The 70,496-nt window shown below is 40.0% G+C and overlaps 6 protein-coding genes and 1 long non-coding RNA gene across 7 annotated transcripts in view; 4 read left to right on the top strand and 3 right to left on the bottom strand.

Annotated features, from left to right (window-relative positions):
* dr1 (down-regulator of transcription 1) overlaps nt 1-1,221 on the top strand; it is a 6,465-nt gene extending 5,244 nt beyond the window's left edge. The window contains exon 3 of the mRNA XM_069703961.1: nt 1-1,221. This exon is cut by the window's left edge and continues 25 nt beyond it. Coding sequence (XP_069560062.1) covers nt 1-122 — 122 coding nt within the window. The 3' untranslated portion in view covers nt 123-1,221.
* LOC138624063 (protein wntless homolog) lies at nt 938-4,939 on the top strand. Its single transcript, XM_069703939.1, has 13 exons — nt 938-963; nt 1,470-1,576; nt 1,754-2,017; nt 2,118-2,242; nt 2,327-2,482; nt 2,573-2,709; nt 3,475-3,643; nt 3,732-3,829; nt 3,915-3,982; nt 4,076-4,215; nt 4,355-4,438; nt 4,562-4,727; nt 4,839-4,939. The coding sequence occupies exons 2-13, from the start codon at nt 1,471-1,473 to the stop codon at nt 4,937-4,939; spliced, it is 1,614 nt and encodes a 537-aa protein (XP_069560040.1). The 5' UTR covers nt 938-963; nt 1,470.
* Nucleotides 4,940-28,755: 23,816 nt separating this feature from the next.
* gadd45ab (growth arrest and DNA-damage-inducible, alpha, b) lies at nt 28,756-30,722 on the bottom strand. Its single transcript, XM_069703962.1, has 4 exons — nt 30,618-30,722; nt 29,994-30,095; nt 29,662-29,869; nt 28,756-29,461 (listed from the first exon to the last, which is right to left on the bottom strand). The coding sequence occupies exons 1-4, from the start codon at nt 30,665-30,667 to the stop codon at nt 29,348-29,350; spliced, it is 474 nt and encodes a 157-aa protein (XP_069560063.1). The 5' UTR covers nt 30,668-30,722; the 3' UTR covers nt 28,756-29,347.
* Nucleotides 30,723-32,416: 1,694 nt separating this feature from the next.
* On the top strand, nt 32,417-43,186 carry sec16b (SEC16 homolog B, endoplasmic reticulum export factor). The gene is made up of 20 exons (XM_069703949.1): nt 32,417-33,241; nt 33,489-33,580; nt 33,676-33,778; nt 34,763-34,968; nt 35,058-35,209; nt 35,895-35,956; nt 36,163-36,301; nt 36,411-36,641; nt 37,026-37,123; nt 38,577-38,658; nt 38,794-38,911; nt 38,992-39,103; nt 39,319-39,424; nt 39,561-39,698; nt 39,779-39,883; nt 42,147-42,231; nt 42,337-42,484; nt 42,606-42,769; nt 42,875-42,903; nt 43,084-43,186. The coding sequence occupies exons 1-20, from the start codon at nt 32,979-32,981 to the stop codon at nt 43,177-43,179; spliced, it is 2,529 nt and encodes an 842-aa protein (XP_069560050.1). The 5' UTR covers nt 32,417-32,978; the 3' UTR covers nt 43,180-43,186.
* A 938-nt stretch (nt 43,187-44,124) lies between these two features.
* Nucleotides 44,125-46,284, top strand: LOC138624078 (uncharacterized). Its single transcript, XR_011311129.1, has 3 exons — nt 44,125-44,154; nt 44,497-44,546; nt 44,641-46,284. It is a non-coding gene; the product is annotated as an uncharacterized lncRNA (long non-coding RNA).
* Nucleotides 46,285-46,379: 95 nt separating this feature from the next.
* Nucleotides 46,380-49,747, bottom strand: znf648 (zinc finger protein 648). Its single transcript, XM_069704151.1, has 2 exons — nt 49,625-49,747; nt 46,380-49,387 (listed from the first exon to the last, which is right to left on the bottom strand). Exons 1-2 carry the CDS (start codon nt 49,745-49,747, stop codon nt 47,930-47,932), a joined length of 1,581 nt encoding a protein of 526 aa, XP_069560252.1. The 3' UTR covers nt 46,380-47,929.
* A 9,230-nt stretch (nt 49,748-58,977) lies between these two features.
* On the bottom strand, nt 58,978-61,824 carry glulb (glutamate-ammonia ligase (glutamine synthase) b). Its single transcript, XM_069703947.1, has 7 exons — nt 61,484-61,824; nt 60,901-61,083; nt 60,631-60,792; nt 60,400-60,546; nt 60,168-60,295; nt 59,860-60,059; nt 58,978-59,789 (listed from the first exon to the last, which is right to left on the bottom strand). Exons 2-7 carry the CDS (start codon nt 61,064-61,066, stop codon nt 59,471-59,473), a joined length of 1,122 nt encoding a protein of 373 aa, XP_069560048.1. The 5' UTR covers nt 61,067-61,083; nt 61,484-61,824; the 3' UTR covers nt 58,978-59,470.
* Between the last annotated feature and the right edge of the window lie 8,672 nt (nt 61,825-70,496).

Below are 70,496 nucleotides of genomic sequence, written 5' to 3'. Positions count from 1 at the left end.
CCCAGCAGGAATGGTTGCAGATGCAGCAGGCTGCTCAGCAGGCACAGATGGCAGCAGCATCTGCCAGTGCTGCCCAACAGGCTGGTTCCTCTCAAGATGAAGATGAAGAGGATGACATGTGATCCCAGGACACTGTTCAACTTGTCCAAATCCCTTTTCCTGGGACAGCGTTGCCACGCAAATCTTCCAGTGCTGTCATCGGCAGAGACATGAGACGTGTTTGACTGCCAGTGTACATCAAGTGAAACATGGAAGATGCACATTTGGAACAGACAGTGAAGAGAAAGAATGAAGGGGGATTTCAGGAAAGCCACATGTTCAGATACCAGTACCTGAAAATGATTTTGAATAAAAAAAGGCTGTTAATGACGTTTTTTATTAATCTCATCTGCCCCCCTTTCTTTTTAGTTGCTTCTTATGTCTTGATATTATGTTGCAATTTGTAGTTTTCTGGATGCGTTGTGGACACACTGAAGGCAGATGCTGTCTGGCATATGTTGGTGTATTTTGCAGCAAGTGTTTGCTCCTTCAGTACCAGTTTATGTCACCCATACTGCTCGATCGCATTCAGTGGTTTAGGAGAACTGCTCGTGAACGATTCCAGGGCATCCGATTCCTCCTTTCTTGGTGTTTGACAGTGATTTTTTTTTTACAGAAAGGGTTTTCTCCACCCCCTCTTTGGTATATTTGTTCAACCGTGTTTGATCGTTCAAGGGGTTGTGAATATAGTTTTTTTTTTTTTTTTTCTGTTAAGTAGAAAAATAAATGGACATTGTTTAATTTTAGCTCATTCAGATACTTTATGTTGCATTTTTTGTTCTACCTTGAACCACCCACAGTATTGGTGATTAGCTACACCTTTGAGAAACTGAATATTTTTGTCTCATAGAACCAAAGATAGAAGACAGATTAACAGCCCAGAGTTTGTGGTTTTTTTTTTTTTTTTTTTTTTTTTAAAGGTGTAGGTGCTACTGTGATTCTAATCACTGACTCAAGATCAGTGGAAACAATGTTAAGGATTATTAACCTATAACTTTGTAAAATGCTTTGATATCCGGGCTGAATTTGTTATTTCCCCTCTACTGAGGTGCAGTATCAAACATTTGCATTGTGACTGGTCAATTCTCAGTGTAAAGACAAGTAACCTAGTTGTAATACACATTCACCTGCCTATGCTACAAAGTTGTATTCTTTAAGCAATAAAGGAATCATGTTTTATAAGACCGTTGTTCTGTTCTCTTTAACCAACTAAATGTGTAATGGTTACACACACATACACATTCACATACACTCGTACACATTCTCACACACACACACACACACACACACACCCTTGTGTGCTTGTGCTGTTTGACAGTGATGTCTGATGTATCCCAAAGGACAGTCAGATGTGAGCAGGTAGACCAGCTAGACTGGAAGACTTACTGTAGCTTGTCAGGACCACATATTTGCCCCAAATTATCTCTGGACATGGCAGGAGCAATCATTGAGACCATGAGCACTAAAAAGTTGCTTTTATTTGGTTTCTTCGTTCTTCTTTTCCAAGTTTTTTCCATCATGGTTGGAGCATTAATTGGTAAGTGGGCATATTTTATTAATACTTGTTAGTTCAATTGCAGTAATGTAGGCAAGTCTAAGATGTTTTTTTGTTGTGTTGAAAGCGCATTAAACCAACTGCAACAAAACAAGCTTTTTCTACACTTAAAAAATAAAAATAGCCTAAACAACATGTCTTTGATCTGCTTTGCCATAGCTCCCAGTCCCACCAGTGCCATCCGCTACTTGGCCACCAAATGCATTAATCGCCACAGGACACGTATCTGGCTCATGCCGTGGGGTTCAAATCGGTGCCAGCAGGTCCATAGTTTTGACGAACCTTTAGCAAAAACTCTGGATCCCAATGACATTGTCTTTGCTGTGCACGTACCTCTTCCCAACAGGGAGATGAGCCCCTGGTTTCAGTACATGCTGGCTGTTCTGCAGTTTGACATTGCATTCAAAGTGATAAATCAGATGGGTAAGATGATGGCTAGTCTATGTCAGAAAGGTAAATAATGTATTTCTCGGGTGCTGTTGTTTCCACTCTAATAAACTGATTCATGTCCCTGTCTGTGTAGAAGATGATGTTATCATCACTATTGATGCTCGCCTGGCATACAGGGATGATATGATGTCTGACTGGACCACCAAATTTCACTCAGTGGAACAAAGACTGCTCCGCTGCATATTTGCAATCCCTAAGGTTAAACCTGCGTGACAGCATTTAATACATGCAAATAAATCATATTTACATCTGTCTGCTTAGTAATCTCCATGTTTTTTGCAGACATATGAAAACGAAGGTCGCTTTTATCACTGTGATTCCATACCATTCGTGGAAATGGGAAGTGTGGCCCATAAATACTTTTTAATTAACCTACGCTTGCCAGTGAATGACACGGTGAATGTTGGCATTGGAGAAATAAAGGACATCCATTTGGTGGTGAGTTATGTTTTAATTTCCATTATATGTTTTATTTGAATGACATTCCAGAAGCAAATGTCACACTCAAACATTCGGCCTCATCATAAGGGCATCCACCAGAATGGAGGCTTCACTAAAGTGTGGATCAGCATGAAGACTGTGTTCAGTCCCTGGATATTTGTGGCAACAGCTTGGTACTGGCACCGGATCAGCCTCATGGCGAGACCTCCAGTTCTTTTGGAAAAGTATGTCCCAGTAAGGAAAAACGGCTCAATGTATTTACAAAACCAACTGCTTTGTCTTCGAGACATGAGTAACATGTAGAAACATAAAGAATAGTGATCAATTTCAGCATAAAGGTACAAACATCTTGAACCCCAAAGGTTTTTAAACATGTGATTAACATTGGAATGTATAATATCTATACATAATCATTTATAAGACTAGTTGGTTGATATCTATCTATCCTGCTGTTGGTAAGCCTGCTGTGTGGCCAGGGTAAAACAAGTTGAATCTGCACTCCTAACAGTTAAGAACCTTTATTTTATCATAACATTATTATTATTTTTTATTTTTTATTTTTTTTAGTTAATATGGAACATTTTGTGACTCCAAAGAGTTCTTGCCTGTGGCTTTAGATACTTCATTGTTGACTGAACACACCATGTTTTTTTTTTTTTAAAAGGCAGCATAGTTATACAACACAGCTCCATCATTTTTAAGCTGTAGTGCATTTCAGGCGTTTTTAGTCTCTCAATGAGAACTTAAAACTGCAGGCAAGCCTTCTGGCATACTTTTAAAAGGTATATAATGCTTCAGTGGCATGTGGCTGAGCAGTGGAATTAAAACCGCTCGATCTTAAGTGCATAACTGCCTAGAACTAGGTCAATATTCTGCCTGCAGCCTAGGAGCATAGGGTTATTTGTCTTTTAGAGCAGATATAAATCAGGTGTCTTCTTTCTGTTGAGTAGTAGTTTGGCTGTTTATGAAATGCGTTTTTCCGTGTTTAGGGTGATTTTTGCTCTGGGCATTGCGATGACCTTCCTGAACCTGCCGGTGGAGTGGCTGTCTTTGGGCTTTGAGTGGCCCTGGATGCTGCTGTTTGAAGATGCCCAACAGGGAGCATTCTACTCTGCACTCTTCTGTTTCTGGATCATCTTTTGTGGTGAACACCTCATGGTTAGCATTTCATTCTTGCTCTTAACGGTACTTTTCTTTACACTTTTCTTCTAGTTAATGCTCTTTCTTTCAACAACAAACCCCTTAGGACCAAAGTCAGAGGAATCATCTCTCAGCGTACTGGTGGCAGGTTGGGCTTGTGTTGTTTGGCTCGTCTATCCTACTTATATTTGACCTGAGTGAAAGGTAAACACTTATTTTTTTTTTATGTCTGGTGTATTATTGTTGTATCTTTATTTAAAGAAGTAATCCGCTTTCTCTCTTACTGTAGGGGGGTTCATTTAAGCAATCCTTTCTACACTGTATGGGCATCAGAATTTGGCTCAAAGGTTGCAGTATCCTTCAAATGTTTATACTGTACTATAAACATTCACATAGACAAGGATCTGTCAGTGCCATTCATGTTTTATCCTTAACTATCATCACATATTACCTTTATTATTGTGGCTGGGATTTCCGTTTGTCTGTACTTCGTCTCCCTGTGTCACATGGTGTGTTGTGTGTTCAGGAACATTGGTGGAAAAATACAACAGCTTCCTTCAATGCCAGAGGCTCGGAGACTGCGCTATAAGGTTTGATTTGTTTAACATAATATAATTTAACATTTGACTCACGAAAGATATGTATAAAACTATTGGCCAGTTAACAACCTTTATGAAACATATGAAATAATAGTCTGGCTACTATTTCTTCTCTTTCTTGTTTTGGCAGGGTATAATCTTCAGGTTTAAGTTTTTGATGCTGGTAACTCTAGCATGTGCAGCTATGACTGTCATCTTTGTCCTCTTAAATCAAGTAAGCATCATTAAGCCTTAATGAACAAACCTTAACCACTGGGTTTATCATAATTATTTTATTATTCACTGTTTTGACAATTTTGTGTTTAAAAATCATTCCGATTGTTTTTATTTTTACTAGGTCAGTGAAGGTCACTGGCACTTGGCAGGCTACATTCTTCAAGTCCACAGTGCCTTTATCACCGGAATCTATGGCATGTGGAACCTTTACGTCTTCACCATCATCTTCCTCTATGCTCCTTCACACAAGTACAACAGCAACAAGTCAGGAGACTTTCAGCATACAGGTGTGAAACAGTTCTACTGGTTAGTTCCAATCTCTCTGAATAAATGAAAAGAGACATAATATGCCAAACATGTTCCATCACAAGAGCTGTTTGTTTAACATTATGTTATAGATATGACAAAGAAGCCAGAAAATCAAGAGACACAGTTGACATATGGACAGCAGGGCCCAACAGAGGCCTACAGGATCACTGGGAAGGTGGCTGAAAAGTAACTGCCAGGCTTTGTGTAGTTGATCAGACCTGTATGTGTGTATTGTTTTCACTATAAGCTGTAAATTTAGCTAATGCTGTAACTTTTAAAGTTGTAAAAAATAAAATAAAAACCACAGGAAGATATAATATGAGGAACTAAAACTTTATTACACAAAAGCAGATTATCTGGCAGTTCACCACTCAGAGACTCCAAAGCCGTTAATTGAAACTTTGCTCAGGAATATGAGAAAATGTATTGATAATTAAAAAGTGACATTAGTTAGATGACACACCAACAGGAACCGACAGCATTTTCTTTTTACCTTCGGCACCCCCTGAATATCACAATGTCAATAAAGCCTCCCAGAGTATTGTAATGCAAGTTTGTTGCTTTAAGCATGTGCTGAAACACAGCAGTTGGCATGACATCAATACAATAGTCTATGTATTTGCTTGGTATTTTATATAAGTGGATAGTTTTTTTCTGAGGTTATTTTTCTTCTTTTTTTGTATTTACAGTTCAGAAAAGTATTTGCACAGTCACAGAATATCATTATTTATGCTCTATGCTTCAGCGCATTTAGTCTGAAACTAAATAGGGGGAGAACTGGGTAAATTGGGCCAAATTGTATATGAGGCACCCTAAAAGTGAGACAATGACAGCAGTGCCTCCAACTAAAATATGTTCAGAAATGTCAAGGTGTGATGCATCCCTGGGAAAAATTGCTTTGGATCTAAAATTAACATTCAAAATATGATGAAAAAAAAATATATATATAAAAAAGTGGTTCTTAGCTCAACTTGCCCTTTGTGAGGTGTGAGTTGAGTCTAGGCAGAAGATCAGTTGGGCCACATGGGAGTAAATTGTGCTAATGATTATGTTGAAGTAATACTGAACATTTCCATCTCCAAAAATGCTGTATCAAAGCAAAATAAATTCAATAGAGGTTGCCACATTTGTGAAAACTGAAATAGCTTGTAATGTAGAGCTGAAAAGAGAATTGATGGTTATACTTGGACACAATTGTACCTGTGGAGTAATGTAATCATTTACTTCAATAGTACTTTGATAATAATAGTAATCATAACTGTGGGAACTGGCTCTACTTCCTCTAGGCCTATTGGCTCAAATTACCCTCCTGCCCAATGCCATTTTAACAAAACTGTGTGGAAACCATAAGCCCTTATAACGCAGTGCCCAAATTGCAAGGATTTAAAAGTATCTTGTGATTTGCCCTCTAAATGTTTCTACGGCGACATAGGTGGAGAGTTGCCTGCATATCAGAGAGATATAAAAGGTAGCTGGTTTGGGTACCACTCCATCTGTCAAACATATCAGTGGTATGTCTTGTGGAACTGACACAAAGCCAATATAGCCACAAGCAGCAATGATCGGGGTCCACGCAAATTGCACACAGTAGAAGACAAGAAGCACATGAATGCAAATCACATAATGCACACATGCAGAAGATGTCCTGAAAAAAAAAATCAGCTCTGTCGGCTGTAGGAGTAATTTAGTGTAATTTTTTGAAGTTTGGATTGTGAAATTGCTAGACATTTAGAATTATGAAAATAGCTTTGAGGGGAAATAATTGAGGTCCAAGCTGATTGGTGGAGTAGTGGTTAGCACACAGCCTGACAGCACAAACAGGGTTCGAGTTTTTTTTTTACTTTTTCCATTCTTACAAAAGCATATACTTTATATAATTATATATTGTCTTCTGCTGCCACCCTCAAAATGTATTCATGGCATTTGTTGTTCAGACAGAAATCCAAGAAATTGGTAAATATCAAATAAAATGTGAATAATTTACAAATGGTAAAAAAAAAAGAAAAGTTGAATCTTTCAAGTAAAGTAACAATAAAGCTGATTTTAAAAAGCATTTTCACAGAGCGGGATATGAACCTCTGACATTTCACCATTGGCCTTACTGACTGTGCCTTGAGGATCAATGAAGTTATTTCATTTTTGGTTGTTATTTTATATAAATTTTGTACCTGTTTGTGTCATAGCTAAAAATCTAAATGCTAACATCAACCAATAACAAAAATCTCTCAATCTGACTAGCTATGTGAAAACTAGGTTCTCAACAAACTTGCACTTACATGCTGTCTGTCTCTGATAGATGCAAAAAAAATAAAGTTTTTGGTTTAGTGTTTGTACCATTCATTTTTGAGTTTATGCTTCTGGTTTTGTATATCATTTGTTTGTATTGGTTTATCAGTTTGTGATTTGTTGTTGGGTTTTGGTTGAGTATCAGTGTGTGGGCATTTTGTGTTTGATTTTGAATTCACACCTTCTACCTTTAGCGTGACTCAAACTCCCAACCTTGTGAAGTCATTTCTTGCTCTGAAGCGGCGTTCGTAGATCACTGGACTATCTTCAGCACTGAAGAACGACCAGCAGCAGAGAAAGTGGAACATGAAACAGAGTTCACACAGAGATCAGCACTGCAGTAGTGCAGAGGAGGTGGAGGCAGACGGAGGTTTGTTATGACGAGGGGTCACTTCACCTACAGTTGCAGGTAGATATAAGTTTGTTTTCTGCTGGAAAAGGTTTATCACACCTGAGTGCAGGTGCAGCTTCCCAATGACTTTGTGGACAGGTGGGTTAGCTCAACAGGTTAAGATGCTACTTTGAAAAGTGGGGATTGATGGTTAAAATTCTACCTTAACAAATTAATGGTGAGTGAACTTTTTGTGAAGTTTATTCAAACGTTTGGGGAAATAAATGTTTTTGCCCATATAGTACATATTGGACAAGTACAAAAAGGAATATGTTGAATATCACTGCAGACTCACCATTTGACCAAACTGAACCCCTTTGAAAATGATATCTCCTATCGAACAAATGTCTGTGTCGGTTTTGGTAGCATTTGAATAAAGATTTGTGGAGGTATACATGTTCATTGATTTTGCATATTTAACAAATACAATGACGGACTTCTAAATTGATCAAATGTTGCAGTGAGCCAAAGTTTTGACAATTTATCTTTCAGCAGGACAACAATCGAAAACATATGGTCAAAGATATCAGAGAGCTTTTCAGAGAAAAGAAGTGGAATAGTCTCATCTGTCCGAAACAGTCAGCCGATCTATATTCGTTGCAGTCAACCTGCTAAAGACAAGACTAAAGCAGAGTAAAGCAAGTTGAGAGCATTCACAAAGAGGCAACATGGCAGCACACAGAACATATTCCTGCTGTCAGAATACAGAAGAGTTATTCGCTAAATCAATAAAAAGATTTGAGAAAGAAAGAATATAGAAGAGTAACAAACAACCTCTTCATCATAAACCAAAACCAGAACAAAATGGATCAATATTTTTGTACACAAATGAAATAATTAATTGCTGAATAACCGTTTATTATTTATCATTATAAAGAATTTCTTTCAGTTTTTACCTTCTTTTCAGGCCTCATTATTCATTTCAAGCTCCGTACAGCCACAGTCTCATTCACCTATAAGATAAGTCCAGCCTTTAAGTAAACTGAGAGACAAAGATGGTTAAAAAGTCTAAAAATACTTAGAGCCTAATTTATTCAGATTTCAGTCAGAAAATTCATGTTGAAAAAAAATTAGGTACAGAATTAGGATTTTACTGTAAAAGGCAGATGTAACAATTTCCTCCACATAGTGGCAGTACTGGACAGTCTATCATTTTGTCTCTCTTAAATTTGACATAACCCTTCATTACTGTAGTCCAATAAATGGTTGATCAAATTACTAACTTTGATATAGTATTCAAAATCCTTTTCTTTGTTCTTATTTGGTCATACGATTGAATCAGAGTCCGTCCCATGACTTTTACTGTACATGTGCTCCTTTTGCAATTGTGTTGGTGTTTTAATGCAACAATCCTTCATGTGTCCTGTCAGTGACCCATCGCTCTGGTACATTATCTCAAAGAACTGTCCATTTGTTAATTATCAGCATACAGTTCTGCATGCAAAGTTATATTTTCCACATTCACGTATAGTATGAATACAACACAATAAACCTCATGCTTCTTTTCCATAAATTGGAAAAGAATGGGGGCAGGATAATCAAATTAAGAGATCTGAATAAAGTAAAATACAATTTGGAGGGAAACCCCTCAATCGAATAGTAGGCACAACAAATAAAAACCTTTTTAAACCCGTTTTAGGTCAAAACAAGAGTTTAGTGCATACAACTGACTTTTAGTTGAATACAGAATGCAAGTAAAATAGTGACCCTACTGATGTAAAACAGAAACAGAAACCTGCAGGCCATTTTGCATTTGGTGGAAATGATTAACTGTCCAATCAACTGCATATTTATAACACCAGTTTGTAGTCATAACTACGTAACAGAAAAGTTTCAGGTATAGGATGATTACTGGAAACAGAAGACCTGGGCGTAAGTGTCGGGAGGAATGAAAGTTCCAAGTGTCACAGTGTGTGTTTCGATGATTAGGTTGCAGTTTACACATTTACAACCTTATTGTTACACCCAAGGGAGATCTCCGGCCTCTTCAGGAATGTACTCCATCCCGTGTCATAGGCATCTGCTCATACATGGGTATCTTCCTTCTTTCCCTTTTTTCTGTCATGCAACACATACTACGCTTTGATAGAAGCAGAGGTTACATTTTTTTAATGCATTAAGACCTTTTGTTTTCGTCCACTGCTGTGTTCTTCAGTTCCCTGCAACTACAGTGTAATCTGTGCTGTTTGTAAAAATAAACCTTAGACTAACAGAGGTTTACGTTCTAAATTTAATTTATGTACCTTCTGGGAATTTAAACCAAGATTGGTGTGCACCGGATGGCCTTCAGATGCCCTGGATGCATACAGATACCACTTTAGATTAGCTGTCCTATCTACACTGCAATGATGGCTTTGAAATAGGACCAACAGCTTCATCAAGTTTTTGCAACACGGCAAACCAAGTATTACAGAAAGTGCTGGGGCTCCTCCAGCCACTGGATTCTAGTTTTGTTGTTGTTGTTGTTCACCTGGAGAAATATTTACAATGGGATCCACATGCATTGGATTAATACTATAAACTTATTAAGCAGTTTATTCGCAAAGGAGCATTTCTAATGTTAACATTAGCCAACCTCATGCCTACATGAAACCATTTTCCTGCATGAATTATTACTGCAGTTTCTCCTATATAATCACTATAGCCCTCTGGCACCCAATAACACTCATAATCCTGAGAGGATACATCCTCTGACTTTCCTCTTCTGCTAGCACAAGATTAAAATTTTTGTTTGTTAATAAAATGTGTGCAATAACTTTGACCATCAAAAAGAAAGTTGAACAATTCCGTTTTATGTTTTACAGGGAGCTGCACAAAGTCTGATAAAAGTTGTGACTGAAAGCACAAGTTTGAAAATGAAAACAGTCGAGAGGTTTTTGCGCTCCCCACAAGGAGCCAGGCTACACTCAACATTAATGTCAAATTTGGAACAGATTCATGTCCTTTAGAGGATGAATTCTAGAGATTTATCAATCCCCTGGTATTTCCTCTTGCGCCACTACAAGGCAAAGGTTTCCTTGACAGATTTGAAAACATTAAACACTTTTGTGCATTATGCATGACTTTAGTGAATCCCAGACCCTCCTCTTTACCCTGAGGTTGGCATCGTTTTGACTCAAATTATTTTCACAACTTTTGAATGAAATTAACATGAGATTTGGACTCAGCTTCAGGATACATTTTTACCAACTTGGGTGACTTTCTGACTTTTCCTGCAGTGCCATCATCAGGTCAGAATTGTCAAATGAGTCTAACACAGATTAATAACCAAATTCTTTCAAACTTATTTATAACTGAATCGCAGATGATCGCAGTAAACATTATAACTGCAAAACATCAGCATGTTAGCATTGTTCCTTATGGGTATGTTAGCATAATGTTAGTAATTACCCAAGCTCCTCTGTGTCTAAGTACAGCCTCACAGAGGTGCTACCACGGCTGTAAACGCACACGCTACTGTATGTCTGAACAGGGCATTGTGTACCTGTGTATTTCAGTTGTCCGTCTCACGTGGGTCTGACAGAACAGAAACTTCAACATTAATCAATCAGCCAGCGTTTTATCCTTATACCCATCCATAAACCCCTTCAGACCTATTTTCTTGCTTTTTTTCACATGCATAACCAAATTCATTGCATGGCCTGAGTGCTTCCAAAATGTGGGTGACCTAAAGCTCAATCGTATGCCCATACGCTACCTGTGTAAACACACATGCTGGAGCAGCTTTTTGTTTTAGTATGTTTCTGTAATTGTGCAAGCTGGTGTTTAGAAGGTATTAAAAAAAGGGTTTCTGAAGAGCAACCAGATGTCTGCTGCTTGAAACTCTCTAATCGTGGTTACAAAGCCTTGACAATAAACAGTACACACAGCACTATCTGTCCATGTGCTGCTTTGTCCACTTTGAGACACTCCTGTGCCACATGTCTGTCAGACAAGAATTCCTGCTACTGTGATCTTTGCTGCGGGAGCTGTTAACAAGCATAAGGGCCTGGCAACTAAAGCAGGAAGTCCATGCAGCAATTCGGATGTCACCCTGCCCAGAAAATTTGCCACCAGTTTACATGCCTGGGATTTTTTCTGCAAGCTTCTCTTTCCTGCTTTTTTTTTCTTCCAAAAACATTTTCCTCCACCAGACAGTAGCAAACGAAATATTTTCCAGTCTAGAAATACGTTTCTTTTAATTGCATTGCCTTTCGAGGAAACACTTGGTGGTTCTGTGGTTCTGTAAAAAAATGTGCCTTTGATAGATGTTCATTAGGGGTGAAGTAGGGTGGTATGCTGCTTAGGATTGCAGTCGCGTTCCATTGGAGTTACACTGTTCTGAAAACAAACCGCTCCGCCCGGCCTGCACATACTTTCCCTGTGAGATTCTGGTTGGTGTTTTGAATGAATACAGCATTATAATGCTCCAAAATGCATGACTGAAAAGGCTTCAGAAATCAGTTGAACTCTCTGCACGAGACTAAGTTTGATTATTATCATGTAGGGCATGTAGGTTGACAGAGGTAATGTAGAGCTTTGTTTGCCATGAATAGTTTCTTATTTTGGATAATAAGCAGTTTACTATTGCATTAAACCATTCTTTTCTTTAGAAAGAGCAGACTTATTTAGGTCTTTGTGACCTCATGGTGGCATAAATGTTTACACTAGTGTAAATGATTTACAATAATTTACTGCTATGTGTCAATGTGTATTCAAATGCTCTGTTTAACTTTCACTGTCAAACCATGTTCTACCTGCGTTCTCAGGAGAAAAGCTGTTGGGTCTTTATCTCTAGACATTTACACAGCAGGTCAGAACATGTGACACTTTAGAATTGGAGACATACCAATAAAATAGAGAAAGACATTATGACGTTATGCGGTTTTGCAAGTCCTGTGACTGGATTTCAAAGACTGTGGCAGTTACTATTCATGCAGACAGGTCTTTTAGATTATGATAAATGCAAATATAATATGCAACATCTCTTTTAACATGTTATGTACCACAGACTTTTAAAGTGGCTGTAATTAAACCTTTACCTAAAAAGCTGACTCTTGATCAGCTGTTTCAGGAAACTACAGACCAATTTCCAACCTGACGTTTATTTCTAAAATCCTTGAAAAAAGTGTTACAAATCAACTTTGTGATCATTTACAAAGGAATGATCTGTTTGAAGATTTTCAGTCAGTCTTTAGAGTTCATCATAGCACAGAAACAGCTCTGGTGAAAGTCACAAACGATCTTCTAATAGCAACAAGAGACTTGTGTCTTTTCTTGTTCTTCTGGACCTCAGTGCTGCTTTTGATACAATTGATCACATGATTTTATTACAGAGATTAGAAGATGTTACGAGGATTAAAGGAACTGCATTAGACTGGTTCAAATCGTACTTATCAAATAGATTTTAGTTTGTTCATGTAAACAATGAGTCTTCCAGACAAACAAGCGTTAGCTATGGAGTTCCACAAGGCTCAGTGTTAGGCCAATACTTTTCACTTTTGTACATGCTTTGTACATAAAGGCCTGGATGAAGGCCCTGCAGTTGATCAAAAATCCTGCAGCAAGAGGGGGATTTATCAAGATAGATCATATTTCTCCTGTTTTAGCTTCTCTTCATTGGCTTCCTGTTAAATCAAGAACAGAATTAAAAAGCACTTCTCTCTCAGTATGCTGGTCTACTTGTGGTTCTCAGAGTTTTCAGAAGTAGAATGGAGGCGGAGCTTCAGTTTTCAGGCTCCTCCCCTGTGGAACCAGCTCCCAGTTTGTGTTCGCGGGGCAGAAACCCTCTCTAGCTTTAAGATTAGACTCAAAATTTTTCTTTTTGATAAAGCCTATAGTTAGGGCTGGCTCAGGTAGACCTGAACCAACCCTTAGTTATGCTGTTATAGGCCGAGGCTGCTGGGGGACCTTGTTACATGCTGAGCTTCTTTTCTCTCACTCTTTCACTCTCTATAACTCATATGTCACCATTGCATCCCATTAACTTCATGCTTTTTCTCTCCCATGATTTTTGCTTATTGACTGTTGCCTCTCCATTCAGTTCCTTCACTAGCGTAGTTTCTCTTCTTTCTTTTGCAGATGTCCCGTCATGGAGCTGCATGTCTCTGCTCTGCGCTTGTCGTCTCCACCAACAGTTCTTCTCTTCTATCTCTATGCTGTCCTTTTCTCTCTCTGCTCTCCTCTCACCCCAACTGGTCGAGGCAGATAGCCGTCCACCCCTGAGTCTGGTTCTGTTGGAAGTTTCTTCCTGTTAAGAGGGAGTTTTTCTTCCCTCTGTTGGAGGTTTTTCTCCCTTAAAGAGGAGGTTTTCCCTCCTAGCTTATGTGGGAATTGTTGAATTGTTGGTTTCTCTGTATAATGTTGTAAAGTTCTGCTGTAAGGACTTTAAATGTGTTAAGTGCTATGAAAGAAGCTGTATTGTGATTTGGCGCTATATAAATAAAATTGAATTGAATTGAACATTCCTTCACAAATATGTATGTTCATTTTTTTCTTTTGCTATTTTAACTGTCATGACAACTGTCAATACAAGAGTTTATCACTCATCAGCTGCTGTGCATTCTGCAGACATTAGCAAAACGTGTGTATATGCCTGACTGACTACACCACAGAAGACATACAGTCTTGGCTTTTGCACCACAGTGTCACGCCCAGTTAATTGTGGAGTCAGTCCCTGCACAATGGTCTAGACTGAGACTACACACACAGTTCCCCTCAAGAAAGTCAGATTGGCAGTCTGTGCCTTTTTTATTTTGAAGAGCTCCACCTTGTTGAATTGAGCACAGATGCCACAAATTTAAGTTTGAACTGAAAGTTGTCTGGTGGAGTCTCAGTGGCTCTCTGGTCTTTGCCTTGTCACATGATGAAAAGTCTTTGTTCCCACTAAGTCTTATTTTCAGGCCCATGAAAATGAAACATTGCAAATCCATCCATCCATTATCTATACCTGCTTTATACTGAACAGGGTCGGGAGGGGGGGGGGGGAGAGAGAGAGAGAGAGAGAGAGAGAGAGAGAGAGAGAGAGAGAGGGAGAGGGTTGCATGCCAGCATAGTAGCCACACCATATACTGTATATAAATGAACATGGTGAAGTTGGTGCTGGATGACCTAAAAGTGCAATACCTCTAGGGGCCGCTAGGGGTTGGCTCCAATAGACACCCATTCGCCAAAAAATTCGAATTCACTTCTTCTGCTCAGTGTTATGGTGGTTTCTCTGAAATTCCACAATTAAGATATTATCCATTCAAATATAGAACTGGTGAGCTTATGGTTAATGACATGGGAAGTTGAGGGCACGGCATGACTAATGTTCAAGTGGTTAAGTTGTACGAATACATGGACAGCGATTAGAAGAACAATTTAGTATGCTAAGCAGGTGAGTAACGTAAGGCAGAAAATGCAAAACCATAGGCTAATGAGAGCAGAAGACTATGATGTCATTGGGAACAACACATTTTTCCTCAAATGGGTTATACATGACAAATAAAAACTAAAACACCAACATTTCAACATAGTATATTACCATCCAATGATAAATTAACTTCCATAGCCTCCATATAAATGTCAGCAGACACACTACAACTCAGAGTAGGCTATTCAGAAGATTTCCAGGGTAGAGGTAGTGAATACAAGAGGGGGGCGTATATATGGAATATTCTTGTGATCATGGTAAATATGACCCCATTTGAAGGCCGCATGAGGCCTCAAAGAGAGGTATGTTTGGGGGTTGGCCTGTTGGCCTTGGGTGCAGTTAGGTTGCCAATATAGGTGGAAAGGCACACTATCATCGGATTCTCAGTCAGATCTATAAGTCAGATCCACCCCTCTCTCCCCATCTCATCCAAATATTGTCAATTCTGACTCCGAACGAAGATGGCGATGGCCGAAATACCAGACTCAGACCTTTAAACTGTCAATTCATAAACCAATAGATGACGTCACAGTGGTTTGCTACTTGTTGCTAACACTATTTAGCACTCAACACAAAGTATAGCTGAGGTTAAAGGTAAGCTGCTAGCCTCGCTACAATCTTTTAAAGCTCTCATCTGAGGCATTGAGTAAATTAGCTTATTTACTTTCAATGCCCATAGATTTCTCTGGAACCCAGAAATGTATTCATATAATTTTCCCAGACTATAGCTTTACAGTAACGCTGAAAGCATTAAGATGCACAGTAGGTTATTTAAAAATCTAAAGTCCTTGTGATATTTTATATTTTCCAGTGAGATTACAGTTGTTATTGAGACCACTGAATTTGCATTTCCAGCAAAAGACAGGACAACTACTGTAAGTATGCAATGATTTGCCGCAGAAGTGCCTGCAATTTTTAAATCCATTCACTTCCCAAATATCATTCTGAAATATTGATTGCATTCCAGGGAAAACACATGAAACGTTCCTGTGTTGCTCAGGAAATGTGCACTTTGCCTGTGACGCTTATGCAGAGCTGAGTAAGGTGTATGTTTTGGGATTCTTTCTCAGTTAACAAGACTGAATCTCTCTGATAACGATGTATGCAAACTCTGGTTATAATGTGTAAGGCATGTGTCAAAACTTCAGCTTTACAATCAGGTGGCTTCCAGACGGGGAGATGTCCTGAGACAAAAGCTGCAACCACTTGTGGAGCCTCCCTATAAGGACTCTCTGGCATTGTGTCCTCACCAGCTCCTCTTACACCCACAGCCTTCTCTTCTGCCTCCCCCACAGCTGCTCATTATGTGCAGTTGAGTGCTAAGTCAGCTCTGGGGTGCTCTAAAGTTCACAGGAAGGTGAAGGGGAGGTTGGAGGGAGGGATGGGAGAGTCGTTCCTGTTACTGAGGTCGGAAGGCTGTTTTTATCCCATTCCTCTCCCTTTTTTTCTGTCTCTCTCTATCTCTAGACAATTTTTGATCCATTTACTTTGAGTTTTTTTTTAAATTGTTTAATACATTAGAATCTTGCATGCATCCATCTTCTCTAAATACATTATACAATACAATACAATACAATACATTTTGACCAGCTTGTTCAGTCTCCTTCTGTCCCTCTCTGTTCCTGCACAGCAGTGATGGCTGAATGGTGTTGAACGCGCTGGAGAAATCAAAGAACATGACCCTCACCATGCTGCCAGTGTTCTCCAGGTAAGCAAGGGATCTGTAGATCATTGAGTCCTCCACACCGCCGCCTGCTCTGTAGGCGAACTGCAGGGGGTCCAGTGAAGTGCTCACCAGGGGTCTGAGGTAGGCGAGAGTGATCCTCTCCATCATCTTCATCAGGTGAGAGGTTAAGGGTACAGGTCTGAAGTGATTTAACTCCGTGGGGTGTGCAGTCTTTGGGACTGGAACCACACAGGAGGTTTTCCAGAGGACCGGAACTCTCTCCAGGCTGAGGCTGCTGGAGAGGTTGGGACTCTTCATACTTCAATTTATGCCTAGGATATGTGCAGCGTGTGCGTGGTGGCAACCTCGCTTTTGCCTCGTATTGCTTCGGCCGACTCCCATGTGTCCATAGCCAGTTCTATATTTTTCTATGTTAAGTTTCCCTTGGATAATGGCCGTCAATAATTAAGCAGTTAATGTTTAATGTTTGATTATGAATTCATTTCTGATTTATTTTTGGGGGTGTTCTGGAAACCTGTTCTACAGATTCACAATTTAAGGCTTCTGAGTTGACCTCAGTTTCCAGACCTGGAAGAAACATCCACTTTTATACACAGTCAATGGGCTCCAAACTTTCCCAGGGGGAACAACAACATGATTGAAGAAGGAGAAGGAGGAGGAGGGCAATTATGCCTTCAGACACAACAGTGAAATAAAGAATAGGCAGAGGCAAAAACATCTGTTTATTGCCTCTATGTGTGCGGATTTTTAAAGACATTAAAAAAGAGATGTCTTCGCTCAAACATTATCAAAGTCACTTCTGTTAAGTGGCAGATTACATGTTTACGGAGGAGGGGGACAAATGGGTCTTGGTAATGGAAAAAAAACATAACTTACTGTCCGCATCGACTGCTGTGGAAACTCCTTCCCAGGCCTTTTTTTTTTTTTTTTTTTTTTAATTGTCATTGGGATCATAGATCTCTTTGTGATTTTCTATCTCCACACTACATTGGGTTTCTGCTATGACTACATGATTGGGGCCCAACATTTTGTGCTACAACGCTGGTAACATCAGAACATGCAGGGGGCGGTAAAACAGGAAAGCTGCCATTTGCTTTTGACCTTATCTAGAATCAATGTTTGATTTGAATTATACTTAGATCAGGTGTAATGCCTTCATTTTAAAACTCATGCATGACAAAGTTATTAATTGAAGATGAATGGACTATTTTTAAAATTTCCTGCCAAACATTGTGAGGGAGTTCAGTTGACTCCTGTAAAGGGGATTGGTTCACCAAAATTTCCAGTCATTTCTGACCTTGTAAACAGTAGCAAGTATTTGTTCTGGAGCTTGGAAGCTTATCACAATTACAAGACAGCAGGATGAACTCCATCTGCTGAGGAAGGTTGTGTAGTATAATCGAATGAAGCTTGTGGTTGTTGGTGTTTCAAAAAAAGAATGTTGGCCTCTCACCCTAAACACGCCATCGTTTGCATCCCATGTTACTGGTTGTAAAGCAAGCAGAATGTGATGAACTGATCAGGAGTGCTACATGACAGAGGTGGAATGAGGAATTTTCCTCAGCTGCAAAAAGTGGCTGATTTTCATTCACAAAAGGCACTGTTTACCCAAAGGCACCACATTTCTGTTATGCTCCTAATTGACAGGGTGGTTCAGTTAGTTGGGAGTGTCAATGTTTGATTATTGTAACAGTAGGAGCACCTTGTTTAGCCAAATGCACCAATTTCTATTTGACATGGCGGTGCAGCTAGTTGGAAGTGTAAAGGTTATTGTAACAATGAGAGCTGTGACTTAGATGTGGGGTGCCATGTGAGAGTGGCAGGCTAAAGGTGGTGTGAGAATGAGGGACTGTGGGTTTACTAAATTCCTATCCGGTGAGCAGAGCATTGGTTTCTGTCTAGACAAAGCTCAGTTGTCTGGGAGACCCATGCAGATCCAGGACAGCCCCAGGCTGCAGGAAGCTTCGGTGGGAGAGAGTGGGCTTTTTTTTCTATCCTGCTCATTTTTCCCTCCTTGGGGGATTTCAGCGAATGCAATTAATTGCTGTGAGTGTTTTTTCAGGGTTTAGTTTTTTTTGGTGATGGTGGGAGTTTTTCTCCCATGATAGGGCGGAGACATTTCAGTGTAATTGTGCAGTGATATCATAAAAATCCCACTGCTTTTCATGTCTCCCACTCAGCAGGAAACAGTACCCTGGCCCACCTTGTGTGGAGAACATTCACTATCACAGATAACACTGTCACACACATTCATTCACTTTTCTATGGTGTAGTATCCATCACATTAGCAACTTTTGACCCTCTGACATGAAAAAAAGCCACAGAAGCAGGTCTTTAGTTCTCTGCTTCTGGAGACTCTGTGGGGCAGTATTGTCTCTTGGTGACTGTGTGCAGCAAGATAAGGCAAAGATAGGCAGCGTGACAGTTCACACAGCGTCAGAGCAGGGTTCATTAACTGTAACACTCAGCCATGCCCTTCAGCCTCTCCTGGAGCCGTGTGCACAGTTCCATTGAAACCTATATACGGTTCATTTTCTTCAGAAGATTTGTACTGTTGACAGAAGAGTTATTAGTAATGTCTCAGTAAAGCCTGAAAAAAGACAGGAACAACCCTCCATCCCAAAATACATTTCTTCCAAAGTTCCTCATACTCGTTCATCCTGAAGAGATACTGGACTTTACTGATGCCTTTGAAATTGACAAAAGTCAGTAACAGTCTTATAGCATGACAGCAAGGATTTGATTTGTACAATGGCATGTAAATACATATTGTATAGACATGACCGTCTTGTGGGTAGCCACTTGAGTACTTTTAATGAGTGGAGTACATTATTTAAAATATATATATATTGTTGGGGCAAGATGGTCATCCAGATTCCCAAACATTTTAATTCTTTCTTTTTGCAATTTACATGGCACTACATGCTTATTGATGGCTAAGGGGGCATAGCTGAGCCTGTTATCCCCTTAATAAAAACTGGACACAATCTGCTGAAGTGACATAAAGAATTCCTTCCTTTAAATAATTTATGGTTGCAAAGCTTTACTCTGAAAAATAGATATCTCTGGCCTCCAGGATTACAGATTTAAACAAAAACAAAATCCTGCTCAGCACATTTGAGGGAGAAAATACGTATTTACACATTATTTCCATTCATGTGTGCACAGCTAACAGGAAGTCAGCTGGCAGAAATATTAGGTGCATATACTTTGAGCTGGCTAGGTTCGAGAAGGATGGCAATTTGCATGCGATGGGATGTGAAAATGCGGAAGCATGACAAAGTCCCATGGATGTATTAAATGATGCGGATACGGCACTGCGCTACAGCCTTGTAGCCCGTCTGTCAGGCTGCACATAGGTACAACAGTTCTTTGGGCTAAATGCTAACAGGTATACAATTTACCATGTTTATCATCTTAGTTTAGTATGTTAGCATGCTAATAATTGCAATTTTGCCCTAAACACAATATGGCTTCACTCCAAGCCACAAACCTCAACTTTACGGTGATTGAAGAAGGACAATCAAAGAATCACCCAAGCCATTGTGGTTCATCTTCTGTGAACTAGGACTGTAGGCTATATACAACATTTTATGGCAATCACTGAAACAGTTGATGAGATATTTCAGTCTGGGTCAAAGTGGTGGACTGAAACATCAACAAAAGCAATCGGAAACAAATGATCACAAAAGAACAATGTTTAGCACAAGAGCTGATTCCAAAGCTCTTTGTTCTCTTGTTCAAAGTGTTTTCTCCATGCAACAGCTCTGCATGATAACCTCCACCCACATTCATCAGTATGGCAGCATTTCTGTATTAATAGATGGCAACTTACACTGAATCTGGCCATACAGATTTACTGTAACTCCAAACATGTTGGAGTTTCTTTGTGTGTGTATGTGTTATATAAAAGCACTGTCTCCTATGAAATATAAACAAAGCAGTGCAGGAAGGAAACTGAGTACATTCATAATGATGTAGTTGAGGAGACCAACACCTGGTTCAGGGCTTTTTAGCTGCATGTCTTCCACTGAATTCCAAGTGCATTAAGGAAAAATTGCCAAAACTTCAAAGAGAGCTCTAATCCGTGGATATTTACTATACCTCCCCACTGGGTATATATGACTATAGATCAATTCATTTCTCAGAAACTCATAAGCACAATAAGCTGTGAGCTTTCAAACAGCTGTGTGACTGACACACACACACACACACACACACACACACACACACACACACACACACACACACACACACACACACACACACACACACACACACACACACACACACACACACACACACACACACACACACACAAGCACATACCCTCAAAGGAACCTGTTTTTTTGCACACGGGGCCCAGGTGGGAACAAAGGACAGGATGACAGAAACTGGAGTGAGAATCTGTTTAGCAAAGGTGTTGTATGCTACAAAGCTCAGGGGAAAAGTGTACAGTGTGAAGTGTGGAACTCACAGCCTATGACTCAGCAACTTGGAACCCTCATCCTCTGGTTTAGTCTGCAGCACAAACACCAACGCCTTCTGTTTTGTTTTTCTTTTCATACTGGCTAGTCAGCCCGTATGTGAAGTCTCACATAGCTCTTCAAAGCTTTTTAGACAGCACCCATAATACCTTTAAAAATAATTTACTATCAACGCTTGTAAATCAAAAATGTTGCTGCACAGACCGGTATGTTCCAGCAATAGTGATACTTTTGTCTCTACCAAAACTCCAGAGAGATACTGGGTGTTTGTTTCTCTTTAGGAGGCCTCTGTCTCTTTCCTCTGCACGCCTGACCGGACAGTCTGGCTTCCAGATAGCATCAGGCTGTCTGAGATTAGAGCTCATGAGGGTGCCATTAAACTTGTAAAATCCCTGGTCCTGGCTGCCTCTGTTCTACACAGTGCAGAAATAGCTGTTGTGAGTGTGGCACAATGCTAATAGCCTGTCTGCATTGTCACCGTGCCTCTCAAATGTGCCTAAGCCTCAGAGCTTATTACAGAGGCAGGCACAGATCCTGGCCCAGGAGCTCACTGTGGAGCTTACCAGTGTTGTTGCCAGGTAGTTTAGCAGTGGAATAGACAGATAACTGAGCTGCTCTGTGTCCTATTGTACAACATTTTTTGAACTAGGCAGCTGACAACTAATTTTAGGCTGCAATGCAAAACCTGCCCTCTGTTTGGTCAGACACTGAATAATACCTCAGTAAACGACAGTGATCTGTGGGAGACAGTGAGTCTGTGATTGGCAGAGAGTTAAGGGGGGATGTTGTTGTTTTCTCCGCTAGTTCCAAAAAGGGGATTTAGGGTGTCGTGAGAGATAAACACGAGAGGGTATTTATGAAAGCTACTTGTACAGGGAATGGAATAATGTTTCTGGCATCGGCTATGGCCCACTGTAGCCTGTGTAATATTCACCGATCAATTCCCAGCAAACAGTTCGATGTCTGGCTTCTTTCTAAGGGAGGTGTGCTTATCTAGGAACAACATTTACCCTGGCTTCTTGTGTTTTCTTTCATTACTATGAATGACAAAAAAGTAAGGAGTCATAGAAGTTTGTTTACATTGGTGAAGATGAGATCAAATATATAAAAACAATTATATTATAACAGCATAATAATATAATAAGAACACAATGCATTTTGAAGATCCAAATGAACAGTTTTTGGACTTTTGTAATTCAAGTTCATGCAATTTTGGTACAAGAAGCAGGTCAGTATGAGATGTGTTGTGTTCAGGATGCTCTCTGATCCAAACAATTGCCATCAGAAAGCTATTGTCCACACATTTGCATTCCTACATTGAATATTTTGGGGTGTGATGTCCACCTGAAACATTTTGTGTGCACCATTGTAATGGACTGGGTGAGCCTTCCCAAGGTTGTGCAATGAAACAAGGAGGGAGGTGTCCACTTGATAACCCCAGTAGATACTGCACACTCTCACCTTGTTGCTAAAGCATTGTACCAGTTGGTTTCTTACTTTGGTGTATGAGCATAGCATGCATAGCGTTAGCATAGAATCCAGTGAATTACTGAGACATTTGGCAGATATTAGTATTGAGTTAGTTGACCTTGCGGTGTTATTCTTTATCAATTTGGCACTTTCTGTAAAAGTGGATCTGCCTGGTAAAACAATGTTGCGAACATGAACAAAAAAAACACTAATACTGAGACACTTCGTCCCCTGCGTACTTTCCATATTGTCTCATGCAGCCTGTATAGGCCTAAATATGGACAACTTTAACCATAAAGTTCCAAAAAACAATAATAGGCCCCCAAAAATAGGTTACATTACCTTAACCAGCTCGAATCTGCTGTGTGTGGCTGATAAAATTGTATTTATGTTATCCTAAATGATGATAATTCTGTCCATATGTAATTGTAATTATTCAGCAACTGAAGGTACAATAACATGATTTTATAGTTTCACGGCTACCTACGTATTTCCACATTTTGGTAGATAGGTTAATTTATTGATTCGAGAGGTCATGTTAGTTATGGGAGTGCATCTATATGCATGATAGGGAGACCGGCACTATTTGTCACACTTTTCACTCTCTCTTATATATCTTGGGATCTATAAATCATATAGTTATAAATGATATACCAAATGAAAGAGGAAGGTCTCTGGCATATTTTGTGTATTCATTACATTTTAAGATCTTACTTCAGAACAGAGTTAGAGGCAATCCAATAGCTAATGTGCACTTGTGTTAATTTGCCCCAGCAGTGGGTAAGTTGTCATACTATGTGGGGTACGATGTCATTGTGGATATTGCAAGAAATAAACCATTAACAAATACAAATGTCAGGTGGTGTGCTGCCATTTTCTGTTGTTCTTTAATAATCTCTGATAATCTCTTCACCCTTCCTTTTAAAAACATATTAATCCAATTATATTTCAAATATCATGAAACAATTCTTTGACGGCTAACATTACTTAAAGTAGCTACCCTTATTGATTGAACTTTCACTGATATTATTGGGGCTAGTTGTCACGTGAGAATATGCCCCAAAATCTCCCAAGACAATTTGCCCAATACCGCCATATTTGCTAACACTTGCTAAATCTCTGGTTAGCTTAGCACATTAAATTAGTCAAAGGTATAAAAATATACTAAATAAGCTCTACAAAATACAAATATATAATTTGTAATATTGCTTACGAGAATAAACAAATTAAATACATTTAAATGTACACGTTTTTTACTCAGGGGTGTGAAAAATAGTTAATTTGCGCTAACTTCAGTTCACAGCATCATTGACTGCTCTCGGACAGGAAATTGCTTCAGAATAAGTAAGTACACAAAACCTATGTTCTTTTTCTTAGTAGCACCCTCTAGTGTGGGAAATAAAAGCAGTTTGACAACTTAACCATGTGACAACAAGCCCCAGACTCCCCTACTGCAAATATCCTGCTGTGAGACTGTGCAACAGAAATCTCTTCATTATTAAAATACTTGACATGATAGAAAAATGTTTCTGATTTCGGTAAACAGATCAGACTTTTCCTTCCTGTAAAATAAAACTACCCCGACAGGTGTGATGGAACTTAACGCTCAGCCTAAACCTGAGGACCCACTCTGTGGAAAAATTATTTACCTGACGCTTATGAAATGTGATTGAGTGACAGCTCACCTATCTGAGGTGGAGCAAAGTAGGCTACAAATTGTTACTGTTAGAACCTGATCGATCCACTCTCTGTATCAAGCATATTTATTAATGAATTTACTAGTTGTGCCACATGCATAAATTCTCTGGCTGCATGAAGGTACTTTTATGTCTTTTTCATGCAAGCATAAAAACACTTTTGAGAGCAAATTTCTCACCTTGCAAATCAAAAATCAAGTTTGTAAGTAAAAGTATATGGACTGAGAACACAATTATTTGGATTTCAAAAATATTCTTCCTTACAGTTTTGTTGGTTTTGGGCACAGACTTGAAACTTTTGCTTGCGTTTTGCACAAACACTTTCTATAACAGTGGTAAAGTACACCCACAGGCTGCTCTTTGTATCACGCTGAAGGGATCGGCATGCTGACGGCACTGATAACAAGAAACACAATCAAAGTGAAAATCGTGCTGCCACTATTAAAATAATTTAAATAGAAAAGAGCAATATTCTGTCAAATGACCTCAATGTAGCTCAACGGAGTCCTTTCCTGTTGGGTGTAAACAGAGGTAGCGAGATGTGTGTCCAGGCTTTGGATTCAAGTCAAACCCACCTAAAGAGACTCTTGTTACATCCATGAGTGTAAGTCCCTTTAAACAGGAATGAAAACATCTGATAGTGGGAAGGAAAAAAACTTCATTTAACAGGACAGTACCTTAGGCCTGTATGAATGTTGACAGAAGATGTTGTTAAAAGATCAGCATTAGCACAATATCAAAAAAAAAAAAGCTAATGGTCAGACAAGTCAAAACATCAACTATAACAAAGGGCTTTGAGGTTACCAGCCTGCATAAGTGCACTTTAAAGGCTCTAGAGTATTCATACAATGCCTGTGCAGACGTTCGGGGAGTCATCACCAACCCTGCTGTGACGCAGCTCATTCTTTTTCTGTGTCCACTCATACCAAGCCGGTGAAGCTGTGGACTTTAAAACTACAGCTGTGTTGACAACAGAGACACGACATGAAGTGGTAAAATCCTTGGAACAATGAGTGCACAGGTCAAGAAAGCAAAACCTACAAAATCAGATTGTGTATACTAGTCTGACAGTAAATATATGCTTCTGGTTTTAATGTCAACATACAGTCTTTAAGAAGGTTACCTTAGTAAAAGTGTTGCCATAGACTTGCTCTGTAGTCATAGCAGCCATACTTCTCTGTTCTACCCAGCGTGTGTGTAGCATCCACCCTATATTTATTCATTTAAACTTTAAAGGGTAACTTGTGATACTGCTTCCTGTGTGGGGGAAATGGAGGGGAGTGGGTGGGGGATACGTGGTCTTGTCTCCTTTCTGTAGTCAGTTTTGTAGTTGCACATGTTTCATCTCCCTTCCATTATTCCCTTCCTCTGTAATATCCTGCACCAGAGCAAAGATCAAACATTTACTGCATCGCATGCCAACGATAATTTGGTCACAGAGCAACTTTCTGGTGTGTTTTCTTCATTTGTTCATTGAACAAAAGCTACAAAATTTCAGCTGAACAATTGTTGGGAACAGAGAGGAATTTAAATTGCCCAACAGTGTATTGTACTGTGTTCTACTATAAAATTGAATACGAGATGTTCTGTTCCTCTTGCATTTAAAGCTGTTCCTTTTTCTTCGAAGAAATTATGTCTGTGGAGAAAACAGGAAGGAGACATAAGGTTTTGCTCAAAGGCTGCTTCCCCTTTGAGTTCTGCAAGGCAGCTGGCCAGAGTGAAAACGAAATAGCAACTGTGCAGCCTCTCCTTTGAGTAGTTCAGATAGTGAAGTAATGAGCTATAAGCAAACTGTTGTATCCTGGAAATGGGAATTGTGAAACAGGAATCTGTTAGGTTGGGTCACAGCTTTTACGCATGTTGAATGCCAACGTATTTCAACCATCACTTCGGAGAAGTTACACAGCTTTCGTACGTGTGTATGTATAGAGATAGGACATTTCTGCTTTAATATATTAGTAACTTCTCTTCTTACATTAACAGTTGTGCAAAACTAAACTGCTTACACATAAGCAAAAGATGGAGTTTTTTTTATTTTTTTTATTTTCTATTTTATTCTGTTATTCTATTTTATTACCTTGTTTTGTATGTATCTTAGCAAATATTAGTTGAACTGCTGTGGCATTTAGTGCAAACATATAGAAAAAGCCTCCTCCAGTGTTGGAACCAGCTCAGGTCAACTCGACTTGCTCTTTTAAATAATAACAGGCTTAACAAAGACAGCATTTTTACGCTAAACATTGGCATTGTCTCTGTGACCAAGCTTAATGCATCTTGCTCAAAACAATGCTGAGCTAGAGTAAAGCCTTAAAGAGCTGGTAGCATGAAACATAGAGTCGTGTTTCTGTCCATTCAACCCATGGAAGTCACATTTTTACACTCCTTTTAAAGTAGTTCTGTCTTGGTCTCCACATATTCATGAAACACCTATCTAGCTGGAACACCTGAAAATGAGAATTAAATCGCTTCTGACTGCATCTACATTATGTCAGCTAAATTTTTAAAGTCAGTTTTCTGCAGAAAGGACATTCGAAATGATTTCAGATGTTTCTCTTGGAGTGGGCAAATCTTTGCTAACATGTTAGTCATATACATTTTATAAGGTTACATAAATGTCGGGTTAACAATTGTTCCATTGCCACCGGTAGCCGAGAAATTCATTCGTTCTACATTAAAATGAAATCCCTGCACATGTATAATGTTCAGATTACTGAGACAATTCTATGTAGCAGGAGATTAGTACAGTTTTGCCCCTGAGGCTTAATGTCCTATAAGTGTTTGCTGACAGGGTATTTTAATACTCAACCCACCACATGTAATCACATTCATTATTAAAATTACAAATGTTAAAATTTTAATGTTTAAACTAGTGGATGGGCATATCAGTTCAAGAGCACAAACACTCTTGTATGATCTAATTTGTCAGCCAAAGTGTTAATGTTGTCCCCAAGCCATGACTGCCTTGTTATGCAATAGTCCCCGGTCCTACGAACAGTCCATTCTCTCTCTCCTTTCTCAGTTTTTTCAGGTGTGATGTTACACCTACAATCAGGTCAGGCCATATTTGTTGGCCCACATTGATGCAATCCTCACTGGAGTCAGATTATGGGTAGGTTTTTCTTTGTAGTAGCTACTTTCGCAGTGATTGTGTTACCTGGACAATGCAGTGAGGAAGCTTTAGTATAAACCAATAATCTGGTGTCTCAGCTGCTTTTAGTGGCCCATCCCTGGGTCACAGTTAGACTTTTCACTTTTAATGATAAAATTTCAGGTATCATTTTACACTCATTCCTCTCTTGTATTTATAGTAGGGTACTGTTTTAGTTCTGCTGCTTGGCAACTTCCCTTGAAAAAAAACCAGCAGGGAAACTGTAGTGACATAAGAATGTTGGAACAAGAATGTTCTGGCCATACATTGTGGTCCTGGAGGAACTCAGATATGCCTGTTTTGGCCTTCATCAAATTTGCAAACTGTTCCTTTTAACTTCAGTCGATTCAAGGTGTCCACAAACCCACGGTCAATGTCACAGCCTACTTTCCTCTGCAGCCTTGTAGTCAGCCCTGCATTTTGACCCAGTTTTCCCTCCATATCTCCCATCATCCGCTTGATAGTACACCAGCAAGGTTTGTTTTCTTATTGAAATCCCTGACTGCTAATTGACATCTCTGCACAGCAGGTCAGTCTCTGTGCACGTATGCTGCCTGTTAATTACAATTGCCACTATTGTCAGGGTGTCAGTGGTCAGGGGGAACGCCTCTATTCATGGAGCTATATTTAGCCATGAAGCTATAGTACTGTACAGCTCTAGCAACAGGGACCTGAATAGCCCTGACTAATACAGCCATTGTCTGGTGAAGCTCTGTGTGGAAAGCTTTGTCCCTTCCCACTTTGCACAAGCACCAATAAGTTCTGGTTTTCTCTTTTTGCAGCCTGAACGGGGTCTTCAACTGTTTTTTTTTTCTTGCCTCTCTGCTATTTTTAATCCACTCAGCAGTAAATGTAGGCCTGATTGCATAAATGCAGAGGGCTATAAAGAGCTGTCACGTAAACCCTAATCCCACTTAGATTAGTGATTAAACTAAAATGGGAATTCTCCTTCCCTCAATGTAAAAAGATCTCCAAAATGTGCAAATGGTGAAATCTGACCATGCAGAAACAAAGTGGATTTCAAGGAATCTGACACCTGCAGTCAATTGAGCCCAGAACAGGTTGCGATTTAAATTATATATATAAAAAAAGCATTTTGACACTTTGCTGAAGTCCAAGAGATGCAAAATGCAGAAAAGGTTATAACTGTGTCCAGTGAATACCTCAAACTGTTGTGTGTGACGTACCACAACAAAATCAAAACTCTGTGGGGGCAAATTTTGAGTTTCATACAGGCTGTCACAAAAGGCGCCATGTGACTTTGTAAAAACAAGCTGAACCTGCAATAAGTGGAAATCATTGAGGCAAAACCACCCTGAGAATGGTTGTCTGTTTATTTCATTCAATTTATAAAGGCAGAATCCCGTGAACTATGCACAATAAATATAATTCATTAAATTAATACCACATAAACCACATAATACCTCAAAACTGAATGTGTATTCAGTTTGTGGACAAGTCTAAACATTGAATTGCCCTTAAAATAATAATAATAATAATAAACTGTGAAAACTTTCCATTCTGAGTATCAAAGTGACAAGTCTTAAATACTATTAAATAAATGTGCTGTTAGAAATGCTTGGATTTGGTCAAATTTTCATGAGGAATTCTTCAAGCTGAGAGTTGACTGCTCCCCTCCAGTGAGGTCCAGTTCTTTGAGTCTTGTCAACTGAGGCACTCTGTTGGCTTTTTGCATTCCCCCAGTCCCTGTACTTGTGCTCGCCACCACATGTGCGTATCTGCTCAAATGATTCACTTTTCTCTGATGAATTCTTTCTCAGCGGAGAAAGGCGCAGTCATACGTTGGAAATCCTGGAATCCAGACTGCTGAGTCACTCTTCTTTGGCCCACAAGTTCACCGTGACCTGTTAAATCCGTTGGAACATTTCTCTTTCCTTTGTTCCTTCTTTTCCTGACTTCCACCATCTCTTTCTCTATTTGAGGCACTTTCCAAATGAATCCAACACAGACATTAACACAGGCCCTGTGCAGTTACTTTTACCCCCAATGCACACAACACATTAATATTCCAAATGGTTTCATCGGTCAGGAAGGTTTATCACAGGCACCCACTGATCCAAACACCGACTGTCTCTGCAGAATCTGTTCACTTTGTTCAGTGCTGGATCCTTCCACAGGGACAAATGAGGATTCTGAAGAAGAAAGAAGCAAGCAATTACTATCTGCTGATTTACAAAATGTGCAAACATACTTTAATTATTCAGAATATGTAACCAATGCTAGCAACAACTCCTTCCAAGTACAAACAAAGGCACTGAGTAGCAATAAAGCCATGGTACTTGATAATAAGCAATTAACAGGTCTGTAGTAAAGGGACATGAGTAACACTTACAGTAACTAGAACACAGTGCAGGTCCATTGGTTCTCCTCCTGGCTTCACTCCACCAAGTATTTCTGCCAGACGCCTCATGTTGCTCACCCGCAGGATGTTGATGTCATTCTCACAGCAGAAAGCCTGGATCAAAGTGAAGTGAATCTGCAGAGCCACATCCTCCTCATCATCTGTGGCCAGTAGACACAACACCACATTGTCAGGATCCCTAAAAGCAACAAAGAAAAACAGCTGTCAGGAAAAGAAAAAGACAGCTTCCTCATGCTCATCTTGGCTGGAGTTTCAAAAGTTAATGTTACATGATTGCATTAGTAATCTTATGATCAACTTACGCATTTAGTGACTTTGCTGCCTCATAGACTCCAACAGTGATGCAACCCTGAGGCAATGCAGAGCTTAGAACCTCCTCTAATGCTTTAGCCACCGATTCCATCCTGAGGAAACAAAAAAAGTTGAATAAATTAAATGAAAAAAGAAGAAGCAAAACACACAAGGACAGAGACACCGTTGAATGTTAGTTTGAACTTTGATGCTCAAGTTCTGATTCATTTGAGATGGAACTCAGTTAATGAAGTAACGCTGCATGTCCAATACAACTGCTGGACAGGAACAAGGATTAACATGCATACAGTTCTAACAGAAATAATCAACATGTAGCCTTCATTTAAGCAAAAACAGTTACCCTGGTATAACTAAAACTTAGTAGATTAACTTGACATAGCTCAACGTAATTACATTACATGACAGTGTGAAAGAAACCTCCATTCACACACTAAGTTAATTAGAAGGTGTCCACTTTAGCGTTTAGACAACTAAACTGTTTCCCCAAGCCAAAGATTTTTAAAACAAGCAAAGAAACAACAACAACAAAAAACAGTTGTGAATAGCATATCAAAATCAACTTACTACATTGAAAGGAAATTCTAAACATGCAAATTTAAACAACACAAGCTAACCTTTCTGTTGGATTATCTCCACTGGTTTCTTCAAAAGTCATATTGCACATCCAGGCGGTATGGTGTCCGAAAATAACCAGAGCAGAACCGGTATCCTTCTCGATGCCGAAGTCCTCACTGCATACCGGAGACTCTTGTGTTTCCAGCAGAAAAAGGCAGTGTGCGCAGAATGATTTGCATAAAGCCATCCCATTGGTGGATGATTGGTCACACGGAAGTGTTTCAATTTGTCCCTGTGAATATAGTGACTCCCCGTGGCCATAACAAGGACACTGACTGTTATACTCAAAAAGTAAGTTGGGAAATGTAATAAATCACTGAGGCCTCACAGTTCCTTACAAAATGAAAGTGTTGATTTGAATTTGTATTGAAACTTTTGGGGAAACATACAAAGAAGTGTACGTTTTTGAGTTGATGCCTCTTGTTGTTAATATGATGAAATATTTATGTGTAGAATTTCTTTCTTTAGAAAATTTGTCTGGGTGACAGTGAAATAAATGTTCCTGGAAGACCAATTAGTCAATTACTCTAAATCAAAAGTCAGAGGAAGATCAAAGGAATGATTAATGGAATTATTGTACAAGTCTATTTGATTATCCTAATATTGTCATTTAATTTGATGGTTGGAGTTTTAGCTATATAGTTTCACATTTATCAATTACTTCCAGTTCTTCATTTATCCAGCTATTCAGCTATTTCAACCACTAATCTCAGTCAACCTTTTATTTACTCGTTTTTCAATATTTCAACCATTTCTTCACTATTGTTTTAACAACTTTTATCTTTATCATTTCTGCTGTCTTCCCATCACACTCAATGTACAAATTATCAATTACCTGCAGCTATTGTATCAATTTAACATGACTTTTTTCTATTTCAGTTGACTATTAACTACATTTTCTCTACTGTGTTTACATACACACCCACTTCCCAATTAGTTATTTCAATCATTGACCCACTTCTTTTCGTTTTTTCACCATTCATCTATTACCAGCTAACTATTTCAATTGTTTACCCACAGCTTTGAGCTATTTTACCCATTTATCCAGTAAATTTTACAATGTCATCCATCTAGCCTGCTACTTTCAGTTTACCATTTAATTGTACTTTAACTTAGCGATTTCAACATTTTCTCCACCACTACCTTAACTATTTCTTTATAATTTGTAGCAAAGCTAATTTGCCCAACTTGCATTCATACTACTTGGAGTGGCAGAGCCTGGCCACTTCAACAAGTCTGTATATTCACAAGTTTATCTAAATATTTGAACTACTCTTAGCAAAATCCTCCCACAGTTTACCCAAAATTGTAACAACTTCATCCATTAGCCTACTTTATAAGGCTATTTTAGTTGTTTACCACATTCATCTTACCATTACATTTTACTTTAAACTACTTTTATAATACCTATCTATCCATTACGTTGCCAAGTGTTATATCTGCAGATTATGGCTACTGCAGATTGGTTCATGTACCATCAGGGGCACAAGAATGTCTGGTTGGGAATCACTGAAAGAAATTAAAATAGTGATTGAAACTGGTCACAGAACAGAGTGTGTAGATGAGACGGGAGTTTTAATGTGGACCAGAGCGCCTCTGCTGGCGATGTAAGATAAACCTTCTTTTTTTTTTTTTTTTTTACTACTAGAAAGGCTCAGCTCGTTTCACCACAGATTCAAAATCAGTTTCCACACGGCCATATGCACGTGAACATTACTAAAACTGACCGGGGAGCAGCTGACCATAATAACCGATTTTGACCGTCAGATGCATCTTCTCTACCGGCAACGTGGCAAGACCTATGGGCAAAATTTAACACTTCCAAGTTGCCATTTTCTTTCTAAGTGTAGGCTATCCTAGAGTCCTGGGACAATCATGTAGTCATGTCGAACTGACAAACGTTTTGTTGTTGTTGTTGTTGTTGTTGTTGTTGCTGTTGTTGTTAGAAGTATCCTTTGGATGGCCGTGATTTCCTCCTCCGTGTACAGCTGTCAAACTCGTCGGGGCGTGCTCCATTGTTTACTTTCAGCTCAGTGAGAATACACAATTCAAAAACAACGCAGATAGTTTAATTTGAACCCTTTTTAGAAGCATACTTTGGTAATGTTTTTGTTTTTTTTCCGCACTGAGATCATTTACACCGACATGTATCATTTAACACTGACTCCAGAGCAGTAACTGCGCCTCTTTTGGGTCACAGCTTTTTGTAAACTGTATCCTCTTGTTATCACGTCGACTTGTTATCAGGTGGTGTCGTAAATTGTGCATGACATGATGTGGCAGTTTTGGATGTACTTTGACTGTGTCTGGCAAACGCTAAACACATTTATTAGTGCGTATTTTACTTTAAAGGATTCGTCATGGATTATAGCGGTAACCGCTGGCCCGACTCTGACCGTCACTCTCACAGGACAAAAGACAGAGAATACTCCAGGTATTCTCAGGGGGAAAAAGACAACACCTACCCACCAGCGGATACCAGAGAGTGGGAGAGACGCTGGGGTCATCCTGATGCCTGTTACAGGGCTGATTTCATCAATCCTCCTGCCAGACATGAGCAGTTTCCTTACAACGCTCAGCAACACGTCTATGGGCGACCAGAACTGGAAAGACCCCACTCAAGGTTTGTATAGCTAAAATTATATTAAGTTGACAATAATATAATCAAAGGTTATAACACCAATGATGTAGCCAATGATGCTGACAGTAGGTGGAACAAAAGTAAGCAATCAATCTCCATCTTTCCCTTCTTGCTCTTCAGTGCATTACTAATAAGTTATGGTTAAATGCATAATAAATAATGCATAAAGTGAAAACCAGTACATCTCAGGCATTAGATTGACTTCACCTGGGTTCTCCTTTATTTTCAGACATGGGCATGACTATCGACCCCAAAGCCACTGGGACCACAGAGCCAGCTATGGTTATTACGACTACTACAGAGGACAGCATGGACTACAAGGTGCGGTAATATAAAAGAACTTCATGAGACAGCCAAGCTTTTATAAATCATCTTCAGTCTCTCTACAATGACTGTGTTTTACTGTGTTTATTAAGATGCTGGCGAGTTGGGACCCCAAAGCTTATGGAGAGCAGATCAGCACTATGAAAGAACAAACAAGCAGGAACATCAAGGTTGCCTCTATACAGAGGAGTACAGGTGAGCCGATTTAAGTCAAACCTTTTGCTTAAACAGAGCTGAAACAGTTAGCGAATTTAACAACATAAGTTTTAATTGTTAGAATTCAAATTTTTAAAATTGTAATTGTTTATGTCATTTTTTACACACCACATTGGTTTCCTATGAAGTCTTTTAGTTTTAAATTCCGGTTTTTTTCAACAAAATGTTCTAATAATAAATAGAATACAACACAAGACAAAACATTTCAGTACAATGAAGTAACAAAACAATTCTGGAACACAAAGACGAGCTAATCTAAGCCAAATACGTATAAAGCCCTTAAAATCATGAAAAAATAGTAGAGGATAAAACAAGCATACAACACATACATTTAATTCCATCTAAATAACACATAAGTTATGTTGAGCATTTCATTATAAAAGGACATCTTTTGATTTTTGATTTTGTCAGACAAAACTTTTAAATAACCCAAGTTGATTCCTATTAGGATGTAGGAATAATCTCTATAAGAGAATATATGAAGTCAACAAATCCTCATTGGGGAGAAGCCAATTAGTGCCTTAAAGTCCATAAGGAGAATTTCAAGATAAATATTAAACTGAACATGAAGCCACTGTTAGTGGGCATGTGAGTGGTCCCTAGTGCAGGGAGCTCTAACCAGTGTTGTCAGTAATACCAGAGTAAAGTCTGCTCGAGTAGTCTATGAGAGAAAAGATAAAAGCATGTATAACGCTATGTAAATCTACAAAAGACAACAATGATTTGACAAACACCTTGATGAACTTCTGTTCGATCAATATGCTGTTCATGAAAATTACTCTATTTATTTTAAACATACTGCCTGCGTCCTGAATCATAATCTCTGTGTTCAGTGTTAGTGACTGCAAATGCAATAAACAATACGGTCTCAGGAATATAGCACAGGCTTAATTGCTCTGTATTGCTGCAGAACAGATAATTGCAAAGTGGACATACATTTATATGAAAATATCATTCTTTCAGGGATGACCCAGGGACAGACAGCTCCCAGCATTACCCAATGGACAATCCTTCGAGAGACAATGAAGAGAAATCCTCTTATTCCCTTTGGACTTTAGAAAGTTCCAAAAACTCAGGGTTATCTTCCAGCAGCTATGAGTTGAGTCAGTACATGAATGAAGCTGAACACAGTGACCCAGTCCCACAACCTACTCACAAGTTTGACGGAGGTGAGTGTACATTTAAAATCTTTTTCTCTCACATCACCTTCACTCAGTGTTTTTGTCCCCCTTTTTTCTAACGCTTTGTATTTTCTCAGAGCATGGACCTGTGCATCAGATGTCAGCTCCTCTGAAGTACTCCATCCCTCATGCGGTTGTCAGCTTTGGGCCTGCAGGCCAGCTGATACGGGTCACTCCAGGCTTGTTGATGCAGGAGAATGTCAGCCAGTTGGAAATCCACAGTTTGGAAGTAGGTTTGAAATGAACTGTGTTTAAAAGCAAGAGATATTAATTGAGAGTTATACAACACAAATATAAATGCAACACGTTTGCTTCGGCTCCCATTTTTCATTAGTTGCAGTAATATATCTAAGACTAAGATGCCTGCAAAATGTTTATGCTTACTGCTCAGGTGTGCTTTGGACTGGCAATAAAATACCAATCTAAAATGTGAAGTTTTAACATGCAACACACAAGATGTCACAAGTTTTTGCAAGAGCATGCAATTGGCATGCTGACTGCTCGAATGTCAACCAGAGCTGTTGCCTGCAAATTGAATGTTCATTGAACAACAATAACAGCTCCAACATAATTTATGAGAATTTGTCAGTACATTCTACTGACCTCACAACCGCAGACCGCGTTTAACTGCACCAGTTCAAGGCCCTGATGTGGCTGTAACCATCTTGAGCGGGCAAATGTCCATCTTCGATAAAATACAGACCCATGTTGCAAGGATCTTTACAGAATTTTTCAGGCTGAAAACATCCCATTCTTGCATGGCCGGCATACTCACCAGACACGTCAGCCATTGAAATATCCATTGAATTTATAGATAAATAGCAGATCATTTTTAGGATATCATGAACAATCTTTCAGTACAGTCATTTTGTGTAAGGGTGTAAGAAATCATTCTTGGCTTTATGTCTGCACAGGTCATTCTGAGTGAAACACGTGAACAGCAGGAGATGAGAAACTTCCCAGGACCCTTAACCAGGTAATGCTTTGTCATTTGTTGTGCTAAAAATAAAAATACTAGTCTCTAAATAATCTTAACAAAAAGATCAATGTCATTTCTCCCACCGTCAGACTGCATTCCGCTGTATGTCAAATCTGAAATTATTATCTTGTCTTGTGTAATTTAAAAAGCTAATATTTTAATTTCAGTGTTTAAATGTTTGATGTATTTAATGTTTTTTGAAGGGAAGATTTGCACAAAGTAGATGCTATAGAGTTTGCCAACCAGAGGGCAGCCGCATGCATGAAAGATGAAAAACTCCATGATAAGAGCTCTGCTGTCCTCTTGTGGAATCTATTAATACTGCTCTACAGGCAGAATGGAGTAAGTGGAACATGATATTTCACAGTTTGTGGATATACCACATTTCCATCAAACAACCATCAAAGAAATTATCGTGATTTTTCTGATTCTCACATTTCCAATGTTTCAGCAAATAGTTGGGTCGGACATTGCCGAGCTGCTCATGCAGGGCTCACATTCAGATGGAAGCTGGGAGTCAGATGCTCCCACACTCATTGACTTCAATGACGACATGACTGCTGAAGCATCACCTTGTCAGGGAGATGACCTACTCTCAGGAAACTTGAGCAGCTTCACCCCAGAGACATCTGAGAAGGCTCTGCAGAGCTACACTCAACTGCTGCTGGCTGGGAGAAAGAAGGTTTCTACATGTTTACCTTTCTAATCATCTTTTTGGCTTTTGCTGGAAATCTCCTACTTCTCTAATCTTTGCTTTCGTGGGAATAATGTAATTTAAGTCCCCTATATGAAACCTTAACTAGTACAATGGTAATATAAATGTAAAAGTGTAAATGTAATAAAACAGTGTTTCCCTCTGAAATGCTGTATAGAAGAACTATACAGTAAAATAGCATACAATGGAAATAAGTAAAGTACCTCATAATTGTACTGAGATAATTGTACTGACTTTGTCTACCTAACTTTCTTAACTGTATTACTTAACTAACCAGGACGTCATAGTCAAATAGTAATCACACTATGGTGGTATCTGTTGTCGCTGCACTTTTTCCCATGTGGTGTTCAGGAGGCCCTGGAATCGGCTATGACCAGCGGCCTGTGGGGGCATGCATTTTTTCTGGCTAGCAAAATGGGCAACAGATCCTACATGACTGTGTTGAACAGGTGAGAAAAGCCAAGGCGTGTGAGACACAACAGCTGCAAGACATTACAACTCTACACGAGTGGTAATTTGTGAAGAAATTCTCTCTCTGACTAAACTTAGATTCTTAAGGCCTGCTTAAAAATTGTGTTACAGTCCCTCGGAGATGTTGGTAGTGTTTCTTTTCCACTGTTTTGGTCCAGACTGAAATAAACCAATAGACAGACTGATATAAAATTTAGCGGAGACATTCGGCTCCGAGAGGATGGATGGATTCCCAAGGCTTTGATGATTCTCTGACTTTTCCTGCACCACAATGACGTTTGTGGTTTTGAGTGAAATGTTTCAACAAATATTTCATTGATTTTCATAAAAATGTATTCATTTTCTCCTCAGAATGAAATGCAATCACTTGATCCTCTCCAGATGGAGGGTGTTTTGCATTCAGGCTAATGTTATATAGACAGCGATCACCCCGTGTGATATAACATATAATATACAATTTTTAGAATATTCTTTAAATTTGGGTTGTTTTTGATTGAGTAAAGGCGTGAATTATAGACAAATTGCACTATTCATTAATATTTCCTTGTACTGAACAGATAATAAGAAAAAAAATTAAAGTAGCATTTGCCACTGTCAGAACTAAGAGATGGGGAGTCATAGAAGCCTATACTTGTAACTTGCGTTGCACATTGCAAGAAATATGAAGACATCTACTCTATGCAACAAGACCCGTGGCTTTCTCAGCCTGTGTCCAAAAATAATTTGCTTTATTTAGAAGTTGTTGGTACAGTTTGGCCTCTGGAACACTGTAATATGGCTTCCTGTTCTAAACAGGTAAGTAGTTTTATGTCTGTGTACATTTTATTCCTAATTCATCAAAGATAATCTAATTTCCCTGTGAGCCTATATTTACACCCTGTTTTTCAGAGTTTGTCTTGGCTCAGGAGTTACTTCTTTAGTATTTGCAGAGGGTAGTGTTATGACAGTACATAACAGAGGCCATTAACATTGTTCCTATAGAGTGTAAATCATCCAAATTGACCTACAGTAAATTTGGTTAAATACATGAAGTTACTGTAATCTCTGTCCATCAGTCACAGAAGTGATGTCCATTCAGAAACAGCTAAATAAGGAATGTATGGAGTGAGGGATCTTAAATGTGCAGTTTCTGTGAATTTTTTTTTATCATGTAAGCAATTGTTAGAGACTATTTTAGAATTAGCGGGGTGTTGCAGCAACATATGTCAGGTTATCATTAGAGGAATGTCTGGGGAGAGGACTGGCAGATAGCCAGGCTGATTTAGATTTGTGAATTGACGAAAGGCAGAATTTGAGCTATCAGTGTGGTATACCATTGTTATTTGGACTAGTCACAGTTATTCTCGTTAAATGGGTGGGTTCCTGTTGTAGTTCTGCTGCTGCTAAAGCCTTAGTTAAGATGTGCAGTGACACAAACTGCTCTTTTGGCAGGTTTACAAGCCAGATAATGGCTTGTGACCCCCTCCAGACTCTTTTCCAGTTGTTATCTGGGAGAACTCCTGCTGTAGCCACGGTAAAATATCCAGAATGGAAAAAAAACCTCTGACAAGTCCCAATCATGAATACATTTTAGTATTCTAAACAATCTTTTTAACAGTTTCTGTTGTATTAGCTGATATGGCTCTTAACAGTGATGTTCTGTCTTCAGTGCTGTGGAAATGAAAAATGGGGAGACTGGAAGCCCCATCTGGCTGTTATGCTCTCAAATGAGACAGGAGATCCAGCCATCCAACATAAGGCCATCGTCACCATGGGAGACACACTAGGTATAGAAACACTGATTGACTGACAGATTGTCACGCACAAACATGCATACTGATGTTTTGTGTTGCTCTTCACTGTGCAGCCTCCAGAGGCCTCATATATGCTGCCCATGTGTGCTACATGACAGCCAGTGTTCCCTTTGGGGTATTTACGCAGAAGGCGGAGAGACTGGTGCTTCTTGGCAGCAGCCACAAGTGAGCTATACTTCCACCTTCCTGCCATTCATAAATCATTAGCTGTTAAGCTTGTCATTCTGAGAGCAGCAACACATTTTTGGAGACAAGTCTCCTCATGCTCCTCTTTTTAATTTGAATTTGTATCATATTTATTGATGTCTCAGGTAACGGTGTGCGTTGACAGTATATTTCTCCTCTCCTCTCCTTTCCCCATCTCCTCTCCTCTCCTGTAGGCAATCTTTTGAAAACTTTGCCACAAACTCTGCCATCCATTGCACTGAGTTATACGAATACTGCCAGACACTCGGGGGCAAATGCTTTTCAGTACCATTCTTTCAGGTAGTACCTACTTACATGAGATCTTACTGCCTTCAATAAAGATTATGACTGTCAATGTATTTCTCATTTGAAATATTTTTTGATTACAGTAAGTCTAAAATACATATGATGTTGATTATTGCTGTGTTGTGGTTAGGTGTATAAGCTCCTGTATGCCAGTCGACTAGTGGACTTTGGGCTTTCATCTCAGGCCTTACATTACTGTGAAGTGGTTGGACAGACTCTTCTCAGGCAAAAGGAGCCTTTCTTTGTGCTGACTGGAGAGGTTATTAAGGTATACATGCTTTATATGTTTTACACATCTGACTCCTCTTATTAAAAGGGATGGATATGTATGTATGTTTTCTCCTGCAGCTGTCACAAAGACTGACGTACTCAGATGGTCAGTTCACTGATGCAGGAACTGGACAGGAACCTGGATGGCTAAAACTCCTACACGCTAGACATCACAGTATGCAGGTGATCGGCTTCTTCAGTCCTTACATTCCACACAATGTGTTAGCTAACAGAAAAAAGCATTGGCTTTAGGGCCTAGTGCTTTATACGAGGGGCACTCAAAAAGTTTAGAGACTCTTCCTGATGCGCACAAGTGGTACACAGAACCGTGACAGTCATTGGACATAAGCCTCTGGTTCATTTTAAAATGATTGGAGCAGCCTTTAACGAATCGGCATTGACCAGCATATGTGCTTAGACTCTACCATTCCTGCTACTACATAGAGAAAAAATACTTGACTTCGCACACTCACAACAGGTAAGTTTAAGAACAGGAGTTTTATTCCTCCGTGAAGCAGACAGGTAAATTAATATACACAGAATGTGCATAAACACAATAATGTCCAACGTCTGCCTCTAGTGTCCATGAGAATGCAGCCTTAGAGGAGGTGAGTCTGGTGAGGAGAATCACTGTCCTGTTGTATGCCCAATGACATGTGAAACTCACATTTGTCTGCCTTTTTGAAGAGCTGGCTTTACAGAAGGCGTTGCAGGACTTGGCAGATGTGGTGATGGTGTTTCTGTTAACCTGTGGATGACAAGCTCTCACTGGCAGTTGTTCAGACTGGTGAGAGGTGTGGCCATGGGAGGTGACTGGAGGCAGGGAGAGGAGGACACAGAACACATGGGAAAACAATAACAAACAGACAGGGGAATGATAGCACACATGAGGAGAGGTGATTGGGCCAAAACAGAGGGAGACACACTAGGGTCAGACAGGGATCCTGACAGTTTCTAGTGGTTTGGTGAGTAGATTAGGATATCATCCAGGTAGACGAAAACGAAATGGTTCAGGAAGTCATGGAGGACATCATTCACAAGGTCTTGAAAAACTGCTGGAGCATTGGTTAATCCAAAGGGCATCACGAGATACTTGAAATGCCCCAAAGGAGTGTTGAAAGCCGTCTTCCACTCGTCTCCCTCGCGGATCCAGACGAGGTGATGGGCATTATGGAGGTCCAACTTTGTGAAGACAGTGGCTGCGGCCAGTGGCTCGAAAACCGAATTGATGAGAGGTATTTGTTTTTTACAGTGATCTGATTTAACCCCTTGAAATCGATGCAGGGATGGAGGCTCTCATCCTTCTTGGCTACAAAAAAAGATCCGGGTGGCAGATCAATGGCGCAGTTGTGGAGGAAGCGAGAGGGCATCTCTTCGCAGGAGGCGCGGGTTCGTGCAGAACTGTAGCACAGCAGGCAGGCAGAGGGTCCCGGAGGGCCTACGCAAAAGGAGGGGCTGGTCTCCTGGTGATTCCCGTGGATTGACGCAGGGTAGCAGGCTGGCTTGACTCTGTGGTTTCCCGTGGAACGACATAGGACAGCTTCTTCATACAGGTGATTCCCGAGGATCAACACTGGACAGCAGGTAGGTCTAGTGCCTACCTGCTGTCCAGTGTTGATCCTCGGCTGGAAAAGTACACAGACGGGACTGCAACAGGCAGGAAACAGACAGGGTTCAGAACTGGGAATGTTGAGCAAGTAAATGGACTTACTGCTCAACGACAGGATATCAACGTAGCACATTGGACAGACTGACGCCGGTGGAGTGTGAGGCCAGGGTAGATATACTGCTTGGTGGTAATCACTGAAACGAGAAGCAGCTGTGCCTGCTGAGGTGTGGTAGTGGGAGGTGACTGGAGGTGGTTTCCCGTGGACCGACACAGGACAGCTTCTCCGGGATGAGTCCACTGGGCCCTCCAGGGCTGGAAGGTGACAGTGGCAGGTGACTGGAGGTGGTGAATGGGATGAGTCCACTCCCTCCAGGCACAGACTGAAACAAAGAACATGTGACAGACAACAACAACAACAGAGGAGCAGACATGAGGAAGGGAGTTCTTGGGGAAACATACAGGATCAAAACACCAGGGCAAACTGGGATCCTGACACCATGCTCAGATGTTGGTGGACATCTGCCTCAATTTAGGATGAAGGGAGATTAAGAGAGAGAAGAACAGCATAAAGATACAAGGCAAAAAAAAATGCAGGGCCGGGGATACCTGCAAAAGAAAGCATGAAACCAAGTGAGCAAGGGGAACAGCATAGAGAAATTTATGAGGGAAAGAAGGCATGAAGATATATATGCAATGGTGGGATATAAATGCATCCACGCATCCATACAGTGTACATGCCAACAGAGCTGCTAGCATGGCTGTAGTAGATGTTTGTCTTTGTTAGAAACCTATGTGAAAACTATGTGAATAATCTGATGTTAAATTTGTTTTTCCCAGACGGGCAGTTTTGACCGTACTGAAACATACCCACCAACTCCTGAGATCAGTGCACTGGCCCATGAAGATAGTAAAGTAAGCTCAGGTAAATTTGAGTCCTTTCATAGCTTAAAATGATGCTTTGTGTTTCCCACAAGAAGGCAGCATCTTGCTTAATGAAGAGTACATTTTCCTACAAAATCTCATTCAGATTATCTAAACCGAGACATCCAGAGCCATGACCCCGGGCTCCTTTATCACAGAGGAACTAAGGATCAAGAAAACCCTGTGCACCAAGCTGAAGGAAACACTGAGGAAATGACAGCAATGTCATGGGATATCAGAGGAGCGAAGGACTGGTACATATTGTACCTAATTCAATTACGTCAACTATGCAGATTTACAACTACCCGTACTTCCCATGTGAAAAGCAGTTCTGCAGCCCTGTCACAGCTGTCTCTGTTGCTCTGTTCTGTCTAGGCCACACACCAACTCTCCCTCCATGCCAGTCATGGCTGTCCATGCTTCCCCAGTGCATGCAGTGGACGCAAGCCAAAACTTCAGTTATCATAACACAGATAGCACTGAAGTCACAAGTACCTCGCCACATTGTCCTCTGAGTAAACACCCATCAGCAGCAGAGGGTGAGACTCTAATGTTAGATTGTGTTCATTCCTTTCCATATTCTGATATTTACCATGCCATGGAGTCAGCTGCTGTCTGATATTTGGATATTTTTTTTCCTACAGGGGCCAAGTTGTCCTTTAGGGCAGGGATGGTGAGAGATATTGTTTAACTTTCTACTGATAGAAAAGCAGGGACCAAAATCATAGCAACCTCTTGGTTTAATGTGATCACGACAGAAATTGTAATTAATACATTCAAATGTAAAGAGCATTTTTAAGTGTTTTCAAAAAGTCATATTGATGTCTTTTATTGTCTGTATTTGTCTTTGAAGATGGACACTCAGATGCTGGAGGGAGACATCAATCAACATGGACAAAGCCGGCAAAAAAATCCCTCAAGGTTTAGAGGCCTCCAAGCAGTCCAATGAGCCTCCTGAACAGCTGGGCGAGGCCCCTGTCACACTGACACCTGTTAAATCAAACTGGAATAATTTAAATGCATCACGCTTTCTTCTTTATTTGATGCAGAGCACAAAGACAGGATGGTTCAGTGGATGGTTCCAATCAAAACCCAAAAGTGTTGAAAAGGAGAATTCAGGGCAGGGAGGCCCAACTCAGACAGTAGGATTCAAGCAGATATGCATAATACAGTTATAATTAAGGTTTCTATTTGGTGATGTGAGATATATTATGTATTTGTGTATGTTTTCTCAGGATCTCTCACCCTCTCCTGGTTTCTGTCGGCAGCCTTCCCCAGCTAGGATAAATTGTTATGAGGTGGGTATTTTTCCAGGACCCAAATGCAAGCTCACAGACTCAAGGTTTCAAGTTCCAAAAATACAGTCTTTATTGTCCAAAAAATAAGCAAACAAAAAACTACAAACCAAAAGGTGGCACCGAGTGTGTCCACTTTACGTCCAGTCGGGAGGGCAACTCAACCGACAGCTCCAGGGGGACACGGGTAACAGGGCAGCCGGCAGACCAGCGGAAGGGACGGCGTCAACAATCCTCCAAGCCGGGAGGGCAACTCCACCGACTGGTGATTTTGACTGGGATATCCGCAGGAGACACAGAGGCCGGAGGAACGGGAACGGGACTGACAGGGAGCTGACGGGGAGCAGACGGAAGACGGACGGGTGGCTAACAAAAATGAACCGACAACCAGAGTTGTGCAGGGGCAGGTTACATATAGTCTGGGGAGGTGATCAGGGAGATGCAGCACACCTGCAGGTGGTGATCAGGGATGAGTGGCTGCATCTGCTGGGACTGGTGAGGGGCGTGGCCACGGGAGGTGAGTGGCGTGGCCACAGACAAAGACAGGGGACACAGGAGGAGAGGTGATCGGGGGCAAAATGGAGGACAAAACTGAACTCCTGACATAAATCCCTTTTCTAGGAAAGCAGGCGAGTCATGTGATGAATTGCATAATATTTTTACTCAATACTATTGAATAGACGTTTCAACAATGCAAGTCATAAACATTTTGCCAATTTTCACATTGTTCCGATGTCATAATCGGAGGTCACTGAAGTTTCTAGAGAAGCTGTGTCCCTTCTGTGTCGTAACATTTACTGATCAGTGTGTCCACTTTTTTTTATTTTAGCTGAACTACAGTCATGATGCTGTATGCTGCTTGCAGTTTTTAGTACTGTAATTTAAAATATTGCAGTGATTTGGCTGCCACAAATGACACTTGACAAATGTAATAGTTTTTTTTTAAATAAATATCCATTTCCTCTTTATAGGCCAGCAGCTGGGGTAGAAAAACAGTCGAGGCCACCTGCTTCTATCACAGGTAAATTAATTCACCTAAAAATAAACATATCCACACCTATTTATTATGTTTAAAGTAATTGCATTAGTTAAACATTAAAATGTTGTGTTTGCAGGATCACAGCTGCAACAAATAATGTGACCATATCACATCCTCAATCATTAACAATGTCTATACTGAATGCGAAATGATTGCTTCGCCTGAAATTCAAGATCAAGAAGATCAAGATAAGATCAAGACTACTCACCACTGCCTACAGTTTGCCCACCACGATGTTGCATGTTGGATACAGAAATACTCTGAATGGACTAGCAACTGAAACAGCTTAGGTGTGCTTCCTGAAAGCTCAGCGGGGAAATTGCCAGTAGTTGCTGGACATATTTTGCAAAAGGGAAAGCTTAATTGACCCCAGAGACCATTTATACATGAAGGAGCTGACTGAGACCAATAAAGCCAGCAGCACTGAGGCAAGTTTCTACTCTGGCAGAAAAGGTTGGTGTGATCAGCGATGTTTGTAACTTCCCACTTAGTATGTTGAGATTATCTATGCTTTATGCTACAATTGAATATTCACCAGCTTAATATAAACCATATTCTGAAATATAAATCCATCAATCCTATTGCATTATTTCTAAACATATCCTTGCTCTAACCCCTGCATTAAAACATACAATAGGATACTGGTTGATAATTCTTGTGGCTGTTTGTTAGCCTCACAGAAGCCACCTTTTGTTTTCCAAACTGAAAAAGATTTGTTAACATGACTTTTCAAGGCGAGTAAATTATATCACAAGTGTGGGTGATAATTGGTTATTTTTTACCATCTATAAAGTCCAGTAGTTGTAGTTTTCATTGTGTATGACACTCGCAGAAAAAAAAGTTGGAGTAGCATGTTCTTATGTTGTCATGATGATGATGATCATACTACTGGGTGGGAGGGAGGACTGGTAAAGGGCAAGTTAACAGCCAAACCCCTATACATTCCTGCCTCCCCTCCCCAGCCAGCCAACACAAACAGGACCAAACTGTTTATATGCTGGTTTTTTTTTTTTTTTTGCAGTGCCTTCAATATATAAAAGTGTGTCTGGCCATGAGGCTTCTTAAAAATATTAATAAAACACACAGGGATATATATGACGGGACAGTGATATGGCTTTTTTTATTGCTGTGTATTGTAAATACGTTTGTATGTAAGTGATATACCTTAGCTTAAGTCATATGACTTTGTAGTTTAAGTATTAATATGCTTTTTGATATTAGTGTACCTTTGTACCTCTGTATCAGCACATCAATTGTTTTCATTACCATGAATTGATTTTGATATATATTATAAGTATTAGAAATTCTAAATATTTAAAGTTGTATCCACATGTTTGTTTGTTTTTAACAGATAACAATCTGATGAAGATGAAAATAATGGTCACATACTGAATAAATACTTCTTGCTAAGAAATAGGTGGGATTCCAAATGGGGTCTCTCACTTAATGCAGAGCAAGTGACAAGCAAGCAGGTGCCGTCTCCTTTTACGATTAGTCTGCATTAGCCAAGTGTAAAAGGGACACGCTGACCAGGAATCCAACACACACACAACAAGCATTTGAGTCATCGCTTAGTACCTGCCAATAAAGTGTCAGAGCATAAACACATTCAGAATGGATAGATTTATGGAAGTCCGTTTTAGATGAAATCCAGAAAGTCATCTTAATATACGTGAAATCGGACTAAAAATAAAGGTCTTCTGTTCATTTTTTTAACATAACTGCTCATCATGTTGCTCAAACTGTTTAAAATGTTTTAGTGTAATGAATTTGATGTGTCCTAGTTGTTGTAAAGGACTTTTTACTGGGGGAGCATTTGGTAGAAAAACCTTTATTAGAATTGCCCTTCACATTAAAATGGTCACACTACAGGTTTACAGTAGATTATTGGTTTATCTTTTATCCTTACAGTGTTGCAATAAGGTTAAAAAGAACCGAGGGTTAACAAATGACATAGCATGCAAAGTCAATTTTAGAATAAATTTAGATATGACATGTAGAGATTAATTTAGAGATAAGTGCTTTAAATGTGCGCCTACAAAACAAAAATACAATCCCTTCATTTTGATATATAGGTTGAAAAAAATTCCCATTTTATACTAGAGTAACCTGTCAATTTTCTTCACTGTTTGTGTTGTTTAGGTGTAAACTATAACATATTACAAACTACAAACAAAACAATATAAAGCACCATGGATACAAAACAATGTTCCACTGGCAAAAAAAGCCATTTTTTTGAACTATTAAAACACATCTGGTCACAGTAATTTGTCTCAGAATCAATGGTGGAAAGTGTATCTACTCAAGTAATGCACTTACTATGAGTAGTATATTCTTAAAGATTAGTGATCCCTGCTGAGAAAATTCACCAAGTAACCCACCAGCTGTAACAATAAAGTGATAAACTCATTGATACAACGATAACAACAATCCAATAATGCAATACTCATTATTTTGAAACAGGCCATTCTGCAGAATGAGTATAATTACCTTCGGTAAGTATATTTTGATCTGAAAACTTTTTACTATTGCTTAAGTAGCATTCTGAATGCATGACTTTCACCTTTTTGTGGAATTTTCTGCTTGTGGTACTTCTTCCATCACTTCTCAGTATGTCAATAAAAATAGTATGCACCTGCGAATAAGTATGTATTGACGTTGGCTGATGTGTACTGAGAACAATAACCTGCCCTCCATCTAAACCACCAAAACTACATCTAAACTACCAAAGATGTCGTGTATGTTTGATTTGTCATTGCAGTCATCAAAGTGAGATTTTTAAATCTCCGTGTACCTATACATTTCAGATAAGGAAGTAATGGGCCATTTGAAATACCAATGCTCAAGTGGGTATGCCTGAAATGTGAAGTCAGTATGCATGTTAAACCATGGCCAGCAGTTAAAATGACTCAGATACACTAACTGCTACATCCTTGGTTCCATTCATCATGATAAAATGCCTGCATTTCCAACATGCAAAGTGGCAAATACTGCACATATTATCAATTGCATTAATATTCTCATTTTATAAAAGGTCTACTGTTCTTGTAACCAGTTTCATATAACACCATTAAACTATCAGCTCCAGTGTCAGTGCCATGCTAGTGGCAATTTTTATCCCACGACATTCTTTTGGAACCAAGCACCTTGGGGAAAGAAGTGTGAGTTTTACAACTCATGGCACACAGTTATTATAAATACATACATTAACACAGAGGAATTGGGACTCTATGATCTTGAACAGGCCTAATGTGTCTGGCAATGAACATTTGAAATTCATAAACAGACCTGCATTTCAATGTACTGTACCAAATAGAATAAAACAGTTGTAGCACAGTGTGTACAATACCTGTCTTTAAACAGGTTCAGATACTCTTGTTCTTGTGTTTCATCACATGCTGTGCGAGTTTTGTGGCACACTGGAAAGACTTGTCACAGTCCACACAGACAAAGATCCTCCCAGCACAGGTTTGCTCTTGGTGAAGCTTCAGTTTTGCTACGTGGCTAAAATTCTTGCTGCAGCCACTGCAGCTGTGGGGTTTTTCTTTATTGTGTATGAACTGGTGACGAATGAGGCGGGATGCCATGGCGAATGCCACGCCGCACTCGTTACACTTATGGGGCCGCACTCCACTGTGAATGGCCTCATGCTCTGCTAGGTTGGAAGACTTTGTGAAACACTTGGAGCACACAGAGCAGACGTATGGACGCACTCCAGTGTGGATTTTCTGGTGCTCTGCCATACGACTAGCCAGAGCAAACGTCTTCCCGCAGTCGGGGCAGGAAAATGGCCTTTCCCCCAAGTGCTTACGCTCATGACGCTTCAGGGAGAGGGGTTTATTGAAGGTCTTGCCACAGTGCGTGCATGGGAAGGGCTTGTCATTGGTGTGCATGTTCCGCTCGTGCTTACGAAGGTCAGACGAGCGAATGAAATCCTTGCCACAAGTGTCACAGATGTAGGGCTTTTCACCTGTGTGTGTGCGGATATGCTTGCGGTAATCTGAGGACCAGATATAAGTTTTGACACAGAAAGGACAGTGATACGGTCTTTCACCCGTGTGCAGACGCTTGTGCTGTTGGAGAGTGCCCTGATGAGAGTAAGCCTTGCCACATATATCGCACACATGTGGCTTAAGGCCAGTGTGTGTTTGTAAGTGACTCTGCAGGTTGCAGAGCTTCTTGAAAGCCCACTGGCAGTGTGTGCATTTGAAGGGACGATGTTCTGTGTCAGCTCCACTACGTTTTTTCATAGCTACCAAAAATCGAGGGATCGTGTCGTCTTCACAATTTTCAGAACATTTCTGAACAGGGGGACTATTTGTATTCTTCATTTTGGTCTTTTTCCCACTTCCATTTGGAGAATAATGCTCAGAATTGATCTCTTTGAGTTTAGATGTCCTATTTCTGGCTGAAACATCACTTTGGCTTTTGAGGTGTTTGATGACGTTCCTTTCCTTCTGTTGCACAACATCCAAGAACACTTCATTAGAGTCATGCATCTTATTGGTCTCAGTATATTTAGTGCATTGTAACAATTCTGTGTCATGGCCTTGGTCATCACTGCTTTCTGTTTCATCTCCAGGTGAAAGCTCTGCAAACTTCTCCACGAGAGACCACTTTGGTGTTTGAGGGTTCAGATAAAGGATTCCAGTGTCATTGCGCTTTGCAAATGAGTCGATGCCGACGAAAATACTGCCAAATGAAGAGTCGGTCTTCACATTATGAGTGTTACTGATCTGTCCATCTGGGGGCAAATGAGTGGCACAATGTCTTCCTGGACATTTTCTTTTACTTCTTTTTTCAGCAACTGTCCTGTTAGACATCTGCAGGATGACAGGATTTTGTCACAGGAAATATTTTAATTGTACACATAGTTTATTCCACACAAACCTTGCAACTACTTTACTGCTGCATGCACCCAGTGCTTTGGCAATATCTTACCCATGACCTTGCACCTTGCAGTCATATGACACCTGAATTCCAAAACTTCAACATGTGAAAATAAAACGGATTTATGAATTTCTAAATTTGCAGACTAGAAACATTTTTAAGCAACTTACCCTGTGGTATCCTTTTGAGCAGGTCAGATCCAGGAGACGCCACAGAGATAGACTAGCTATGGGTTTAGTGTAGCACTGGGGGATGTCCAGAGGCGTTAACAGGCGGAGTTTGGCAATAGCCATCTTTGGGTCAGCATCTATCCTGCAAGTCAGCAACAGCAATGATATCTTCACAGCCGGGCTCAATTTACCTTACACTTCCTTAGCTTACCACCCGTTTGGAACAGTCTGTTAAGTAAGTAACACAGTCAGTATCAAAGACTGAGACCTTCAAATTTCCACTAAGATGTACCAGGACAGAAATTTTAATAATTTGCAAGTTCAAGTCAGGCCTATCCATTATTGTATCCAAACCTTTACATTGACTTTTTAGGTTAGGTTACCTACAATGCAACCATGTGAATCTCTTGAAAGGTCTTGCTTGTTAAAGGCAGGCTACTAAAACCGATGTTGTTAAAACTGACAATTCAAAAACAAATGCAAGGGAAACGCTAATGTTCATGTTTTTGAGAATAAATAAAATTCAGTCATCCGACAAGTGCATATATTAGATTAGCCACGCATTGATATTTTAATTAGATATTAAGTTCTGAGCTCACAGGGAGCTTAGAGAGAGACTAAACTGTGATAATAATATAATTGTAAACTTCAAAGATCATTCCAGATCGCAGATTGCAGGCTGCCTTCATACATACACACATAGCCTATATATACACAAACACACAAGCGCGCACACACACTGAATGTGAATGTACGTGTATATTTGTGTATCTCTATAGTGTGTGAGTGGGCGCGCACGTGCGAGCACGTGTGTTGTTACATATCTGATATATTTGAATCTCCCCATTAATTTAAAGGTGAAATTTATGTAGGCTAATTTACATCACTAAAAAATAAAAATAAATTAAAAATATATAAATTAAATATTTAGACTTAGATTGTCATTTCTGGTGAATTCAATCGGATATAGGAAACCAAATATTTGTAAATACTGCGCATTTGCACTGCTGATGAAATTTAGTATCACACTAATGATTTGTTTTAGTTCACGGCAAAGCTTGTGGTAATTTATTTTCTGTTTGAAGTTTTATGAGCATTTTCGGATGAGGCCTGAAGATGTCATTACATATTTAGACTTCCAGTTACTTTTTAAAAGCTCACAAACTGCAAACTGTGGAAAATCACTGTCAAAAAACAATCTTATCTTCGCCTACATCTTATTGTGGACATGTGTGCCAGAACGTTCTCAATTTCATCTTTGAAAAAGAAAGTAAATGAAGTCATACATAGAGGAAACAGATTTGTTTTGAATTAGAAAGGGTATGAGCCCCAAACATATGCTTACATAAAAATGAGTGATGGCTTTAATTTAGAGTGAACCTGGTTTTGAGAACACAGTGTACAGTTCCTATTCTTAGATGATAAATAAGTTGCAGTTCAGTTTTTTGTCAATAGATGTCCTCCTATCCCTTTCCTCAATGATTTGGGACTCATTCAAACTCAGCCAGGAATAATTCAGTAAGACCAACGGGCATATACTGTTGCTATAATCTATCCATATTTATATGACTATACGTATATAGGTCTATATCTTATACTCAAACGCAGTCCATGTCTTCATCAGTTTCAGGAATGTATGGTTTTGCTATCCTTTTTTCCCTGTGGTATGATAATCACTAATTGGACAAAAATCTGTGTGTGTGTGTGTGTGTGTGTGTGTGTGTGTGTGTGTGTGTGTGTGTGTGTGTGTGTGTGTGTGTGTGTGTGTGTGTGTGTGTGTGTGTGTGTGTATACACTCTATGTACTGTTTCTGTGTATCTGCCTCGACCAGTTGAGGTGAGGAGAGTGCAGAGAGAAAAGAACAGCAAGCATAGGCCAGCAAGTTCAACGTTTTCAGAGGGGAATCTCTTTATAAATAAATAATTTATAGTGACAAAAAAGTAAACATCAGTTAAAGTGAAAACTAAAACTAAAACTGGACAGCAGGAGTTGAACTATTTGTATATTTGTCAACTGGAAGCTGTTACAACAAAGCTTTGGTGGAGGCTATGTAAGTGACTCAGTGACTTTATGAACCTGGATGACGAAGCTGCAATGACCATCAGCTTAAGGAGCATGACCCAGGAAAACCTTGCCAGAGTCAAAAACTGTGGTTCATTAGATTACTGTGTTTTTCCAGACTCATTGTCAGAAAAAAGTTTTCCCCTTCTGACCACTTCAAAGAAATTAAGGAGAAGATATGCATGCTTACTCACTCTGAATTTGAGAAATGTGACCTTAGGTCAAATGCTGTTCATTCATTTCAAATGCTATTTCCTTTAATCTGGACTGAATTTAGAATAATAAAAAAAAAAGACTTTGCAAGGTCTAAAAGGACCATTAATTGAAATAAATAGATTTTTTTTTTTTTTTTTAATTAAGTTCAATATTCTTTATGCAAATGTTGGACATGAATGAGTATTTCATTCATTCATACATAACATACTGGAGCTCAAAAAAGTGCAGAATCATTCTGGGGGTGGTTCTTCAATTTCATGGTGGAGTGGACCGCCTTAATTGAGAACATACCCGATCTAGGAATTTTCCACAGACCTCTGCTCTCTGTGGAAATTGTTGGATTTGCTTCAGTATTCATCCAGTTGCATAAATTGTACTCTAAATGGCATCAAGCCATATTGTACCAGTTAATGCAGACTTGCTATAGATTTACTTTCCAGTATATTTTTCCCATGTCTCTTTTTGTGCCAATAGTTTCTTGTAAAATTGTAGTCACATTTTTAAAAACAGCACATTTTGTTTATTCCCCAAATTAAATGTTTTCATTGGAAGATTTCCTTTTCATCTTTATTTTAAACTGCACATTGTTCAGAGGCACAGCAAGTGGACAAAATAAACTTCTTACAATAGTTGCAGTCAATAGAGCAACACCACAGAGCTGAGTTAGCATCATTATGACATCAAAGACAGTGAGGAGTGATGAATACAAACTGTATTCAAATGTAACTATTGTCTTAATTCTCAGATTCAATCACTGGTAATCATCTACCGAGCCCCTAGCTAACCTTCTCTCTCCCCCTGCCTTACTGCTGATGTCCAGAATTAATTGTTCAGTATGTTCATATGTTGAAGGAAGCACCATCAGTAGCATTGAGAACCGACAACTCTAATGTGTTGTATGTAGTAAGGAACAGTTGAACTACAGCGCTGTCTAAAAACAGATCAGTAGAAAACACCACTAAACACATTGGTTTCTTTCCTGGCATGTGTGTTATGTGGACGGGCACATACCAGTCTAGCACTAGGAACCAGGCAGGAATGGAGGAGAGAGGCTATAAAGGGAGGCAGGAAGCTCACCTGGGCCTCTTTCCTCCACACCTGAGCTCAAGTTGAGGGCCGCCTTTGTTTGGTGGTGATTTTGTCTCCAGGCAATGCACGTTTCCAACTGAGGGGAAACCCAGAAACCACATTGCTGGATCAGTTATTGAAAAACTTGCTCCAGGTTACTTCTGCTTTTAATGTATCAATCCTATGTTAGCAGTGATTTTTTTTTTCATTAATCTCCTCTTGTTTCATTATATTCCCTGTGAAGAAAAGCAACAAAGACAATTTAAGATCAGTTCATTGCTGATTAGTTTTTCCTGCTGGGCAAAGACTTGTTTGTTGTGAGTAGTCAATAGAAAAAAAACAGGCATAGTCAGGTATTTCAAAGAAATGTTGCAGTTTTTAAATTTTTCACAAAGAACAAAAAGAGCACTGGGCTTGTAAAAACAAAAAAAAGAAATATCCCCCCCCCCCCCCCACACACACACACACACACACCCAGCTGTGGATTAGCAACTTGACACCAGTGAGTTTTCAACAAAACAGGATAACCTTCGGGTAAGAAGTGTGTAGCCTGGTCTTGTCAAGGAGAAAAAAAGGTTTGACCCAATGTTTACCTCTTCTCATGTTTGCAATGACTTAGCAACGAAGGTCATGTTATTGTGCTGTACTGTATATGCTATAAAACAAACTAACTTTACATTGAATTGAATACAACAAAAATGCAATCTAGACAAATCTTAAATTCATGATTTTGGTTCTGTTTCTATGTGCCTGCCATACAGGGAAACCTTTAGCAGCTTTCTGTAAACTGTAGGTCTAGTGGTAAACAGAAATGTAAACACCAAAGTGAGTATTTTCAAATGGAAACAGATGATGCCAGAAAAATGTGGAACCTGTCCTTTTATCTACACTATGTACCACAGAGAGAAGCTTTGGAACCCAAAATGAATTATAATAGTGTAATGATTGTAAAGACAAGGGAACCTGATTAAATAAAAAATCCACTTCAACTTTTAAGGCACGGTAAACTACACTTTGTATGTATGAAAGATATCGAGCTTGGCATACAGATCCAAAGCATGGGGAGACAGCTACCCTGCCTCTGTCCAAAAGAAATAAAAACCTCCCAATTCTTACATAATGCATTTCTGTAATGTCAGCAAAGAAAAACAGACAAAACTTCCATGGTTACAACAGTTTTACAAAATTAGCTTCTTTTGTTGTATTAGTTCATTTAAAAATAATGTTTAAAAAAGGGGTGTCAGCTGAGTTTATTGTTTTAGAGTAATGTTGGACTTTATTTAGACATGATCGCTGATAATAGTGGATTTGCACTCATGTTGCCAGCGGTTTGTATATGAATAAAGAATGCTATGACAGAGACATGACATAATTATCATGGTATATCTTAATCTTTTCAAATTACAAGTTGCGTTTTATTATTGTGGGTAATGGACTATGGTTGTGGCTAATACTAATAACTTCCTGGAATTTTGTCAGTGAAGTTTTCAGGCAACTAGTAGCTGTTTCCCCCAGTGTTCAGTCTTTATGCAGAACTAAACACAACGCCTCCCAGCTGTAGCTACATATATCTGCTACAGTGGTGAGAATGGTGTCTATAAAAAAAAGCAAAATGGCAGACTTGTGTTTTAGGACTTGTTATTTTTCTCTCCAGGCCTCAAAAGTAACAGATATTATTATTACAAATAGAGCTAATCTATTATGTATCCTATTCTATAAAGTGAGATGTAATATTGTAAGCTATGATGAGCTTATTGTCAGGCCTGTCAGTTTTTTTTATATTTATGTTTCTTATTAGCAAGTCAGCTGTGGTGCAAGTGCAGCAAGACAGCGAAACTGAACTGGACACGTACACAAAAGCACACAAAGACTCTCCTTTTCCAACCATTACTGGCATTTTAGTGCTGAATTTGGATCTGACTTGAACTGAATCTTGTTTTCTCCTGTTATCCTGCTGCAAGAAGTATTTTAGTAACTGTGTTCATCCTAAATAAATAAATAAATAAATAATAAATAAATAATAAATAACAGCTGTGCTTTAAAGTCAGATTTAATCAAGACAGTAAGGATGGTTCTCATGGTGCAGCTGTGACATGTTTGTTTAAAATGGCATTGATGTTTGTCACAATTGACATTGGTTTGATGTCCTTCTGTGCACCAGGGTTCTCTAGTCTCTCTGTCTCACTGTACAGTTCTGCTTTCACAGCTGCAAAGGTTTGCAACCATGACAGCAGCCACGTTGTGATGATTCTCACTACATATCCCCCAACCTACTACCACAGGGGAGGAGGTTTGGGGACTGTCACAGCCAGTATATGTCACTTCTAATAGTAGTGATAGTTGGGCCTAAAGGACCTCCAAAGCATGAGAGATTGCATTCATATGATGAAATTAGACCCAATGAAGTCAAGGATGGTGCTTCAATTGTGGTTTGGACCCAAGTTATCTGATTAAGTGTAAAGTTTCTGACTAATCTTAATTTCTGATCTTTTTTATTTACAATAAATAGTCTGTGTGAGATTATTTAGGGTGTCTTGCAATGTGAAACTATACTTCTTTTTTTTTGTTGAGTTTTTTCAAAAAGAGCGTTTTTAGCGTGGTTAGTAAACTATGTTCTTTGTCCTGCACCTCAAACCCTTTTACATGCAGCCTCGATCACAGCATATTAATTGATATACTTGAAGACTTCCTGATATGGTCCTGTAATGATTCACATCCTACCTGCAACACCCTTTTTTATATTGATTTGCAACTGCAGATCAAAGCAGTCCCAACAACATTTGGAGTCCCACAAGGTTCAATTCTCTGACCTCTGTTTCTTAAACTGTACATGCTTCCATTATCTGAAATCATTCAAAACTTAAAGGTTTCATTTCATACATATGCAGATGATACACAAATGTACATAGCTGTGTCACAAATGATTACAGTTCAATCAACTCTCTGGGACAGCGCATCCATTGAATCAGTTGCTGGATGCTCCAGAATTACCTTCAATTAAATAAGGACAAAACTAAAGCTGTTGTCTTTGGGCCTAAATTTTAATAGTCATATCAAATCAATTACAAAAACAGCTTTTACCCTAAAAATAGTGCACACATCAGAAACTCATACATGTTTTTATTTCAAGCTGGCTTGATTACTGCAATTGGTTATTCATAGGTATTTCTAAGGCTGTGATCAGACAGATCCAGCTAATCCAAAATGCTGCTGCCAGGGTTATAACCAGGACTAAAAAGGTCCAGTGCTCATATCGTTGCACTAGCTTCTAGTTTTTAGAAAATCAACTTCAAAATCCTACTACTTGTCCACAAATCCCTGACCAGTTTGGGTCCAAGATATTCGTTAGATATCCAAAACCAGTAGCAACCCTCCAGACATCTGAGGTCACCTGGTTCTGGATAAGTGGTTGTTTCCCAGAGTAAAATCTGAACAGGGTTAATCTGCTTTTAACTTCTATGCCCCTAGAATCTTTAAGAAACTTTGAGAAAAAATTAGTCTGGAGACAATGCTGACCACTTTTAAATCTGAACTGAAGTCTCATCTGTTTACCACTGCTTTTATTTAACATCTATGTGTTTTTAATTGTTTGCTTTTATTGGTCTTATTGTTTGCGTTTGAAACGTGCCGTGATTAAAACAAGTTTAAAATACTTGTTTTCCTTGCATTCTGTAAAGCACTTTTTGTTGCTTGGAGGTATGAAATAAATTATACAAATAAATGTTGCCTTTGTCTGTGCCTATTATACATATTCTTGGCCTGCCTGTTGTTATGTAATAGCCTAATATGGAACCCCACTCCCATCTTTCTTCCACGCATGAGATTACTTGATCCTAGACTGTGGCTGCCATGGAAACGAAGCTCAAGGCATTATGTTTTTTTTTTTCATGAGACCTCCTTTATCAAGGTCTGTCCTGGTTGTCTAATCTCAAATATTAATACTTATCTTCATATTGTGGCAAAGATGTGCATTCAGTAACTCTTACACCCCCCCACCCCCGACCTGGACAGATGGTACAATAGGGTCAAATAACATAGGAGAAACTGAGGAGGGGCCCCACTTGTAATGCAATAGCAACATTTCAACAGGTTGTGCAAAATTAAATATGCAGTGGAGTACATGCACATGTAAGAAAACGCATTTTGATTGGAGGTCCACTTCCTCAAGCATCACTACAGTGTGTATTGATAGCTTTAATAAAAACAACCTATTTGTAGTCAGGGCCTTTTTCTCACTACAATGTACGCAAACGTAAAAAAATACATATTGCATAGCTATAGCATACACTGTATATCTATGATTTTGACTGAAATGCCTTTTTTCAAAAGCAGGAAAATGTCCTGAGTTTGGTGGCTGCACATGATTTAGGGAGGGTGGAATGTGATTTGGACTTCTTTGTTTGGCTGGAAACGCTGAGGCAAATTGAATTTGGTGTGTTCTGAGACTCTTGTCAAATACATTTCTCCAAGGAAATACCATAACATGCACATTTAATTTAGGGGCATACATGAATAACATACGTATATAAGAACTATTATACACAGCATTACCTTTTTTGAAATTAACTGAGTTATGCTTGGCTGACGAGACTCATTGCCCAGGACTTCATTTTGGTTGCAAACACAACATGTTTTATGTTACGTGAGAACGTCATAAGTGTGAGTTCACATGGAACAAACTGTACAATCATACAGTATCAAGCCAAAGGGCAATTATTTTTAAAAACACAGACTCACCATTGAAGACAGACTTAAGCTCAGGCTGAACCAGAACCAGTCAAACAAGACTGGGGACACCCACTGCGTCTTTAGTGAAAGAAAAACCTGCCTGCTGCCTTACATCTGTCCTCAAACACACAACATCCTCATCGAATGAATCAGGTTACTTGCTTCTACCTTTCATACAGGTGTTGACTACGTATGTTTTACAGCAGAATTAACAGTATACATTTAAGTTTTTTATTAGCAGTTTTTTTTTGCCGACTCATATTCCTCTGTATATATATGATTCTGTATACATGTATCACACATTTACCTTTAACAGCTACTTGTGAGTAGAGGCTTAATGTCTTGCTCAAGGACATTTGGAAATAACATGACTTTTGAAGAAATAGAACTTGAGACAAAACTCACACTGTCTCCTTACTCGAATGAGTGATCACAATTCACGGCCATTGGACTAAAATAAACTGAAAAAAACATGGTTAGACATGTTCAATTTAGGTTAAATTCCCAAATGATAAGGATATATCCATAAGAGACAAAACAATTTGTATATATAGATCTATCATTAGTTAACAGTAGTAAATTGTACATTATATCTGTCTAAATGACAGAAGGTTTAGGTTTTAAATGGTTATTCAGCCTGGTTTGCGTGCGTGTTTTAATGTGATGATAGAGGTTGTTAATAAACTTTGCTTATCAGCTAAAGTTGTGTGCAAAGTTTTTCACAAATTAGAAAATCATATTAGTTACCTAAACTTGTTTCGGTAGCTCATACGATGTTACACAGGATACTGTATAGCCAAATGCTACAAATTAAATGCCATTCCTTTTGCATGGGTTCCCTGGTCTTCAGACAAAGTTCATTGCACCCTATGTGTGATCAAGGCTTGTATCAAAAAAACATTCCACGAAGACAGTTGCACACACTATTTTTGGATTGACCTGTGCCACAGAAAGTATTAAGCAAAGCCAGTGTGCTCACATGCATCCTGCCACCACATTTACAGTCAATGATGAAGCTGCAAAAACCCCTTCAAAGGTTCACTGTTCTCTTCATTTTCTCGTGTGTTTAGCTGTTTGTATAAGTAGGAGGAAATGGATATAACTTGTCTAAATTACACAGCGTTTGCTCAACATTACAGGGCATTTTCCCTTAATGCCAGTCACACTGCAAACTTTCATATCATCTGACAGTCTGCTCGTGACAAACTGGTTTCAGTTGGAAAACAACTTCAGGTAAAATATTATGTGTGTGAAATTAAATTGTAAACAAAAGTCAGGTGTACAAATGTTAGCTTTTTATTTAAGAGTTCTACAATTACAAGTGAAAATAGAGACAAAACAGACATACATTATTTAAAAAAACATATAAACCTAGATTTGTTTACGTGATTACCTCATCTATCCACCATCGTGATTTAACCACCATCGTGACAGAGGCCAAGACAGATAAAACATTCAAATGCCTTTGGGATCCTTTGAGCCATAGTAACAGGAGATACAGCAAAATGTGGCTGCACTTTGACAGTTTCCATTAGTACAAGTTAAACTCATTATAATAGTGTACATCTTTATAAACCACTAGCTACCATGACACTATGACTATATGTGTTGTTGACACATAGGCAGTGCTTGTGTCAGTTCCTCCACATGACTGAATGTACAAAGAATGCAGGAATACCTCAATCATTATTTCAATTTCAAATAAGTCTGTATGGTCTTGAAGTTGACACAAGGCTAAAAGCAATACTGTTTATGACACTTTTTTCTTACACTTCATTTGCTGTACTCTGTAGGCTCCTCTCCCTCTTCTTTAAGCAAACAAGTGCGCACCAGTGCCTCTGTGACGATATAAGGGTCACAGTTGGCAGATGGACGGCGGTCCTCGAAGTAGCCCTTCTTGTCCTGCCCCACTGAGCGGGGTATGCGGATGCTGGCCCCACGATTGGCCACGCCAGCTGAGAACTCATCAATGTTTGAGGTTTCATGATGACCTGTGAGGCGTCTGGCATTGTCAAGGCCGCCTTTGGGATCGTAGGCACAGATGTGATACCTGTGTCTCTTTGCCAGCCTTTCAATGGACTCCTCAATGATTCTGTGAAGAAAAGAGGAAGTTAGGAACATGCTATGAATCACTTATTCTAAATATTAATTAATATTATTACTTGAGTCCTCCGTCGTCTCGCATGTCTTTTGTACTGAAGTTGGTGTGGCAGCCAGCGCCGTTCCAGTTCCCTGAAATAGGTTTGGGGTCAAAGGACGCCACCACACCGAAATCCTCACAAACTCTATGAAGGATGAAGCGAGCAACCCACAGATGGTCCCCCATGTTGATACCTTCACAAGGCCCAACCTGGAACTCCCACTGAAACAACAAAAGACAGTGTTATTTACATTTAAGTACATTGTTGACTGCTAATAATGTAATAATAACTGTATTACACAGTTTTATCATGCCACAGATGAAAAGTACCTGTGCTGGCATGACTTCAGCATTGGTTCCACAGATCTGAACTCCAGTGTACAAACAGGCTCTGTAGTGCGCCTCCACAATGTCTCGACCATATGCCATATTTGCTCCCACTCCACAGTAATAAGGCCCTACAGGTGGAAAGATATTAGATAGAGACACTCAGTGGCCATTCAAATTTTTTATGAATTGGATTTCAATAAACAATGACTCAAGCATGAAATCTGACACTTACCTTGTGGACCTGGGAAGCCGTTGGAGGGCCAGCCAAAAGGATGTCCATCTGTGCCGAGGAGAGTGTACTCTTGCTCCATACCGAACCACGGGTGGATATTCTCCACCATGCTCATAATCTGTTTACAGGTGTGCCGCAGGTTGGTCTCTGTTGGAACAGCATTAAAAAATGAGTCAAAACGCGATACGGCTTGAAGTATGTTTACGTCCAGGTTTGTTCTTTTCTGCGAACCTGCTGGCTTGCGGTTGTACTTGAGCACTTCACAGAGCACCAGCTTGTTGGGGTCTTTTCTGAACGGGTCCCTGAACATGGCTGCAGGGATCAGGAACATGTCGCTGTTGGAGCCCTCTGACTGGTGGGTGCTGGAACCGTCAAAGTTCCACTCAGGGAGATCTGACAGAGGAAAACAACTGACATAAAAGACCCGCTTCAAAGTCCTAAAAAATATCTCCAATCATGTTATGTTGGATGCTATTGATCAGATTAGGGGCCAGATCTTACCCTCAATTGTTTTGGGTTCAAAATCCAAAGTTCTGGTCTTGCATCGCAGCCCCTCGCCAGACCCATCAATCCAAATGTACATGGCTTGGACATTGTCCCCCTGAGGGAGATTCATGTACTGCTGCTTAACAACTTTGTTCAGTTTTGAACTTGCTGAGGTGGCCATTTTCTTGACTCCAAAACCTACAGAGCAGAGAGGACACATGATGGGCTTCACTTACTGACCACTGTGACTGAATGCACGCGTAAAATGCAAGAGAAGAGGTCAAGAAAAAGTCCATGAGGCATCAAGAGAGGTTCAACTGAATGTTACGGTCAAGGAAAATCTCCATCATGCCAGATTATGCAACAGCAACAACAACACAAACTGACCGTCTTCTCATTTATTGCTCTGATTCAAACGGCTGTTTGTGAAGTGAAGAAAAAAAAAATTACACAAAGTAGGGCTGACATTACACAGCATGTAGCTATACTAGAGAAAAGCAAACATTGCTGTAACAGATTTTTGCGGCACTCCAGCAGAAAACGAATGGGCTTGTAAAATGAAGCCATCAGTGCATCTGCAAATAAATACGTAACTTACCTTATGTTAAGTGAAGGAAAATAACAACAGATGAACAGAGTCTCTGGATGTGCGCTTGTCGTGTAGGTTTTTATTGTTGTTCATTCCTGCTTCCCTTCACTGCTTCCACGTTAGATTTATAGCGCTGCCAAGCATATCCGCCGCCTCTGATTGGTCGAAGGACAACGTGACCAGTCCGAGACGAAGCGATGCAGGAGAGCGGCTGTGTTACACTCTGGCTGCGTGTAACAAAGGAACAAACCCACACAGAGGCTTCAGTGCTCGCTGACGTTTTATCTGCATATTGTATTAAGACTTACCCTGGTTGAGCTGTGACGGCAAAACAAGCCAGATTCAAAATTTGACACACAGAAAGAAAATGTCACATTCTGTCAGTGATCACAGGCTGACTATGGGGGAGTGAAAAACAAGCAATGCGCCCTCTAGTGACTCTGAAGCTTATTGTAAGAAACAGAACACTTTGTTCCTTTAGAGTTAAGTCTTAAATTATGATTAATATTAAATATTCACATACTCAAATTGTGGACCGTGAGGTCAAGCACTTAGTATTTTGGTGATGGTGGGGTAAGGACCCTATTGCTGTGTACTTTTGATTTTGGTGAAATTCAGCATTGGAGAGCTTCCATCCAGAGTACATTGTCATTGAACGATGTGGAAGCAGTACTGTGCTGTGTAGGCTACAGATAGATACAAGCATGTTATACACTTAGTACTGAGAGTAATAAGAGACTGTAGGAAAAAAAAAAAAAGTATTGCCCCCTCTAAAGACGCTAAAGAGGATTGCTATGAACAGAACTATTTGTTCTGAGAAGATCAATGTTCTTTTGTGAACAATATTCAATCTTCAAATGTCATTTAAATATGAATTTGACCAATAGTTTGATGGAGTTGTCAACACACTACTTTTTGGAAGAAGGTTGGAAACCACTGATTTAATCTTTAACAATGTGTTGAACAGCATATTTCACAGCTTGTTATCAAATCTTTATTTTAAAGGTAACTAGTAACATAGATGTCAGTTAAAAGTAGTGTTGCAGAAAATACAATATTTCCCTCTGAAATGTACCAGATTGGGAGTATGAAGTAGTAGGCCTATCAAATGCATATACTGAGGTCATGCATGATAGTATTTGGGTGATGTGGGGGTTACAAACCTGTTGTAATTACTATACAATAATATACTTACTACACTATACATAATACAACACCATTCTATACTATAGATTAATACACTATATAATATTATACAATGTAATTCTCTTTATATAGCCTACTTTTATCCCTGTTGGGCTACTTATACGCCGCACCACAATCAATAAAATGGTGGATTTATGCAGATGTAAGGGGTGCATACAGCCAAATGAACCCCACCTCTGGCCGTATATATATATATACATATACACACACACACACACACACACACACACACACACACACACACACACACACACACACACACACACACACACACACACACACACACACACACACACACACACACACACACACACACACAATCACACACAAACACACACAAACACACACAAACACATGTATATTTGAGACCTACCTGTGTTTTGATTATAAAAACTTGTTGAAAAATTCTAGTGCATATCCCAAATTTCCCAGACATGTCATGTTGGCAAAATGTGTATAAAATGTATAATATTTCCATGCGATGGTAGGTTCACAAAAGTCTACGAGTCTGGGGTTGGAATCCACAAACGGTGGTGTGTGCGTTCCTGGTTGGGAAAGTTGGACTCAAGTACATTGCAGACATACAAATGGGTTAAAAATAAACTAAATGAGTGGGTGGCGAAACAGATTTGTGAAGGGTTTGATAATAAAATGAATCTTGGCCTTCACAGACCAATCTCAACTCTGTTGAACTCGTGTGGGGTTCCTCCATCATAAAAAAAAGAAGTACAGGAATATCTTGTTGAAGAATGTTGTTCAGCACTGCAGAAAAGTGTCAAGATTACACACAGATAAAGACAATTTACACGGCAGAATTTAGCTCATTGGAAGCAAAAATGTGTTGTTGGGCTCCTGTTTACCTGACGGAGGTTTTCTGTGGTTATTATTTGACACACCAAAGTGGATACATTTTCATAAAATGCAAATTTGCAATAAAAGAGCTCAGTATAAACTAAAACAATAACGACCATAAAACTACAGTAGATATTGTCAGTCTCTTTGCAAGAGAAGGGCCAAAGATGGATAAGAGCTGGCCTAGTTGACATTTATTGTGCCACAGAGATAGAAATTCAGGCTACCACTGATGCTTTGGGAGTGAGATTAATTTAATGGGATTGGATTGATCTCGTCTGACGTTACGGTGAGTGTATTGCGTCACTTCCTGTCTACAAACATTGTGACTAGTGTTACTTCTCTGCTATTCCAGCTTCTTTTCCTGAATTATACGCATCTTAACTCTCTCCACACTTCTTCTAATCTCAAGTTAAAACTCACGTTTGCTCTTCTTGAGCAATTCTACTGTTAAATCTTTGACCAACGTTCACTTAACTTGGCGTTTTGGTGCTGCTAGCTTAGCAGTCAGCAATGGCTTCCCTCTCTCCCTCCACCTCTTCTTTTTCCTGCTCGGTGTGTGATATGTTTAGTTACAACCCTGTCTCCCTTAATGATAATGGTACCTGTAATACATGTAGTGCAGTTAGGGCTCTGGAGGCCAGGGTCACCGAATTAGAATCGCAGCTGTGCGCCATGCTAAATAACCAGCTAGCCGTAGGAGCTTCTCATGGAGGGGGTGTACAGCTGTCCAGGGCTGCAGGCTTAGTCAGCCGGTCCACTGCAGCACCCGAAAAGCCGGGCGGCTGGGTGGCAGTACGAAGGAGGCCTAGTCCCAAGCAGAAGCCCACGGTTCACCACCGACCCCTTCACGTCTCCAACCGATTTTCCCCACTCGGCGAAACACCCGCTGAGAAACCAACTCTGGTTATTGGAGACTCTATTTTGCAGAACGTGAAGTCAGCGAAACCAGGGGACAGAGTCAGATGTCTTCCCGGGGACAGAGTCAGATGTCTTCCCGGGGCCAAAGACAGATGTCTTCCCGGGGCCAGAGTCAGATGTCTTCCCGGGGCCAGAGCCGGCGACATTGAATCAAACCTGAAACTGCTGACTAAGGCTAATCATAAATCCAGTCAGATTGTTATTAACGTCGGCAGTAACGACACCCGGTTACGCCAATCGGAGGTCACTAACGTTAACGTGGAATCGGTGTGAAACTTTTCAAAAACAATGTGGGACTCCGTAGTTTTCTCTGGACCCCTTCCTAACCGGACCAGTGATGATATGTTCAGCCGTACGTCTTCACTTCACCGCTGGTTGTCGAGGTGATGTCCCGCTAACAATGTGGGCTTCATTAACAACTGGAATACTTTCTGGGGAAAATCTGGTCTGATCCGGAGAGACGGCATCCATCCTACCTTGGATGGTGCAGCTCTTCTTTCTAGAAATATGGCCGTGTCTCAACAGCCCTAAAACCTGACATCCAGGGTTGAGGCCAGGACGCAGAGCTGCAGTCTTACAGCTCCTCTGCAGCTTCTTTAGGTAGGTAGGTAGATAGGTAGTTACTTTATTAATCCCCAAGGGGAATTTTTTTTTTCTCGCTACAGCAGCATTTATAGATACAGGAAAGCAATAAAATAACAGTAAAAACTATTAAATATAAAAATGCACAGTATATACAATATATACAGTACAGTATATATATATATATATATATATATATATAAATATATATATATATATATATATTTATATTTAAACAAACAAGTGATGGATTTTTCAAGAGGTGAGTTATTGTACAGTCTTTTTCCAGAGGTGATCTCCTGTATCTGGAATGATCTCCTGTATCAGGAATGATCTCCTGTATCAGGAATGATCTCCTGTATCTGGAATGATCTCCTGTATCAGGAATGATCTCCTGTATCTGTCCTTGTGACAGCGGAGCTGGAGGAGTCTTTTAGAGAAAGTGCTCCTCTGTCCCTGCAGCAGGTGGTGGAGAGGGTGGACAGGATTATCCAATATGGATAATAGTTTGTTCAGCGTCCTCCTCTCCACCACCTTTTCCAGGTTGTCCAGTTTGCAGCCGATGATGGAGCCGGCCTTCTTAACCAGTTTGTTAAGTCTGTTGGTGTCTCCGGCTCCAATGCTGCCCCCCCAGCAGACCACAGTGAAGTACAATGCACTGGCCACAACAGACTGGTAGAACATCTCCAACATCTTGAAGGATCGAAGTTTCCTCAAGAAAAAGAGTCGACTCATCCCCTTCTTGTAGACAGCGTTGATGTTGGTCTTCCAGTTCAGTCTGTTGTCGATGGAGACACCAGGTACTTGTACTCCTCCACCATGTCCACCTCCTCTCCCAGAACTCTCAGCGGTTGTGGAGCCGTCGTCTTCCTCCTGAAGTCGACCACCATCTCTCTGGTCTTGGCCACGTTCAGGAGCAGGTGATTTCTTCCCGCCCACTCCACAAAGTCCTCCACTACTGCCCTGTACTCCTCCTCCTGTCCATCCCTTATACACCGTCCACTGCAGAGTCATCAGAGAACTTCTGCAGATGTCTTGACTCTGAGTTGTACTGGAAGTCAGTTGTGTATAAGGTGAACAGGAAGGGGGACAGAACAGTTCCCTGTGGAGCTCCAGTACCACTGACCACCGTATCAGACAGCACACTGCCCAGACGGACAAACTGTGATCTGCCTGTCAGGTAGTCAGTGATCCAGGAGACGGTGGACACGTCCACCCCCACCACCCGCAGCTTCTCACTCAGCAGCAGTGGTTGGATGGTGTTGAATGCACTGGAGAAATCAAAGAAAGTGATTCTCACAGAGTCACCGGTTCCATCCAGGTGAGACTGAGCTCGTTGCAGCAGGTAGATGATGGCGTCGTCCACTCCCACATGAGGCTGGTACGCAAATTGCAGCGGGTCCAGAGAAGATTTCACCAGCGGCCTGAGGTGGGCCAAGACCAGCCTCTCCAGCACCTTCATCACATGAGATGTGAGGGCAACCGGTCGGTAGTCGTTGAGGCCGGATGGAGTCGTCCTCTTCGGTACAGGAACCAGGCAGGACGTCTTCCACAGCACCGGGACTTCCTCCTGCTTCAGGCTCAGGTTGAAGAGGTGTTGTAGGACCTCAGCCAGCTGGACGGCGCAGGTCTTCAGAACCCCGGGGCTGATGCCGTCAGGTCCTGCAGCCTTGCGCTGGTGGAGTCTCTCCAGCTGTCTCCTAACCTGGCCAGTCGTCACAGAGAGAGGGGTGGGGGGAGGGGGGGTCATGGTGATGGAGGAAGAGCCCTTTGAGATTGAGGGCTCTGTGTCTATGCAGTTCACCAGGAGGGCAGAGGGGGGAGGGGGGAGGCAGCAGAGGTGTTTGGGAGGTGTAAGGTGTGGAGGAGACAGATGAGGGTGGTGAACTAAACCTGTTGAAGAAACAGTTTAGCTCGTTGTTCCTCTCCAGGTTCCCCCTGGTTGTTCCTCTCCAGGTTCCCCCTGGTTGTTCCCCCTGGTTGTTCCTCTCCAGGTTCCCCCTGGTTGTTCCTCTCCAGGTTCCCCCTGATTGTTCCTCTCCAGGTTCCCCCTGGTTGTCTCTCTCTCCCCTTGAACCCAGTAATCTCCTTCATACCGGTCCACACCTCCCTCACGTTGTTCTGCTGGAGTTTGGCCTCCAGCTTCCTCCTGTAGGAGTCCTTGCACTCTCTCATCTTCTCCTTCAGGTGGCGCTGCACTCTCCTGAACTCCTCCCTGTCCCCAGATCTGAAGGCTGCTTTCTTCTTATTAAGAGAACTTTTAGGTCACTGGTGATCCACGGCTTGTTGTTGGGGAAGCAGTGTACAGTCCGGGATGGTACGGTGGAGTGTTCACAGAATTTGATGTATAGGATATAAGAAAGCTCTTCGTGAGGCCAGAACTTTATATTATTCATCATTAATAGAGGACAACAAGAACAACCCCAGGTTTCTTTTCATCACTGTAGCAGGCTGACAAAGAGTCCCAGTTCTGTTGAGTCCTCTATTCCTTCAGCTCTCAGCAGTAATGACTTTATCAACTTCTTTACCAATAAAATTCTTACTATTAGGGAGAGAATCGGGCCGACCCTTCCTGACACCATCACTGATGTGTTGCTAAGCAACAGCAGCCCTGGAAGCAACTGTAGGACCAGATGTATACTTGGAAAATGTCTCTCCTATTGAGCTCTCTGAGTTAACTAGAATTATTTCTTCATCTGGATCCTCTAGCTGTCTGTTAGATCTCATCCCAACTAAACTTTTTAAGGAAGTCTTCCCTTTAATTAATACTTCCATATTAGATCAGATCAACCTATCTATTGTAACTGGTTATGTACCGCAGGCTTTTAAAGTGGCTGTAATTAAGCCTTTACTTAAAAAGCCGACTCTTGATCAGCTGTTTTAGGAAACTACAGACCAATTTACAACCTGACGTTTATTTCTAAAATCCTTGAAAAAGTTGTTGCAAATAAACTTTGTGATCATTTACAAAGGAATGATCTGTTTGAAGATTTTCAGTCTTTAGAGTTCATCATAGCACAGAAACAGCTCTGGTGAAAGTTACTAACGACCTTTTGTTAGCCTCAGATAATGGACTCGTCTCTGTACTTGTTCTTCTGGACCTCAGCGCTGCTTTTGATACGATTGATCATACGATCTTATTACAGAGATTAGAAGACGTTACGAGGATTAAAGGAACTGCATTAGACTGGTTTAAATCCTACTTATCAAATAGATTCCAATTTGTCCACGTCAACAATGAGTCTTCCAGACAAACAAGAGTTAGTTATGGAGTTCCACAAGGCTCAGTGTTAGGCCCAATACTTTTTACTTTGTACATGCTTCCATTAGGAGATGTCATCAGGAAGCACTGCATCAACTTCCATTGTTATGCAGATGACACTCAGCTATATCTTTCTATAAAACCAGATGAAACTAATCAGTTAGTAAAACTTGAAGCCTGTCTAAAAGACATAAAGGCCTGGATGACCAAAAATGTCCTGCTTCTAAATTCAGACAAAACAGAAGTTCTTGTACTTGGTCCTAAACACCTCAGAAACTCTTTCTGTAATCACTTAGTTACTCTAGATGATGTTGTCTTGGCCTCCAGCAAAACTGTGAGGAACCTTGGAGTCATATTTGATGAGGATTTGTCCTTTAGACACCATATAAAGCAAATCTCCAGAACTGCCTTCTTTCATCTACGTAATGTTAGTAAAATCAGGAAAATCCTTCCTCAGCGTGACGCAGAAAAACTCATTCATGCGTTTGTTACTTCTAGACTAGATTATTGTAATTCCTTGCTGTTAGGATGTCCAAATTACTCATTAAAAACCTGCAGCTGATCCAAGATGCTGCAGCAAGAGTACTGATGGGATTTAGCAAGAGAGATCATATTTCTCCAGTTTTAGCTTCTCTTCACTGGCTTCCTGTGAAATCAAGAATAGAATTAAAAATTCTCTTGATGACTTACAAAGCTCTACATGACCAGGCTCCATCATATCTTAGAGATCTTATAGAACCATATAATCCTAGCAGAGCACTTCTCTCTCAGTACGCTGGTCTACTTGTGGTTCCTAGAGTTTACAGAAGTAGAATGGGAGGCGGAGCTTCAGTTTTCAGGCTCCTCCCCTGTGGAACCAACCAGCTCCCAGTTTGTGTTCGAGAGGCAGAAACCCTCTCTGGCTTTAAGATTAGACTCAAAACGTTCCTTTTTGATAAAGCCTATAGTTAGGGCTGGCTCAGGTAGACCTGAACCAACCCTTAGTTATGCTGTTATAGGCCGAGGCTGCTGGGGGACCTTGTTACATGCTGAGCTTCTTTTCTTTCCTCCTACTCTTTAACTGACTCATACCTCACCATCCTTTTCTCTCCCATAGTTTCTTCTTATTGTCTGTTGTCTCCATTCAGTTCCCTCACTCGCATAGTTTCTGTTCTTTCTTTTCCAGATGTCCCGTCATGGAGCTGCATGTCTCTGCTCTGCGCTTGTCATCTCCACCAACAGTTCTTCTCTTGTATCTCTATGCTGTCCTTTTCTCTCTCTGCTCTCCTCTCACCCCAACCGGTCGAGGCAGATGGCCACCCACATCTGAGCCTGGTTCTGTTAACAGATGCTCCGCCCACCTCTGAGCCTGGTTCTGTCGGAGGTTTCTTCCTGTCAAGAGGGAGTTTTTCCTTCCCTCTGTTGGAGGTTTTTCTCCCTTAAAGAGGAGTTTTTTTTCCCCCTCCTAGCTTATGTGGGAATTGTTGAATTGTTGGGTTTCTCTGTATAATATTGTAAAGTCTTGCTGTAACGACTTTAATGTGTTAAGTGCCATGAAATAACCTGTGTTGTGATTTGGCGCTATATAAATAAAGTTGAATTGAATTGAATTGAATTGAATTGAATTGAATTGAATTGAATTGAATTGAATTGAATTGAATTGAATTGAATTGAATTGAATTGAATTGAATTGAATTGAATTGAATTGAATTGAATTGAATTGAATTTAGTGGTTGTAATTTCTGACAAACTTGTAATTAATGAAATAAAAAATATTCAAATAAGTAGAATATAAATATGAAGTAAAACTGGCAGTTGGGGGTCCTGTGCCTTTGGCGCCTGGCTTTTGGACTTGTTATTCTATTTGTATAGTTGATTTGTGTACCAAATACAAGTACAACGTAATAAAGAAAACTTGGCTTTAGTCAACTCGTCAGTACCAGTAAGCAGGGAACAAGTTTGTCCACCTATAGCTGCTTCAACAATAATAACTCAGTGAACAGTTAATAGGAAGGTTTGTTTTTAATAAACACACATAAGCCTAACATTTTGAGCTTCACAGCAACAGTTAGAGAAATTAAATAACATCACATGAAGTTTCATATATGTTTTCACTTGTATACCTGTCAGAAACACAGGGATTTATCCATTGCTCAAGGACAATTACTGTCAGCAGAGCAGGTCAGAAGTTTGAACTCACATGCCCAGAGTTGTTGTGAT

This window comes from Brachyistius frenatus, unplaced genomic scaffold (genome assembly GCF_029030835.1).
Source record: "Brachyistius frenatus isolate BFR_SWC_R1_liver_20210118 unplaced genomic scaffold, ASM2903083v1 Contig_49, whole genome shotgun sequence".
NCBI lineage: Eukaryota > Metazoa > Chordata > Actinopteri > Embiotocidae > Brachyistius > Brachyistius frenatus.
This window is presented reverse-complemented; position numbering and strand designations above follow the sequence as displayed.

Excerpts from the sequence above, each read along its gene's own strand:
- gadd45ab (XM_069703962.1), bottom strand. The coding sequence starts at position 30,667 with ATGTGCAATATGACTTTTGAAGAAACCAGTGGAGATAATCCAACAGAA. Across the intron at positions 29,870-29,993 it reads GCAGCAAAGTCACTAAATGC|GGATCCTGACAATGTGGTGT; the intron begins GTAAGTTGATCA and ends TGTTGCTTTTAG. Across the intron at positions 29,462-29,661 it reads TGCACTGTGTTCTAGTTACT|AATCCTCATTTGTCCCTGTG; the intron begins GTAAGTGTTACT and ends TTTCTTCTTCAG.
- znf648 (XM_069704151.1), bottom strand. The coding sequence starts at position 49,747 with ATGGCTATTGCCAAACTCCGCCTGTTAACGCCTCTGGACATCCCCCAG. Across the intron at positions 49,388-49,624 it reads GCTCAAAAGGATACCACAGG|ATGTCTAACAGGACAGTTGC; the intron begins GTAAGTTGCTTA and ends GTCATCCTGCAG.
- sec16b (XM_069703949.1), top strand. The coding sequence starts at position 32,979 with ATGGATTATAGCGGTAACCGCTGGCCCGACTCTGACCGTCACTCTCAC. Across the intron at positions 36,642-37,025 it reads TGCTGGCTGGGAGAAAGAAG|GAGGCCCTGGAATCGGCTAT; the intron begins GTTTCTACATGT and ends TGTGGTGTTCAG. Across the intron at positions 42,904-43,083 it reads TGTCCTTTAGGGCAGGGATG|ATGGACACTCAGATGCTGGA; the intron begins GTGAGAGATATT and ends TTGTCTTTGAAG.
- glulb (XM_069703947.1), bottom strand. The coding sequence starts at position 61,066 with ATGGCCACCTCAGCAAGTTCAAAACTGAACAAAGTTGTTAAGCAGCAG. Across the intron at positions 60,296-60,399 it reads CGGCTTCCCAGGTCCACAAG|GGCCTTATTACTGTGGAGTG; the intron begins GTAAGTGTCAGA and ends TTCCACCTGTAG. Across the intron at positions 59,790-59,859 it reads CGAGACGACGGAGGACTCAA|AATCATTGAGGAGTCCATTG; the intron begins GTAATAATATTA and ends TTTTCTTCACAG.
- LOC138624063 (XM_069703939.1), top strand. The coding sequence starts at position 1,471 with ATGGCAGGAGCAATCATTGAGACCATGAGCACTAAAAAGTTGCTTTTA. Across the intron at positions 2,483-2,572 it reads TAAAGGACATCCATTTGGTG|GGCATCCACCAGAATGGAGG; the intron begins GTGAGTTATGTT and ends CCTCATCATAAG. Across the intron at positions 3,983-4,075 it reads TGGCTCAAAGGTTGCAGTAT|CCTTTATTATTGTGGCTGGG; the intron begins CCTTCAAATGTT and ends CATCACATATTA.